This window comes from Lathyrus oleraceus, chromosome 2 (genome assembly GCF_024323335.1).
Source record: "Lathyrus oleraceus cultivar Zhongwan6 chromosome 2, CAAS_Psat_ZW6_1.0, whole genome shotgun sequence".
NCBI lineage: Eukaryota > Viridiplantae > Streptophyta > Magnoliopsida > Fabales > Fabaceae > Lathyrus > Lathyrus oleraceus.
Window position 1 is genome coordinate 490887935 of NC_066580.1, and position 72089 is coordinate 490960023.

General features: G+C 36.6%; 4 protein-coding genes across 6 annotated transcripts in view; 2 read left to right on the forward strand and 2 right to left on the reverse strand.

The window, feature by feature from the left end:
- LOC127120908 (uncharacterized) overlaps positions 1-4015 on the reverse strand; it is a 4347-nt gene extending 332 nt beyond the window's left edge. Inside the window, exons 1-7 of one of the 3 annotated variants that reach the window (XM_051051503.1) lie at positions 3857-4015; positions 3592-3643; positions 2380-2650; positions 2232-2293; positions 993-1191; positions 794-890; positions 264-346 (exon numbers count right to left, since the gene is read on the reverse strand). In XM_051051503.1, coding sequence (XP_050907460.1) covers positions 264-346; positions 794-890; positions 993-1191; positions 2232-2293; positions 2380-2650; positions 3592-3639 — 760 coding nt within the window. In that variant the 5' untranslated portion in view covers positions 3640-3643; positions 3857-4015. Of the gene's footprint in view, positions 1-263; positions 347-793; positions 891-992; positions 1192-2231; positions 2294-2379; positions 2651-3591; positions 3644-3764 lie in introns of all 3 variants that reach the window. The other 2 variants (XM_051051505.1, XM_051051504.1) reach the window with 2 other exon arrangements.
- A 23069-nt stretch (positions 4016-27084) lies between these two features.
- LOC127120909 (pentatricopeptide repeat-containing protein At1g06710, mitochondrial) lies at positions 27085-32036 on the forward strand. Its single transcript, XM_051051506.1, has 4 exons — positions 27085-30057; positions 30285-30399; positions 30499-30660; positions 31281-32036. Exons 1-2 carry the CDS (start codon positions 27199-27201, stop codon positions 30324-30326), a joined length of 2901 nt encoding a protein of 966 aa, XP_050907463.1. The 5' UTR covers positions 27085-27198; the 3' UTR covers positions 30327-30399; positions 30499-30660; positions 31281-32036.
- Positions 32037-37513: 5477 nt separating this feature from the next.
- Positions 37514-40361, forward strand: LOC127120910 (uncharacterized). The gene is made up of 8 exons (XM_051051508.1): positions 37514-37679; positions 37861-37946; positions 38046-38113; positions 38665-38734; positions 39205-39317; positions 39398-39502; positions 39794-39893; positions 40036-40361. Exons 2-8 carry the CDS (start codon positions 37863-37865, stop codon positions 40210-40212), a joined length of 717 nt encoding a protein of 238 aa, XP_050907465.1. The 5' UTR covers positions 37514-37679; positions 37861-37862; the 3' UTR covers positions 40213-40361.
- A 4857-nt stretch (positions 40362-45218) lies between these two features.
- LOC127120911 (protein RGF1 INDUCIBLE TRANSCRIPTION FACTOR 1) lies at positions 45219-46260 on the reverse strand. The gene is made up of 4 exons (XM_051051509.1): positions 46131-46260; positions 45866-46051; positions 45572-45787; positions 45219-45497 (listed from the first exon to the last, which is right to left on the reverse strand). The coding sequence occupies exons 1-4, from the start codon at positions 46131-46133 to the stop codon at positions 45303-45305; spliced, it is 600 nt and encodes a 199-aa protein (XP_050907466.1). The 5' UTR covers positions 46134-46260; the 3' UTR covers positions 45219-45302.
- Between the last annotated feature and the right edge of the window lie 25829 nt (positions 46261-72089).

Here is a 72089-nt window from a genome sequence, read left to right on the forward strand (position 1 = left end):
TACTAACTCGGACTATAGTTTAAAGGCAACATCATATATATAATGGTAAGGACTAAGGAGTGGTCTGTTAACATGATATAGGACTAAAGGTTTGTGTTATTTCCACTTGAAGGCTGTGAGCTAGTTTTTGGATAGTCTGGTATAAGATATAACAAATGAATATGGAGATGCAGGAAGAAAAATGTAATTAATAATTAACATTTCTCTAAAAAAATGCGACAATTATTGGGGGTCAAACCATGGCAGATACTGAGAAAACTTACCATAATTTTGGTGCACTTTTGTGAAATTGTAAATGGCTTTAATTAAGGAACCGTGTCTCATGAAGTTCAGTGATCCCATATGCCTGCAAGAAACATTAGTCAGAACCTATTCAACTAAAAAAACTAAAAACAAAGCTATGTACAAAATGCAACTTCACACACTATATCACATGCAACCTATGTAATGCATGGAGGTTCATTTTTAAGGTTTGCAGTGCTGCTGTGGAGTAGTAACTTTGCTACAGGTTTACACTTTACTACGCAAGAAAAAAAAATATAACAAAAAGGGAGAGAAACTAAATCGATCCATTTATATCCACCGATCATTCAATGATTACAAGCTTTTCATTTGCATGGACTTCTAACATAGAACAAAACACTCATGTATTAGTTGATGCTTCTTTTAGCTTCTATGCACAACCATTATTGCACTTTATTGAGAACAAACAAGCTAACTTTTTACTCTCCCAATGGCAATAACGATGACGGCAATAACAATAAAAAATAATAATGTCGTAGAAACAACTTACACTATCTCTGTATACCGAATTCTCCATGCAGGAAAACCAAGATGGCTCCTGACAGGTCCATAAACCAGTAAGAGGTCAGGTTCAGGGCCTTTGCAACCTGACAGAAAAACAAGATCTTCATTAGCCCGATAATGTTATACTGCAAAAGGAAATAAACATTCTAAAGTTCAAAATTAGCAGGTTGAGGAAGCAAACATACCAACAATATGCAGCGCCTGATTCAGGTGAGACTCTAACAGTATCTGGCAATCCAGTTCTCCACCTATGTTTTGTCGTTTCGAATTCTCAACAAAAATCAAGTTAGCTGCTTTGGCCACTGCTTCCTTCCCATCAACATAAGAAACAAATTCTAGGGTCATGTGATCTGATACATGGTGTGTCACAGCTTCATTAACTTCCTGCACCGAATTTAAGCTAGATCAGATCAAATGAATGAAAAAATAGTTGAAGTTGCAATTGAATGAGTCATTAAATATGTATTTTATATTAATGAATCGCATGGTTGCATAGAGAAAAGAAACAAAGCAAAAGGGAATATAGCCTATAGGCTATATTAGTTTTGGCGATGGAAAAGTTACAGTAAATATTGAACATGTGTTTACATCAAAGCCTAGTTTCTAGATTCTGAATTCTAACGGTTAAATGGCCCTCTGCCGCATGTTGGGGATGAACTAACACTATCCTAAACAGGTGCTTAGAGGATGAAGAAGATGAGGTCTCTCTTTCTTTCTCTCTTAGTAATTAGTATGTGTGCAGATTAATTTCTTATGATTAGGCAATGAAAAAGAAGAAGAAATGGGGCTGCTGTACTACAGACAGAGTATGCTCTCTCCCTTTTCACCTCACCTTAGAGAGAACTTTTCTTGTGGATTCAAAGGTACTTTTTCATGCCTATTATCTGTCGGTCCTATTTTTAACCTTCCACCCAATACGCCTAAAACTAAAAATAATTTTCTAGCCACATTTTCTTTCTTTGCTTTTCCCTCCTCTCATTTCTGATATCTTACCCATGCCTAACAGAAACATGTATTTCATCTCCGCATCAATAATTTCTTAGATCTCATATCCAGAAATATTATAGGCCGGTTCCATTAGTTACTAACCTTTCAAGACAAAATGGCAACTGAAAATGGTACAAAGTGTATTCAACAAATTTCAGTTGTGAAACCAATTAACTTGATATGACATGTCATTTCCTGTTCTATAAAAAAAGGATTGTTTAGATACATCATACATGTGCAGGAAAAAAGAATCGGTCAAAATGAAATGAGGCGAAGGTTGGATTTACCCAAACTATGTGATCAATATGGAAAACATATGAGATGCACTAACTACTCAAAAGAACCTTAATAATAATATCATAAACTAGGACAGAAATTTGTCAATATATATTAAGAAAGAAGCAATCTGCTGGGAGCAAAAAAAAACAATATGTTACCTCTATGGATTTTGCATTCTTCATTTCTTGAAATATGGCCGCCTTTGACTTTTTCAACACTCCTAGAATGTAGAGGTCAAAGAAAACATTATCATACACCCCAAGTTAAAGAAAGTTTACTATCACTGATTATTCAAACCTTTCATACCATTCATGTCATAGAGGCATACATTTTTAACACCAACTGAGTCCAGCCACTGCAAAAGTTTAACAACCTTTGAAGTTTGATAAGCATCTTCACTCTCTATGACAACGGCAAGGTACCGAAGCGTTCCTATACGAAGAGACTTGTATTTTTTCAATACTCCATAAGAGATGAAATAGCTTTCAAACAAATTTCCCACGGCTGATAAGTAATACCATGTGCTGACAATGATTTGCAGAAAGTACCATAGTAATTGAAGCCCAAGATTTACAATCTGTACAAAAGCATGTTTGGATAAACTTTTGAAGAAGCACTTAAGTAAGACAAATGAAATATTAAAAAATTCTTCCAATAACTATAGAGTTTTATGAACAAGAGCTTCTGTTATAAGTTGAAACTAGCTCTTGCATTTCAATTTTTCAGAAGCTCTATCATTTCACTTCTCTATGAACATATCTATAAGCTTATTAGAACTTTTTGGTTATAATAAAACGCATAAATTTAATTTAAATTTAATCTAAATTTAAATTAAAGAAGCTCCTATGACCTAGAAACTAATCCAAACTGGGCCAAGTCCTTAAAACCCACATTGAATGAAAATGAACAATAAAAAATTTAGGTTAAATGGGGAATTATGTTGTGTTGCATAATGCCATATCGTCCTAAACATTCATGTTAATGTCAATGGCGAAATATAAAGCAACAACATTATACATTGAAATTGAGAAATCGATAAATTAAAATAAAGCTACATTGAAATAAATGTTGAGCGTGAGAATTAGTTGCAGCACGTTGTTATGATACCAATTGAGAAGAAAAGAAATAATGCTTAACAAAGCAAATTATACATATGAGGCAACCCAAGTCATCAATTGGAAATAACCAAACTAGTTATTCTTAATGGAAGGAATGGGAAGGAGCACAACAGTATATAACAGAATGTGGGTAGATTGAAGGGGGTGAAAATGTGTAATGTCTATTGTTATTATCCCTTTCTCTCTTGGAATCTTCCTATTATTATTTACTCTCTGCAAACTCGGTTGCATACTCTTCATATTGTAAGCTGATCTAAAAGAATTGCTAAAAATAAATATAATACAATCTGTGACTCCATCGATTTGAATTCGTTAGAAACATCACAGGATTTCGAATTTCTTGCAAGAAAACTTGGAAACCTAATTGGTGAATTAAGGATAATACAAATTGAAGACTTACGGTAAGAATAATATGATACAAGTTGTGAGCTACATGTATGAAATCCATTATCCTACAAGTATGAAAAACATCAAATTCATCAATTTGTGTCTTACTTGAGGAAAATAAGCATAATGAAATATGATTATTGACAATATAAACTGTTGAGAGAGAAATGGAAATCGGAAAAGTACAATTAGGGAAAGGGAAGAAGATGAAAGCTAATGAGAGAACAAACTGAAGCAAAGAATGAGCGAGGAGAGTGTGAGAGAGAACGAGGACTCACTGTGACGGTGACGGTGACGGAGTGGGGACTGGTGAGGGAAGACACTGCGCGGGACGAACAAGAGGTTTTAGGAAGATTGGAAAATGGGAAATGCTCTTTCCACCTCCCGTCCTCTCCACCACCGTAAAATTTCACAAATGCCCCTAGTGTTCGAAATATATCTTATTTTTAACCTTCTTTTGGAAGAAATTATGTCTCTATTAGAATTTTTCTTTTTAAATAATCAGTTTTTTTCAAATTAAATCATAAAATAATTAATTATTCAAAAAAATATCAAAATAATCATTTTTTTCTATTTATGTGTCAGTTCAACTGACGCATCTAACTAAATATCAAAGGAGGCACCCAGAGCTTTGACGCATGCATGCAAAACCAATGCATGTAGGCGTCACATGCATGTGTGCATGTGTGTGCGTCACATGCATTGGCGCATGCATGTATTATGTGTGTGTGGAGCCTAGTGCATTGGCGCATGCATGTTTTGGTTCTTCTATAAATACCACCATGCGCATCTCCCATATTTTTCCACACAACTTCTTACATTCCTTCCATTTTCCTTCAATTTCTTCAATCTCCTTCAGTTTTGTTTTCTTTAATCATGTACGAATACATTCATAAGAGAAATGATGATTTAATCTTTTCAGCAGTCGCACCTCCTATCAAGATTCGACTTTGGAATATATATTTGTTTGAACGTCTTAATCGGACGTTGAACCGTTGGTTAGATGGAGAAATTGTAGATGGTGAAAGTATTAGAAGAATTTAATGGCTTGAGTCCGCGTTCAACCAAAATGGAGAAGTGCGTGAATTGGTGGATATTAAGACTGACAGAGACGTTCACAGGATGATGTATAATATGTTTACAACTGTTTTGATGGTTGTAATTGTTTAGTTATAGTAATGGTATTTTATTTGTTGTAGTTTGTTGTGTTGTTGTTTATGTGTTGCTTGTGTGTTGAGTGTGTTGTATTTGTTTGTGATGGTATTTCCTCACAAAGATATCATATGAAATAAATATTGTTTTTAATATAAAGCAAAAGAGGTACATGTAAAATCATCTTGTTGTGCCTGTTCCAACACCGAGACAGTTAGTACGATTGTGACCGGGCTGGCGACATGAACTACATAATCGAACCATTTTGTTCGCCATATCCATTTCGGTTGGAATACGGGTGTTGTTTTGGCGACCTTTTTTCTTTCTTCGCATAACTTCATTGTGCCAGAGAATGTTCCCTTCGAACCTTTATACTTGCTGCAATGACATGGGAGAAGGGCATACGAAAGGCTTTGAACTTTCCGCAATCGTACCAACCTCTATCTACTTCCACTATGTATTGTCCCATCGGCATGCCTTCATTGTGATCCATGGACTCAACAACACTGTATTAACCTTTAGTACGGTTAAACACTGTGATCACGTATGTGTTAGCTTTGGCAGCTTCGTGTCCAAAAAATTTCATTGAAGTATCACTGAACAATTGCCAATTATCCTACAAGTATGAAAAACATCAAATTCATCAATTTGTCTCTTACTTGAGGAAAATAAGTATAATGAGATATGATTATTGATAATATAAATTGTTGAAAGAGAAATGGAAATCGGAAAAAGTACAATTAGGGAAAGGGAAGAAGGTGAAAGCTAATGAGAGAACAAACTGAAGCAAAGAATGAGCGAGGAGAGTGAGAGAGAACGAGGACTCACTATGGCAGTGACGGTGACGCAGTGGGGATTGGTGAACCATGGGAGAAAGATATTGACGTTGGGATAGTCCACTACTAATTGGTTTTAGGATGTTCTCCGATATTCTGGTCTTGTCGACTTATGTTTGACTTCGTACATGACCATATCCCATTGCATGCAAACGGCTTTTGCTGAGACGTGGTATTCAGAGACTTCGTCTTTCCACCTTCCTATAGGCAAGATGACCATCACCTTGGATGACGTCTCATGCATCATGCATTTCCCCGTCAGGGGAAAACTACTTGGCCACAAAAGGATTGGTTGAGAGGAAGACATTGACATTGTGGTCATCCATTTTAGGGTTGACCCAGCTCAGGCCTCACAGAAGGCACATGCCACTAGAGGTTTTTTTTGAAAATCTTTATAAAGACCATACGTAGAAGTTTGTGGACCCTGGATGACATGTAGGTTAGGTACCATCAAACTTGCGCGTTGAGGTGTTACTTCTTGTTCTTGGTTGGCACATCTATTTTTATGGACAAAAGTGCAACCTGTGTCGATGTAGTCTACCTTCAATATTTTATCGACTTGACTGTGATTCATGAGTACAACTAGAGATTTCCTGTCTGGTCTACCTGTACTTGAAGCTGGCCACGAGTTGTCTTTGAAAGACAAAATAGATGATAGGGAGTTGCGCGCTGCTTACGATAATTTACTATTACTAATATTTTTATAATTTATTTGTTACACTTGTTATTAATATTGTATCTGGACCATTTTCAGGGATGGGTCATCTTCCATTTCCCTTGCATCATCGGGTTTGAAGTTGTGACTGCCTACATTGAAGGAATAACGTGGTTAAGCCATTCATATTGCATTTTGTCCGTCTTGTGACAAATGACATTTACTTCTGCCCATACAGAGGTCACCACGAGACGCGCTTATTTGACTTTATTTTCTCACACTCTAGATGATTGGCATGTGGGTCAGGTTCGATATTTCTTTATCTTTTTGAACGAGTAATGTGGCGGTTTGGCTATCTGCAAATTCTTTTGAGACACCCTCAGAGGTCGTTCCTCCCACCGTCAATCGCATAGACCTCGGGGTGATACTTGAGGATTTCAAGAGTCACATGGTACCAAGGGAGTATCCTATGGTACTAGATCTTGTACAGTGGGCCTATGGGGATGGCTACATGATATGGTTCTATAGGTTATCACACTTTATCATGACACTAGATGCTTCTGGAATACCACCTAGGTCATCTAACCAAGAGGTATTTGAGGCTCGGGATGACCACACTGAGAGCGTGAGGACAATGTGGCAGTATATTATGGAGATGGACATAGTAGACATAAAGGTTTGACTCTTTAATGATGACAACCCTCAGTTGGTCCTCGTGGAGAACATGGTTGTCGAGTTACGAGATGTTGTGCAGTACACTGAAGGAAGAGAAGACAAGGGATTCAACATATCCAATAGTTTATGTTTGGATCTACTATTTTGTTTTGTATTTTTGGAGAAAAATTATGTATGGCGTTGTATCTTTGAATTAATGTATGACATTTTACTTTTATTTTACCTTTAACTAAACTTGATTTTATTGTGGTTTTACTTTAATTTTACGTTAATATAACTTTGTCTCAAAAAATTATAATTTAGGGACAATGGTGTTGTTCTGAAACCATTCAAGGGAATTTCCAGAGATGCATCTCCGAAAATAATCTTTCTTGCCATTAACGTGCTTCTAATACCTTTTAAAGGACTTCAATGGACATTTCAGAGATGCATATCTGAATACACTCAAATAAAATACGAAGATGCATCTCTGGACCATATTATGATCAAAATGGGGTGGATCTCAGAATAATGCATTTTGATGTGACTTAAGTGCGTCATGCATCTCCGGATACATGAAGGGCAATTTCTGATTTTCAAAGGTCTAAGATGCACATATAAGGGTGTAATGAGCATTTCCCTTAAGAAAATGGGAAGGTTAGAGAGGCCCAATTTTACAGAGGGATTGGGGCCCAACTTTTCAATATTTACCCCCTTTTACCTTCCTAACTTGTATTTATTTATTTATTTTGTTAAATATCCATGTGGCTAAAACTCACCATTTAAAAGTGAACAAGTGAAATTTCGCATATTCGAACCTCTGCCCCTATATCTCATGTCCATACACAACTACAAACTGAATTGTCTTGACAAAATATTTATTTATAATGAATGAATTATAAGTTTTTGTTTAAAAATTTAGGATGGGATATGAGAGTTTTAAAAAATATATGAAGTGAAAATAATTGATGTATGCACCTTTAAAAAAACTTATAGTTTATGAGTTTCTTAAATTTTAATAAGTTAAAAAAATAAAGTGAAAGAAGAAAGAAAAAAACTCTCAAAACCATGCTCTTCTGGTATTCATAACAACATTTGCTACAAGTAAAGGGAGATGAGGTGGATTACAAGTAAAGGTATGGACAAGAATGATTTAAGTATCGTAAAGAAAAGACATATTGATCATTCAATAAAAAAAAAAACAAATCCTGAAATACTAGTATTAGTTATATGTTCATGCTCAGCCTTAATTATTTAGTAAATTATTCTCATGTTACTCGGAAAAAAATAGAATAAGGGCTACATTAGATTAAAAAAAAGGCAAATTATTTTTCTTAATGTATTTTAATACACTGTCTTTTATTTTAGGTTAAAACAATTCTATGATTTTTCGCATTATTTTCATTGCTTTTGATATATTTTGAAGTGAAGTTTAAATTTGTTTTTATTTTATTTTTGTTGTTTATTTTTGGAATAAGATGTATTTTGATACCTTCTCACTGTTTAAGTCATAACTTGAGCTACGAGATGTCATTTGATGAGTTCTAATATAAGTTGAAAATATCAGAGGATAAGCTACAAGTTTCATGTTGAACTCAGAAGCCAATTTGGAGTGCAGAAAACACAATTTATTGAATTTCATTCCAGACTTAAGAAAATAATTAGTGTGTGGAGCCGAATGTATGTTTTTCAGGTCAGGCATTTTTAGAGTCCGATTTCTTATTATTTAAACTAAAATGCAGTACTACTCCTATGTATTTAGTTTATATGAAACAACAAATTAGACATCCGCTAAGAATTCCATGGAGAGCTAAATTCCATACGGTTGATCTCTTGAATCGTGTTTCCATCAAGACTTTGAGGTTTTTACTTTTATCAATTTAATTTCTTTTCCTTTTCAATTCTATTATGTGAAGTTCGTTTGCTTAATTCGATATGTCTTAAAAAGTAGCTTTACTTAATTTTGATTGATTCACATTCCTTAACCATAATCGCGTTTAAACGTAACTTTTTCGTTAGTTCGCGTAATCTTTAGTTGTTTACTTAATTCAAAAAATAGGAGCGTAAACCATATAATATCAATTGTGCTTGTTCAATCGATATTGTAATCGAATAGGGATCAAATCTGCTTAGGGAATTGGTAAGGTAGTAACCAATGATAAGTTAGAAACTGAAATAGTAGATTAGCTTGTTAATATTATTCGTAACCAAATTCACGTAATCATAATCACGATCGAAAACATAAGCCCCAATATGTTTGAATTGGTTGGTAAAAATATTTCAAGAGTCCTTGTGATACGACTTGAGTGTCGATTCCTTATACTACTATTTAGTAATTCATTTTTGACCCGTGTGCGACAACGAATCACCTTCTCATAAACCCGTGGTGAAAACCCCAAAATGTCCATAAAGTTCGGATATGCATCTCCGAACGCACCGATTTCTCATAAAATTGAACGCAAACGAGTGAGTCATCCCTATTATACTTAATTTTAATATGGAGTTGCATATCTAAAAATATATTTTCTATAATTCGGAGGTACATATCTGAAAATAGCCTTAATAGTTCAAACCAGAAACAGAAACAGTATGAGCAAGATCTAGAAACAAAACAACTTGACATTAAATTAAAACAACCAACATTGCATAAATTGTCGTTAACATAAATTTAAAATTACATATCATTATAAACGGGTAGTCCAGAATGTTACAACATATTGATAATATCGTTGGTATATCTTGTCATCTTCGCATCTACTTCAATTGAACCATTTGATGTGTAACGATAAAATGTACTTCACATGACCCTTAAATCTTCATCTGTCTTTAGTTCTGTCATACCCCAAAAATTACCCATCATTTTTCCTAAAAAAAAAAAAAAAAAAAAAAAAAAAAAAAAAAAAAAAGAAAAAAAAAAAAAAAAAAAGAGAATTTTTTTTAATTAATTAATTAATTAAATAATTAAAATAAATAAATAAATAAAATATAACAAATTATTTTGGACTTGGATCTCCCTCATTCCAAGCCCATTACCCACGAAATTAGTCTATAAATACTGAAGTTTCAGTAGAGGAAAGGAGACTTGGAGTTTACACTGGGAGATTCACTGGAGAAAGAAGGAAGAGAAGCAAAACACTTTGAGGTTTCCTTGGAACAAAACCTTGAGGAAAAAGAAAGAGAGAGAACAGAGAAGGACGGATAGAAACTTTGGCATAGGAACCCTGCCTACCCGGAGAATTCAGAGTAAAGAAACCCTGAAGGCAGCCCATCTGCACCGAAGCCATCGCCGTCCAATTCCCGCTGCCTAACTTATTCCGATACTACAAGTGGTCAATCCCTTCAACCTTGAATTGGCAAACAGGTTTGCGTATCTCTATTGTTTATACTTTCAATTGGCCATATCTACATATATAATGTATCATGATTAAATGTTGATATATAATTTGCTTTCGTATGGGAATCTAAATACGCCTGAATACCCTGAATGTTTGACCATGTTATTCCTGTGATAAAATGCCATAAAATTCAAAGTTCCTAACAGGGGGCTGTTTTCAAATTCAAAATCCGTGGCCTTCGCTAGGCGAGGCAGAGGCGAACGAGACAGTACCTGATTCTTCTAGTCTGTTTTTTTTATGTTTTTATCATAGTCATGCATTATTCATCCTATCCTATTTATTGTTGTGATATTTCTCCGGTGTAATCTTCGATTGCACCCTGATTTGGTGTTCTGACATGTTTCTTTTTTTGAGTTTCGTAAAGGTTCACATATCACAGGAAAAGGTTATTGGCTAGGTATTCCACTTTATTTGTGGGATACCCTTGTGGAGTTTCACCCTAAATTAATTTTTAATGTATTAATTTCTAATGTATTAATTTTTTAATATATTATTTTTAATAATTTTAATGTGGAGTTTCATCCTAATTATATAATTAATTGTAAAACTTTGCCTTTGAATAAGTGATCTTGGACCTCTCTTTGTTGCCTTACGATTACGATATTACGGTCATGTCCCGCGAACGTGGGGATACCCTTAGCAAAGACCCTTCGGTTAAATCATCATAAAATAAATTATAGTCCCTCGGATGTTGCCTTCGAATATACAACTTTGTCCCTCGATGACCCTCCGATGTTGCCTACGGTTAAAAGATGATAGTCCCTTCGAATGCTAAGGTATCCTCGTAACTGTTGCCTTCAATGACCAATCGATGACCCTACGATGACCTTTTACATCCAAAGGATAAAACTACTTATTTCTCAATAATAAGGACAGTTTTACCCTCATAAGGATAGGAAATACTCATAAAGACCTTGGGTCGGTATAACTCTTAATTGCTGGCTCATAACCTAAAACATTTTTTCACACCTCACACCTTTCAAAATACCTTCAGAAAATCACCACTTGGTATACATTCATACTAGAATCATTACCGAGTTATATTTTTCTAAACAATATTCAAAACTAAACGAGATAATCACTTTGTATACATTCATACAAGAATCATTACAAAGTTAAATTCTCTTTTCAAAACAATTTTTCTAAACAATTCACAAACACTTTTTTTTAGACAAAAATAATATAAGTGATCGAGCAATTAAGAGCCCATGGATAACCATGGATACAAAGGGTGCTAACACCTTCCCTTTGTATAATGTACCTCCCGAACCCAAAAATCTAAATTAAGGTTTTTCCTGTTCTTTTCCACCTTTCCTTATTGGATAAAAGAAAAGTCGGTGGCGACTCTTGCTAACCGCGACATTGCGATTAAAACCACAAAAAAGTCCAGTTCACCGTATGACAGAACTGGCGACTCTGCTGGGGACCTTAAAAAGAGAGGTTACCTTAAAAACAAGATCACTTATTCAATTTGTCTGATTTATTTTTAAGGGATTGCTTGGGTATGTTATGCTTGAGTGAAAGATCCTACACCCGGATCTAGTGTACCTTAGGTAAGTAGCAAGAGATCATCGCGACTGTCCGGCGTATACTGGAATGGTCAAAATGATGGCTACGGTTAATGTGGCACTTTGGATGTCCTGATGTTCCTCATGTTAGTTGAGGAAATATTTGGCATTCGCGTGGTGTCATAAAAGCATTAACCAGACCTTTAGAACCCTAATTGACTCATCCTGGCCATTAGAAAGTAGTGAGATAACTGGCTTCGGTTCCGACTGGAGTTGGTTGAGACTCGATACTACACTCTTTGAGATTGGACTTTAGGGAAGCTTCGGTCAACCACTTGGTGTTGCACTGAAGTGGACTTAAGGAAAGGTCAATGATTTGGGATCCTTCTAGAACCCGGTTACTATTCTAAGACAGGTTGAACCAACCAAACTTCAGTGGGGAGGGTATTTACCTATGGAACTCACGCAAGCCTTAAAACCTAGGAATGATTGTTGTGTGACTTGCTTGTGCTTGTTATTTATCTAACAACATAACATCATAACATCATAACATCATGGCATTGTACTAACCATTTCAAGGATTTAGGGATTTAACTCTGCTAAAAAAAAACAAAAACAAAAGCAAAAACAAAAGAGAAAAGAAAAAAAAAGCTCTTTTTGTTAGTTTATGCAAAGTTAAATCCCGAAAGTCCTTGAAAACATTTCATACATTGCATTGCATCGCATAACAGGTATTCTAAAGGATCAGTGTTCTCACGATTTTCCTATCAAACAGATTCCAACAGATTCCAGCAGATTCAAACAGATTGAACAATGGCTCTCGAACAAACTGTCAAAGATCTCCAGACCCAGAATGCTCAATTCCAGGAAATGATGCTGAGCTTATCTAAGGGGCAGGAAGAACTGAAAGCTCTTTTGATGGAGAAGAAGAAGGACCAGAAACCTGTGGGTTACATCAACCCGGGGAGAAGGCTTAAGGGACAGGTTACAGGAGTCAAGATTAGAATTCCGAAGGATCCAGAAGAAGAGACCGAGAATGATTCGGAAGATGAGAATCCTAATCTCGTCAATTCTGAGGACGACGATGAAGATTATGAACATGAACAGTACTCTCCGAAGGATGATAAGTACAAGTTGCTGGAAGAACGTATGCTAGCTATGGAGGGGCAGAAAGTGCCCGGTCTGGATTTCGAAAACTTGGGTCTGGTCTCTGATGTGGTCATTCCCCGCAAATTCAAGGTTCCCATTTTCACTAAGTATGATGGTGCCTCTTGTCCTCAGATGCATCTAAGGGCTTATGTGAGAAAGATTCAGCCGCACACTACTGATAAGAAACTGTGGATCCATTTCTTCCAAGAGAGTCTGTCTGGCACACAGTTAGAGTGGTATTATCAGCTTGAGAGCTCTAACATCCGCACATGGACTGATTTAGCAACAGCTTTCTACAAGCACTACCAGTATAATTCTGAGTTAGCGCCTACTCGGCTACAGCTACAAAATATGATTATGGGCTCTAAAGAAAGTTTCAAAGAATATGCTCAAAAGTGGAAAGGTTTGGCTGGCAGAGTCAAACCCCCTATGACTGATCGAGAGTTAGTGGACATGTTCATGGGTACACTGACTGGCCCATTCTACAGCCATCTACTGGGAAGTTCCTCGTCAGGTTTCACTGAACTTATCTTGACAGGTGAACGGGTTGAAAGCGGCATTCGAAGTGGAAAGATACAGGCAGCTACTTCTGCAAGCACCAAAAAGTCCTATCAGGGAAAGAATGAATCAAATGCTGTGTACAGTGAGAGGAAGCATAACAAGAAGAATCGTGACCATACTGTTGGGGCAGTTACAATTGCCGCACCGCCATCTCAGAACTTCCAACACAGACAAGACAGGTCGAGAAGACAGTTTACCAAGATCAATATGACTTTAACCCAAGCACTGCAGAGTATGTTAAAGGCCAATTTGATTACCCTCAGAGGCCCTCCTGCAAATCCCAACACTACTTCTCCTCGTTATAATCCCAACGCCAGGTGTGCCTATCACTCCGATAGCCCCGGGCATGATACGAATGATTGCTGGTTGTTGAAGAACAAGATTCAGGATATGATCGACGCTGGAGAAATTGAATTTGATCCTCCGGCGACCCCCAATGTCATCACAGCACCTATGCCTAATCATGACCAGAATGTTAATGTTGTGGACGACAATTCTCACGTTACTGACGTTGCTGATTTAGCATCTCCTCTCCTGATCGTTAAGAAGAATTTATTGCAAGCTGGTTTATTTCCAGGTTGTGCTGAAGATTGCGATCTCTGTGTACTCCGACCCAATGATTGTTTGAAGTTGAAGAACGGCATTCAACGGCTGATGGATGATCGTACAATTCTATTTGAAAGGGTTCCTAAGGTGGACAACTCTATTGAAGAGGTATCTGTGATTGCTAGGTCCAAAGCTCCAGTGAAGATTACCGCTACTAGAGTGCCTGTGAAGATTACCGCTGAGCCCAAAGTGGCTCCCCTGATTATTACCGCACCTGGCCCCGTGCCATATTCCTCCAGCAAAGCTATTCCGTGGAACTATGGAGGCGACGTTTACATCCATGGCATAAAGCAAGTTGGTAGTTCTGCTAATCCTAATGATATTGTGGGGACTAGTAAAGTTACTCGAAGTGGAAGGATCTACTCCCCAGAAATCTCACCTCCCGCTCCCGAAATTCGAGGAAAAAGACCAGTCAATCCTCCTCAGTCAGAGACATCGGTCGAAGTTACTTCTGAAGATGTTGCCAAACAGGAAATGGAAGAGATGCTGAAAATCATCCGTAAGAGCGATTTTGATGTAGTGGAACAATTGGGGCATACTCCGTCTAAAATCTCAATGTTGTCCTTGTTATTATCCTCTGAATCCCATGCCAATGCATTGATGAAATTCTTGAAGACCGCTCATGTGCCTCAAGAAACATCCGTCGATCAATTCGAACATTATGTTGCTAATTTGACTGTTGACAATGGCCTAGGCTTTTCCGATGCTGACCTGACGCCAGCAGGAAAGAATCACAATAAAGCTCTGCATATCTCCATCGAGTGTGAGGGGATCACCCTGGCTCACGTGTTGATCGACAACGGCTCTTCCTTGAATGTGCTCCCGAAAGCTGTACTCGATAAATTTGACTACAAAGGCATTGAACTGAAACCTAGTGATGTTGTGGCGCGTGCTTACGATGGTGCGAAGAGTGTTGTCTATGGTGAAGTGGTTCTCCCTATCAAGATAGGACCTCAAGTCTTCAACACTACCTTTCACGTGATGGACATTCGTCCCGCCTACTCCTGCTTGTTGGGGCGCCCTTGGATCCATGGGGCAGGTGCGGTAGCTTCGTCGCTTCATCAAAAGCTGAAGTATCCAATAGCAGGCATGGTTGTCACTGTATGTGGAGAAGAAGAGTATATTGTCAGTAGTGTGCAAGCCTTCAAATACGTCGAGATGGATGGTGAATTCTTTGAGACTCCTTCTCAGTCATTTGAAGTGGTTCCTCCACCCAGTCCTGTCCTTAAGCCAACTCCCCTTGTGCCCAAGGTTGCTCGTGCTCCCCCTGTCATGATCTCTCTGAAAGATGCTCAAGCCGCGATTGAAAATGGTGATCGTGCTGGTTGGGGTCAACTGATCAATGTACCGTACAAGTCTGATAAAGCTGGCCTGGGGTTTAACTCTGGAAAGATAGTCAAAAATCAGATTAATGCTATGGAAGATGCTGATAGTGATTGCGACTTAGATAGCTGGATTTTCCCAACAATTGGTGACGGACTCAACAATTGGAAGACTGAAGACATTATCCCGATTTCCTTTAGTCAGGAGTAATTGTTATTGTTTATTCTAGAATTGCAAATTTTAATTTTCTTTTACAATCAAACTTCTTAAAGCATTGTGTCTATGCCCGAGGCACAATGGCTAATTTGTTAGGGGTTTGTCATTTTCATAAGCATATTCATATTCAATAGATCAATGGACTTTTTGCATTCAAATATTGCGCTCTTTATCTTTCCTGTCATTTTTCAAACAAGCTATGTTTCTTGCACACACTCACGTAACAATTTGCCGATCCATATCCACTCTGGATCCTGTTGGTAATGACTCTGCTACTGTTCATTATGACTTTGAAAATCCGATCTACCAAGCCGAGGATGGAAGCGAGGAAGATTGTGAAGTCCCTGGAGAACTTGCCCGACTACTGCGAGAAGAAAAGACTATACAGCCGCATGAGGAATCAATTGAAATTGTAAATCTAGGTACTGAAATAAACAAGAAAGAAGTCAGAGGTTTCTTGGGGCACTCGAATTACATTGCCCGATTCATTCCACACTTGACTGCTACCTGCAAACCCATCTTCAAATTACTGAGACAAAATCAAGAGATGGTATGGAATGATGAATGCCAAGAAGCTTATGACAAAATCAGGAAATATCGCCAAGAACCTCCAGTTCCGATGCCACCAGTTGAAGGAAGACCTTTAATTACGTATTTGACCGTGTTAGAAAATTCAATGAGGTGTGTTGGGGCAACATGACGAGTCTGGTCGAAAAGAGCATGCCATATACTGCCTTAGCAAAAGGTACCGACTGTGAAACAAGATACTCACAGCCCGAGAAAGCTTGCTGTGCTTTGGCCTGGGCTGCTCGCCGACTAAGACAGTATATGTTGAATCATACCACCTTATTGACTTCTAAGATGGATTCTATCAAATACCTATTTGAGAAACCTGCTGTCTCCTGAAAGAGTTATCACTGACAATGGTACTAATTTGAACAACAAGATGATTACTGAACTCTGCACGCAGTTCAAAATAAAACACCATAACTCTTCTCCGTACCGGCCAAAGATGAACGGCGCCGTGGGGACTGCTAACAATATCAAGAAGGTCATGCAAGAAATGACAGTAGCATACAAAGACTGGCATGAGATGTTACCCTTTACTCTTTACGGTTATCGCACTTCAGTGCGCACTACGACAGGGGCAACTCCGTTCTCTTTAGTCTATGGAATGGAAGCCATCTTACTAGTGGAAGTTCATATTCCCTCTCTAAGAATCATGAAAGAGGCGGGCTTAGATGAAGATGAATGGATTCAGACTCGACTCGATCAGATAAATCTGATTGATGAGAAGAGACTTGCGGCTGTTTGTCATGGGCAGATATATCAGAAATGCATGACCCAGGCATTTAACAAAAGAGTTAAGAGACAGGTGTACCAACTTGGCGACTTGGTGATCAAGCGTATCATTCTACCACAAGGTGATCCCAGAGGCAAATGGACTCCCACATACGAAGGGCCATTTGTGGTTAAGAAGGTATTCTCTGGTGAAGCCATGATACTCGCTACTATGGATGGTGAAGACTTCCCACATCCCGTGAACGCGGACATAGTTAAAAAATACTACGCATAAAAGAGACCCGCTAGATCGACGTATCTAGGCAAAAGTAAGGGCATCCCGGCGAACCAAAAGGGTTCGGGCAAAAATTAGGGATATATAAAAAAAAATGTACACCCGGCAAGTCGAAAACCTGAAAAGGCGGCTTGGGCAAAAAAGGGTATCCTGGTGGACTGAAAACCTGAAAAGGCGGTCCAGGCAAAAATTAGGGATTAAAGCGTATGACTATGTCCCGTTCTCAGTCAACTTTCATCCAAGTTCGAGGGACTGACCAAGCCAATCACTTCTATCCGACAGCAAGGGATGAGATGCTCGAAGACATAATGACAGTAGTAGGCTTAAAATCAATAGGACTTCTTCCACATAGCTTTCTCTTTGTTTTCGACAATTTCCTCTTACTAGGATTTCTGTCTCCTTGTACACAAATTGCCTGTTTATAGGCCTCCTTTCAAAATCAATACAACCCTCTTTCAAAAAAAGATGCTTTTGTTTTTACTTTTCTGTTTTGGTTGCGTAAATGTCCATTGATTTAATTTGAATTAATATGTGCATTTGAATATGATAAATGTTTACCAAAATATATGCGTAGAATAGCAATAGCAATTACTACCCGACTTCAGGATCGAGGAGAAGGTCTAACCATGCTTCCAATGAATCCGCTACCAATTCTATTCCCCCAGCAAGTCTGTTATTCCTCAGAAGAAATTAGCAGTATTCCCCGGCACAGCCAGTTACTCCCCAACAGAGGTCGGCGTCACCAGACAGATTGATCATCTCATCCATCCCCAGCCAGGCTCTGTTGAATATTTCCACCATCAGACAGAAATCAAGCATCCCCAGCCGAGAAAGGGTCATCGACACAAATGTCTCAAATCAGTAGATGGGGATTTATTTTCCCCAGTAGAGTCCCCAAGCAGAACTTCTCATACGCATAACTCATTCATTATATCCTTTCACAGCATACGCATGCATACAACATTCACATTTATTTTAGCATAACACGAAACATCTCATGCATCATGACATAGCATGAAGCTAACTTTTTCTTTGCAGGTTAATTATCCTCCTGATATAGTCAAAGTAGAAGGTTCATTCAGACAGACACCTTTATCAATCACATTCAAGATTCAGATACATATTTCAAATACAGTTCATGGGAACATTCATTCTGACAACACTTCGATATCCTCCTAACGATGGCATCTCTAAGCCCATCCCAGACATTTATTGCAAGTACAACATATACAGGTTATCAGATACAGCCTAACGTACGGTTCATTCTGATTCAGCCCAACATATGACTTCTTCAGCAACTCCAATGCGGTCTAACGTACGACCCATTTGGACCTTCAAATCCTCAGATGCTGCCTAGCGTACGGTACATTCAGGGGTGTAGTCTAGCGTACGACTACTTTCTTTTTCAGATGCAGCCTAACGGACGGCTCATTCTACAACTCGGATACGATCTAACGTACGATCCATTCTGAACTTCAACAACCCCAACGCGGTCTAACGTACGACCCGTTTGGATCTTACAACCCTCAGATGCTACCTAACGTACGGTACATTTCTGAAGTGTAGTCTGGCGTACGACTACCGCTTTCATCATCAGATGCGGCCTAACAGACGACTCATTCTGCGACGGTCTAACGTACGACCCGTTCGGATGTCCATCCCCACAGATGCTACCTAACATACGGTACATTTCTGAAGTGTAGTCTAACGTACGACTACCCCTTTCGTCATCAGATTCAGCCTAACGTACGGCTCATTCTGCAACTCAGATACGATCTAGCGTATGGTCCATTCTGATCCTTTATCCCCAACAGCATATGACACACTCTGACTCCCCAGCGAAGTCGGCAGCCTAATGGATGACTCATTATACGGTCTAACGTACGACCCAGTGTGGCACCCATGTCTTCAAATTGGCCTAATATACGGCGCGATCTGAAGCTTTCGTCATCAAACTTCCCGGATGGCATCTTTAAGCCCATCTCCATCAAGACCAACTGTCGATTCTCAAGTGCAAATTTTTGGGGCATTCTAGTGTTCAATAATCTTCCACCTCCAGACCACGAATGGCATACACGCCATCCTAACTCTCTCGGTTCAAGAATATTGAACAGGGGCAGCTGTCATACCCCAAAAATTACCCATCATTTTTCCTAAAAAAAAAAAAAAAAAAAAAAAAAAACGAAAAAAAAAGAGAAATTTTTTTTAATTAATTAATTAATTAAATAATTAAAATAAATAAATAAATAAAATATAACAAATTATTTTGGACTTGGATCTCCCTCATTCCAAGCCCATTACCCACGAAATTAGTCTATAAATACTGAAGTTTCAGTAGAGGAAAGGAGACTTGGAGTTTACACTGGGAGATTCACTGGAGAAAGAAGGAAGAGAAGCAAAACACTTTGAGGTTTCCTTGGAACAAAACCTTGAGGAAAAAGAAAGAGAGAGAACAGAGAAGGACGGATAGAAACTTTGGCATAGGAACCCTGCCTACCCGGAGAATTCAGAGTAAAGAAACCCTGAAGGCAGCCCATCTGCACCGAAGCCATCGCCGTCCAATTCCCGCTGCCTAACTTATTCCGATACTACAAGTGGTCAATCCCTTCAACCTTGAATTGGCAAACAGGTTTGCGTATCTCTATTGTTTATACTTTCAATTGGCCATATCTACATATATAATGTATCATGATTAAATGTTGATATATAATTTGCTTTCGTATGGGAATCTAAATACGCCTGAATACCCTGAATGTTTGACCATGTTATTCCTGTGATAAAATGCCATAAAATTCAAAGTTCCTAACAGGGGCTGTTTTCAAATTCAAAATCCGTGGCCTTCGCTAGGCGAGGCAGAGGCGAACGAGACAGTACCTGATTCTTCTAGTCTGTTTTTTTTATGTTTTTATCATAGCCATGCATTATTCATCCTATCCTATTTATTGTTGTGATATTTCTCCGGTGTAATCTTCGATTGCACCCTGATTTGGTGTTCTGACATGTTTCTTTTTTTGAGTTTCGTAAAGGTTCACATATCCCAGGAAAAGGTTATTGGCTAGGTATTCCACTTTATTTGTGGGATACCCTTGTGGAGTTTCACCCTAAATTAATTTTTAATGTATTAATTTCTAATGTATTAATTTTTTAATATATTATTTTTAATAATTTTAATGTGGAGTTTCATCCTAATTATATAATTAATTGTAAAACTTTGCCTTTGAATAAGTGATCTTGGACCTCTCTTTGTTGCCTTACGATTACGATATTACGGTCATGTCCCGCGAACGTGGGGATACCCTTAGCAAAGACCCTTCGGTTAAATCATCATAAAATAAATTATAGTCCCTCGGATGTTGCCTTCGAATATACAACTTTGTCCCTCGATGACCCTCCGATGTTGCCTACGGTTAAAAGATGATAGTCCCTTCGAATGCTAAGGTATCCTCGTAACTGTTGCCTTCAATGACCAATCGATGACCCTACGATGACCTTTTACATCCAAAGGATAAAACTACTTATTTCTCAATAATAAGGACAGTTTTACCCTCATAAGGATAGGAAATACTCATAAAGACCTTGGGTCGGTATAACTCTTAATTGCTGGCTCATAACCTAAAACATTTTTTCACACCTCACACCTTTCAAAATACCTTCAGAAAATCACCACTTGGTATACATTCATACTAGAATCATTACCGAGTTATATTTTTCTAAACAATATTCAAAACTAAACGAGATAATCACTTTGTATACATTCATACAAGAATCATTACAAAGTTAAATTCTCTTTTCAAAACAATTTTTCTAAACAATTCACAAACACTTTTTTTTAGACAAAAATAATATAAGTGATCGAGCAATTAAGAGCCCATGGATAACCATGGATACAAAGGGTGCTAACACCTTCCCTTTGTATAATGTACCTCCCGAACCCAAAAATCTAAATTAAGGTTTTTCCTGTTCTTTTCCACCTTTCCTTATTGGATAAAAGAAAAGTCGGTGGTGACTCTTGCTAACCGCGACATTGCGATTAAAACCACAAAAAAGTCCAGTTCACCGTATGACAAGTTCAAAGTCGGTGAACTGTATCTTCCATTTGTTGTCAAACGAGGATGAATAATACTCGAGCTTTACAACTCTCTAATTTTCTAGATATCATAGGAGAACATTCAATTTGGTTTTCAGATCGACAAGAAGTATGTCTTCGTAGATTTGAAATTGAAGTGAGATTTTGCGTCATTGAAATACACAAATTCAAGATGGGGATAAGTAGTCATTTTTTTGTTTGTTGGTGTTTTATAGAAAATATGGGACGAGAGACACCCTATTTATACAAGTTTTGGGTCACTTTGGACCTTAGAAAACTTATCTTGTCATCGGGGATCTTTTTGGAGATGCATCTCCTGATAAACCTTTTTTTTTTTACAAAAAATAATGTTTACGGATATGCACATCCATAATCACCCTAAACAAGAATCACATCAAAAATTGTTTAAACAAAACCATATAATGTAAAACATAAAATTTGCAAACTAAAATAGTCAACATCTACACCATCATTGATGAATATATATATATATATATATATATATATATATATATATATATATATATATATATATATATATATATATATATATATATATATATATATATATATATATTACTTATGTATTAAATTGTCTCAATATTACAAAGCTGGTGACAATACATTCAAAAAGTGTATCAATTACAATCTAAAATGTATCTAAAGATGCACCACCACATAAATCTACTATTGACTCCTCCTTTGACTTTTTCTTATTTGATTCTCTTTCAAGCTCGTTCAATTTGGTGAACTCTTCCATCCTTTCCAGAAATTGATCCCACCAAGTTCATGCCTCTTTTGTGGAATGTGTCATTCACTTCAATGATATATTTGGTATAAGGCACTCCGATTTCAAATAAACCTCAACAAAATATAGTGATTTTGAAAGCCATCCAATACATATGATAAATCAGGGTGGATCTTAAGGTGGGACACTCCAAAGTGGAGAAAATGTCTGAGAGAAACTATATATTGTCAGATCGATGCACACCCTATTATATGCATTTGCTATAAGATAGCCCATTTTAGGGAAGCACATCCATTTTGACTATGGTATGCGACCACTAACACAAGGAATAAGATCATCGTGAATTGCATCAAAATGTTCCTTTTTCCCGTATAGTGATATGTAAAACTTCATATGCGACGTCAACTCTTTCAAAAGTTGTTGGCACACAAAAAAGTGATTCCCTTATCCTCTATCGAGCAAGTTGGATACGGCATGATAACCACAATTATCATCACATTTAACACTTACAATTAGATAATTGTGTTTGTGCATAAAAAATGGCATTTATTCAATGAGGATTGGCCACACGCTTGCAGGTATTGCCCGCACAGAGGGAATGATGTTGTGATGTCGTTCTGTATGTATATTGACCAGACTCAACATGATGACATTGATTAGACATCATACAACAATCACGGGGACACCGCTGCCTTCGACCCTATTTCATTTTATTCTGAATGGCTGGCATGTGGGAGGAATATGATGTCCAGGTATCTGTCGGAGTGATGCATGTGCTAGTTTGGATATGTGCAGATTATTCTGAGTCCCCCCTTTGATTATGCTCCTAACAACATAGATCGCAAACATCTTAATGACATATTGGTGGATTACGAGAGTCATTTGGTACCAAATGAGTATAATAGTATGTCATTCACATCTCAATGGTCTTACGTGAATGGTTACATGACTTGGTTCTATAGTGTTTCACACCTTGTCATGACACCAAACGCTCTTGGACGTCCACCTAGGCCTGCTCATGAGGATGTCCTGGAGAATGAGCATGTCAGGGATGACCATGTCATTAATGTGTTGCTGATCTGTCAAAATATTATGCGAATTACGTATGAGGACATAAAGTCTGGGTTGTTTGAAGGAGGTGGCGATGATGTCGTTGACCCAACACATTTCATTCTTACTGAGGCACATAATGCCTTGGGTTACAGGCAATATAGGAAGATGCAGGGGATTAGGATTAGGCATACGCAATATGTTATGCTTTTATTTATATTTTAGGATGTTTTAGTATTATTTTTCATACTTTGAGAATAATGTTTGTAATACTGTGAGATGTTTTTTTTAATTAATGCATTATCTTGTTCTATGATGTTCATGTTTATTAATGTTTGAATCAAATAATGACACGATTAATCGAATTAAAATGACTTCGAATTTAAAAAAATACAAACTTAGGACGATGTATCTGCCCAAGATGCACGCAGATAAGTTTTCGGAGATGCATATTTGAAATATGCATTTTGGGAGATGCATCTTCGAATTAACCCGATTAACATTCACAAATGCATCTCTGAATCAATTTTTGACTAAAATGGGGTGATTGCTTGATTTACGAAGGATGAGGAGACTTAAGATGCATCTCCTAAAATACTTGGGAACAATTTTGAGTTTTTAAAGGTTTGAGTCACGCCATAAAGGTGGGAAAAGAAATTCCCCATGAAAAATTACACACATTTGTAAAATCCGGGTCAAGCTGAACATTTCAGAGGCATTGCTCTAATTTTTAAAATATGATTTTTCATACAAATAATAATATACTTGTTATTTTTTTAATATATTATTAGAACATTTGAATAATATATATTTTAAAATTATTTTTTTTTTCTATAAAAAATAATAGATTAAGCCATATTCAATATCGTAAAATATTTAATAACAACATTTTGTTAAAAGATCGTTATAAAAGAATTTATAAGAAAAAAGGCTAAAATTATAAGTGTAAAAGACGAAAGATAAATAAATATTTGTTGTCCTAACCTTTATTATAAATACACAAAAATTATACGTGGAGTTTTATATATATATATATATATATATATATATATATATATATATATATATATATATATATATATATATATATATATATATGAGATTAATTACTATACACTGTCAGTGTAAAAAGTTTTACGCCGTCGATTCATTACCATCATCCGTTTGTATTACGTTATAGATTTTTAAAATAAAAGTCAAACTTCTTTTAACATCTGACGTCTATGATTAACTGACGGTGTAAAATTCTTTTACACTGTCAGACTATTTCAATTAAACTCTCTCTCTCTCTCTCTCTCTCTCTCTCTCTCTATATATATATATATATATATATATATATATATATATATATATATATATACACTTAAAAAAAAATTTATGAAATTATTTGAAAATTTTTAGATGTTATTTTCTATTATTTATTATAAATTAAAATAATAATTTTGACATCTAATTACTTAAATATTTATTGTTACAGATTTAATAAAATGATTTTTATAAAAAGATGTATTTCAATTTTTTTTATAGAAATCTATTTACAATAAAATTAAATTTAAGTATATTTTAAAATTTTAAAAAATAAAACAAAATAATAAAATAATTAAAGTAATATTTTAAAAATAAAATAAACTACACTTTAAATAAATTATAAAAACCCTAAATTGGTATGTAGTTAAATTTGTAGTTTGTTGACATAAAATAAAAAAATTGTGATTTTAAAATGAGATAAAGGTTGAAATCTTAGGAGCCTTTGTTATAAAATTAAAACAACTAAATTGTCAAAAATAAATCGAATTGACAACATCGATTCATATCTTGTCTCCTGAAAATTTAAACACCCCCGCTAAACTATTTACCAATTTGGATATTATTCATGAATTGAACCAATGTCATCGATTAATATATATATATATATATATATATATATATATATATATATATATATATATATATATATATATATATATATATATATATATATTGTGTTTTAAAAAGTTTTTTTTTAATTTTTTTTATTAAAATATTACAATTTTTTTAAATTTATTTTTTTAATTGAAAGAATAATTTTTATATTCTATAACATAAACTTACTTCGTTTGAAATGACTTTAAAATCAAGTGATTTTTTTGAACATTTAAAATTTAATAAAATGTTTAATAAAATGATGAAATAGTTAAAATAATATTATAAAAATACTTATTCAAATTAAATATTTATTTGAAATTTTTATAAATTTTTTTATAAATTATTTAAAATAAAATTATGTAACATTATAAATTTTTTATTTTTAAACAAACTGACCCTAAATTAAATGAATATAAATAATTTAAATTTTGGAGCGACCTTTAACATATGTCCTGTTTAAATATACAACTTAACTAAACACTTAACATAAGTGTTTATTTATAAATTATTTGTATAACAAACTAAAAGATAATATATAAGTGTTTATTTATTTGAGATTAATTACTATACACTGTCAGTGTAAAATGTTTTACACCGTCGATTCATCACCATCATCCGTTTGTATTACTTTATAGATTTTTAAAATAAAATTCAAATTTCTTTTAATATCCGACGTCTATGATTAACTGATGGTGTAAAATCATTTTACACTGTCAGTGTATTTCAATTAAACTCTATTTATAAATTATTTGTATAACAAACTAAAAGATAACATAGAGTGGAGTTATTTTCATTAAAAAAGTATATTATTTGAAAAGGTTTATGAAAATAAGCTAAAATCAGCTTAAGAAGATGTTATAAGGTGCTTGCATATTTTATGAATTTTTTTAACTTTTGTTATAGAAACTTTTAACTTTTGTACGTTTTATATATTTTTATTTCTGTAATATATAATTAAATATATTATTAATAATTATTTATATTCTAGTAGTATATTTGAAAAAGATATTTGAGAGGTGACAAGGGAAGTGAGTGAAGATTTGCTTCACCCTAAAGCTATCTTAGTCGTCCATCTCTGGAGGTGTCACCTCTTTATTAAAAAGACAATTCTTCTTTGAAATATTTCACCTAACGTGAGAGAATGGATAAGTAACATATCTATTATCTGTTATGATGTATAATGTGTCATGTGGAAAGTTAACTACGTTCTCCTGGACGTCAAGAGATTAATTATCCATCCTTCCATATTCTTAGAAGTTGTTACTACTTCTAAGGGGCCTAGGTTCCATACTTAATTCAGTTAAGTACCTCAATACTGAAGTTAAGACGGGCGATCTGAATCTCATGGAGAAAATCCACATGTCTGACGAGTCTTAGGGGCAATTATTTCGTGTCGGCCAAAGGCCTAAGGATCCACTACTCCACATTATCCAAAGTCCCAATAACACGAGACCCACTTATTCTACCTACTCCATCAAACTCAAGGCATAAACACCTTCCTAAAGGGTTTTGAAGTACACAATCTCTAATCTCTCTTCGGTTATTGTCAAACCCTAAACTGACTTGAGCGTTGAAGTATTAATCATGAAGGTACCTTTAGATCTACTGTATCGAATATTAACAGTGTCAAATCAATATCAACACTTCCGAGATCACAATCTTCGATCCACGATGTTGCATCGTAAAATCGCCGATAAAACTTTGCTCCACCATAACTTCTGTGATTTCCTCAATTTCTAACTACCTAGTAAAATATGAAGCTGATAATGATGCGGTGTACCGGTCTTTTGTGGAGCCTCATATAAGGATCATTACTCTCTTGCTAATTGATGTTATTTTTTAAACAATTTGCACCTAGCAGAATTCGAACCTGAGACTTTGAGAAAAACACACTCTCGATACCTAAACTTTCATCACTAGACCGCACTCATTAGACCTAATAGGAATCATTACTCTTTTGATGCTTATTTTCTAAATATATTTTTTTTTCTTTCTTACTTGTACCATTTTTTTATAAATTGTTTTTCTAAAGCTAAAATAAATGAACATATAATCTTATTCTTTTATTTATTTTTGAATGCCACCCAAAAAAAAATGGGCGTGTGGAGTCTTTTTCTCCAACATTCAGGGTTTTGTTCTGAACTTTTTTCTTAAACCCTAAACCAAAACCCCCTTTGAATTTGATTGATTTTGAAGAGTATGAGGAGGAACAGAGAGTTGAAAACTCTACTCTCTCGCTCTCTCCAATTCTCCACTTCTTCACAACACACTCTCCCCGGTTTGCTTCATCCCAGCGACACTACTTTTTCAAACCCAACTCCAACCCCTGATTTATCACAAGACTACGCATTCCTCCGCAACACTTTGCTCAATTCCACTTCCTCACAAACCCTTACTTCCGGTGAGTTCCCTAACGAGGTTGTTTCAATTTCAAACGCAATCAGAACCGGTTTCGACATTGAAACCAATCAATTTTTTAGACACTTTCGTGGTAGGTTAAGTGAGTCTTTGGTAATTCAGGTGATGGATAATGTTAACAACCCTGAGTTGTGTGTAAAGTTTTTCTTGTGGGCCGGTCGGCAAATCGGTTATACTCATACTCCGCTTGTGTTTGATAAATTGCTTGAGTTATTGGGGTGTAATGGTAATGGAAATGATAGAGTGCCTTTGAAGTTTTTGAATGAAATTAGGGACGATGATAGGGATTTGCTTCGTAGGTTGCTTAATTTTCTTGTTCGAAAATGTTGTCGAAATGGGTGGTGGAATATGGCTTTGGAAGAGATGGGAAGGCTTAAGGATTTTGGGTACAAGCCTTCTCAAACTACTTATAATGCTTTGGTTCAAGTTTTTCTTAGAGCTGATAAGTTAGATACTGCTTATTTGGTTAAGAGAGAGATGTTGAATTATGGGTTTGTTATGGATAGGTATACTATTAGTTGCTTTGCTTATTCCCTGTGTAAAAATGGGAAATGCAGAGAGGCTTTGGATTTGATTGAGGAGATTGTGCCTGATACTGTTATTTATAATAGGATGATTTCTGGGTTGTGTGAAGCTTCACTTTTTGAAGAAGCGATGGATATCTTGCATAGAATGCGGTCTACTTCTTGCATTCCCAATGTTGTCACTTACAGGATTTTGCTTTCTGGTTGTTTGAGAAAAGGACAGCTCGGGAGGTGTAAGAGAATTTTGAGTATGATGATTACAGAGGGATGTTATCCGAATCGTGAAATATTTAATTCTCTTGTACATGCTTATTGTAAATCAAGGGATTACTCCTATGCCTATAAGTTGTTTAAGAAAATGACCAAATGTGGGTGCCAGCCAGGATATCTGGTTTATAATATATTGATTGGTAGTATATGTAGCAATGAGGAACAGCCTAGCTCGGATATTTTAGAATTGGCGGAGAAAGCTTATAGTGATATGCTTGATTCAGGGGTTGTTTTAAATAAGGTAAATGTCAGCAATTTTGCACGGTGTCTTTGTGGAGCTGGGAAATTTGATAAAGCTTTTAAGATTATTTGTGAAATGATGGGCAAGGGTTTCGTCCCCGATGATAGTACTTATTCTAAAGTGATTGGCTTCCTTTGTGACGCTTCTAAGGTAGAGAAGGCTTTTTCGCTGTTCGAAGAAATGAAAAGGAACGGTATTGTTCCCAGCGTTTACACCTATACTATTTTAATTGATAGCTTTTGCAAAGCGGGTCTTATTCAGCAGGCTCGCAAATGGTTTAACGAAATGTTAACTGAAGGTTGCTCACCCAATGTGGTGACTTATACTGCACTTATTCATGCATACCTGAAAGCAAGAAAAGTGTCTGATGCAAATGAACTTTTTGATATGATGTTGCTTGAAGATTGCAAGCCTAATGTTGTTACATATACAGCTTTAATTGATGGTCATTGTAAGGCTGGGCAGATTGAAAAAGCTTGCCAGATCTATGCCAGAATGCAAGGTGACATAGAATCCTCTGACATGGACAAGTATTTTAAGCTAGATCACAACAACTCTGAAGGACCAAATGTTATTACATATGGGGCTTTGGTGGATGGTTTATGCAAAGCCAACAAGGTTAAGGAGGCACGGGAATTGTTGGATACCATGTCTGCTCATGGCTGTGAGCCTAACCATATAGTGTATGATGCTGTTATTGACGGGTTTTGCAAGATTGGAAAGCTTCAGGATGCACAAGAGGTATTTGCAAAAATGTCAGAGCGTGGGTACAGTCCAAATCTGTATACCTATAGCTCTTTAATCGATTGTCTGTTTAAAGATAACCGGTTGGATCTTGTTTTGAAAGTGTTGTCGAAGATGCTAGAGAGTTCTTGCACTCCAAATGTTGTTATTTACACAGAGATGGTTGATGGCCTCTGTAAAGTTGGAAAAACAGATGAAGCTTACAGGCTCATGCTCAAGATGGAAGAAAAGGGCTGCAATCCAAATGTTATAACCTATACTGCAATGATTGATGGTTTGGGGAAATTAGGAAAAATTGAACAGTGCCTTGAGCTCTATAGAGATATGTGCTCAAAGGGATGTGCTCCGAACTTTATAACCTATAGGGTTTTGATAAATCATTGTTGCTCAAATGGCCTTCTTGATGAAGCATACAAACTCTTGGATGAAATGAAACAAACATATTGGCCAAAGCATATATTAAGTCACCGTAAAATTATTGAGGGCTTCAGCCAAGAATTTATAACCTCGATCGGGCTTTTAGACGAGTTGAGTGAGAATGAATCAGTGCCTATTGATTCTTTTTACAGAATTTTGATTGATAATTACATCAAGGCAGGGAGACTAGAAGTTGCAGTTAATCTTCTTGAAGAGATTTCATCATCCCCAAGCCTTGCAGTTGCCAATAAATATCTATATACTTCTTTAATCGAGAATCTGTCACATGCAAGTAATGTTGATAAAGCCTTAGAGGTGTATGCTAGCATGATAAGTAAGAATGTCGTTCCAGATCTTAGCACACTTGTCCACCTCATCAAAGGCCTTATCAAGGTTGATAGGTGGCAAGAAGCACTACAATTATCGGAAAGCATATGCCAAATGGTTTGTCTCACATTTGCCCTCCCTAACTTTATGAAATACAAAACAACACAAGAATAATTTTTCCACGTCATTTTACTCGGCTAATTTAAATTTAATTTTTGTTAACATTAAGCACTTCCTTTACACACTTGGTGCTTTAAATGTATTTACCAGACCCTTGATTTATCATTTTGGATATTTATTCTGACCTTTAATTTTTGTTTTTGTATTTTCTATCGACATTGCAGGATATCCGCTGGCTTCATGAAGAGGCAACCGATATAAATTAGGTTTCTGTTGTGCGTGTTGAATATAACTGAAGGAAAATGGATACTGGTTTGGACGAAAGACATGGTCAAGCTGGTGAGAGCCTCATCTCTTTTAATATCTAGTTTTCTCTGATGCATTTCTTGTATCTTTGAACTTTATTGAAGAACTGTGGTATTTTCTATTGGTGTTTAGGTAATAACATCAATAATGGAAGCAGAAACAGGAGATTCTGAAGAAATCTTGGAAGAAGCCCTTCATATTCCATTGATGTCCAAATCCTGTGTATTTTGTCCACCCATCATTACATCATGCTGGGGTATGATTGTGGCATGCAGCATGCTAATTAATGTCAAGGTATATAAAAAATCAAACTTTTAGCCTTGATGTCTTTTGGAGCAAAGTTACAAACTCCATAATGTTTCTGTTATTTGCTATTGCTAATATTCTAGAAAGAGTTAAAATTTATGAGGTGTTACATACACGTGTCAAGGAACCAGGTTGATATAATTAACTTTTATGGAGTAAGCTGCTTCATCATTTTAGCAATCCAATTGTTTGCAAACACAAACTGTGCTGATTTCAAAGATCGATTTTGGGCAGACATTTGCTTTCATGCTTCGCCTGTTGATTCTCAGATATTCAAATGCATTATTCTTTGTTTATGCTTTCTGTTTTTCTTGTTTACCCTGTTTGATAGTAATTTAGAAATTGTATAATATTGAGTCTGGACAAAATGGTATATCATGTAGGAGTAGGACTCACGTTACACTAACCAATCACTTGTGCTATCACATCAGCCAAATATATCCGCCGGTTTTAAATTTTTAATTTTTTCAAATCATGCTAGATATGGTCAATGTTTAGTTCTGAAACTCGTATAGTTTGAAGTGAAAGTCATCTCCATTTGTTATATTTATTGTCTATTTTTGAAGTTCTTTCAGAGATAAATAATCATCTTATTTTTCATTTTGAAGAGCTTGGCAGCTGAGGAATCAGCTTTTTGACATCCGGCATTTGGGAAATCATTCTTTGTTCTAAATAAGTATGATATCTGCCGGCAGACTTGGTGGTTTCAGGTCATAGTGGTTGAAATAACTTCTCTGCCCGCCGCTTACATCTGACAACCCCCGGCAGACTTGGTGGTTTCAGGTCATAGTGGTTGAAATAACTTCTCTGCCCGCCGCTTACACCTGACAACCCCCGGCAGACTTGGTGGTTACATTACAGGTCAGAGTTGTGGAAATGACTTCTTTGCTCACTGCTTACACCTGACAACTGCGGCAGACTTGGTGGTTACAGGTCAGAGTTGTGGAAATAATTTGTCTGCTCACTGCTTACACCTGACAACCACAGAGTGCACGGTGGTGGGATCTTCATTAGCTGAGCTGCTCTTATAGATAGGTTGCAGTGCTAGCTTCTAATTGGAAAATGTCGTCCATTTGTTTCTTCATCAATTGGTTTATTTATAGGGGGAGTCATTATTGATTTTGGGAGTGCTGATTTTTAGTCCTTACAAAAATAAGTCGAGCAATTTAGTTGCTGCTGATTAAGAGACAAAATTAAAGGAAAAAAAACTTGAGAGAAAAAGGATCGAGTGAATGAGTTATTCTTTCTATTGGTACCATTGTATTTTAGACTTGTTATATCATAAAATCCATTTTAATTGCTAGAAAGTAGAAAGTGAACAAAGTGAGATTTTGATCATAAAAGTATCTGTAGGATTATCATAACTTTTTTTCTTCTCTTTTTTAGTAGTTGTTTTTGTTGATATATTGACTGTCGTTCTATTTTTTTGCACCCATTATCCTAAAATAGTGTTTTAATATATTATTTTTGTTTGTCATTTTCAAAATCATTATTTATAGATAAAATGAAAAGATAAAATTTTATGATTAAAAAATAATTAAGGAGCAAATTGTCCCCAATGTTGTAGGAACCTAAATGTAAAGTGATTTTGTATTTGTATTAAATCCACATGGATTGTTACATGATAGATTTACCTAACTACCAGTATATCTATATCTCTACAATTTCTTTAAAATAATAATCTTATCCTTAATTTTAATCAATTTACCATTTTAATTTTTTATCATTCATTTGAGACTTTTGAAAATTGTACCCCTTCTTCACATTTGTATCACATGATTTCGAAAATGACTTCTATCATACTTTTTTTTTCTTATCGAATGACTTTATTAAAGATATTTGGTTTATACCAAAATTAGTTTCGAAAGACTTGTAAAAGAGTTTCGGTTTTGTCTGAAAAAATGTATTGTATCGGAACACTTTTCAAATGTGTTCCCATTTATATACTTATATGCACCGGAACATTTGGAGACAAGATATCCGATTTATGTATTTTTGTGTATCGGAACTCTTTTATCAAGATGTCCGATTTGCTATGTTAAGTTTATTTTTTTATAATTTTTTTATGTTCGAGGTATGAAAATTCCTCCATAAATATGCGATAAAACAAATATGTGTAAATACTTTTTCAATTGCTCAAAGATTTGGTACACGGGAATATGTGATAAGGTGGATTAAAGGGGTTGAAATCCGAAATAAAGTAACTATTATTATCACTCGGTCAGATACTGAAACAGGTAAGAGAGAGAAGTAACAAATTAATATTTGGTTGTGACAAATGTGGAAAATGCAAGGATATCAATAGTGAAACACAAAGTGCGACAAAAATGTGGATGTCAATTTAAAATCAGGCCAACTCCAGCAAAAGATGGGTCTGGATGGAAGGTTGATGTAAAATGTGGAGTTCATAACCATGGTTTATCTGATAGATTAGAAGACCATTTCTTTGTTGGTAGGTTGACTACAGATGAGAAACAACATAGACAACATTTGTTTAAGTTTATAGAGGATACAAACTATATTTATTGGAGTAGAAAAAGAGATAACTCGGAAGTTGTGAGAGAGATATTTTAGGTCAATCCAAATTCAGTTAAGTTGTTGAATATTTTTCCTAGTGTTAGTTATGGACAACACCTACGAGACAAACAGTATAGGCAACCTCTGTTTGAAATTGTTAGCATGATATCAACCGAGTTGACTTTTCCTGATGCATTTGCATATATGGAGTCCGAGCAGACATATAATTTTTGTTGGGTGTTGGATAAGCTTAAACAATTGTTGGTGAAGAAAGATTTGTGTCCACAAATGATTTTGACGGATATAGATCTTGCTTTGATGAAAACAAATGAAATTGTGTTTCCATTACTTTGCTATATCAATTTTACATTAACAAAAATGTTGGTGCAAATGCAAGCAATATATGGTGAATGACATGCAAAAGACGATCAACACATTATGGGTGGAAGTTGTATGAGCTAGTGATTAGGTTAAGTATGATCAACGACTGCAACAACTTGAACAAGCATGTGTTGATTGTAGTGAATTTATTGATAATGTGAAAGACACATGGTTAACTCCACATAAACAGAGATTTGTAGGAATATGGATTAATCGAGTGCTATATTTGGGCTTTGAATAACAACTTGAAGTTACAATTAGGCAACATCAGAGCTTCTTTTCAAAAGAGTTTTTACGAAGTTGAGCATGCGCACATAAGTCCATTTTATAGTAATCTGCGTGGTTCAGTGTCTCGAGCTGCTTTGAGACACATTGCTGAAGAGTTATTGAGAGTTGATTATGTTGGAACTAACAGAAAAATATGAGAATGTACTCTTATAACATCTTATGGGTTATCTTGTGATTGTGAGTTAGGAAGATACACACTTGGTGGTATACAAATACTAATAGATGTTGTTCATGTTCACTGGAGGAAACTAAGTCTGGAAGTTGAGTTGAAGGTCGATGTAGATGATGGATCAAAGGTGGATATGAGTAGTTCAATAGATGAATTATGGAAAGGGTTCGGGTCACTAGATGTTATTGGGAAAAGACATTAAAAAGTAGGGTTTGTGTGCTTGCCTACCCCACAATGACTTCACTGTGTCCACCACCTGAGAAATTAAAAACCAAAGGAGGAGTGAAGAAGAAAAGGGAAAAACCAGTAGAATATGATGTTTATAGGGACCCTTTGTATCATGAGTATGTTGATCAAGCATTTTAATATTCATAGAGGCAATCTCAACCGTCACAGACTTCGAAGAAGTTGAAATTATCAAAGAAGCAGTCATAATCAAAGAAGCAATTCATTCTTCAATTTCCTAATCATATTAGTGCATATAGTGAAGATGTAGTTAATGTTGTATTATATGATAATTGTAGATTTAGAGTCATTGCATCATTGCATGAACATGGTGAATATGGTTGGCTAATGGTTCGTTGAGACTTGGAGTTGGAAATAATAAACAAGGAAATATCAAGTTTGTATGACATGTTATTTTGTAATCGGTTAGAAGAAGTGAAAGAATCTTTGATGACAGAGTCCTTTGGTCCTCAGCCACCACAAAAATGGTTGACTCTACCATATATGAGTTACTCGATAGCGAATCGCTAAAATGTCGTACTTTTCTGTTTAGACAATCCGTGCATGACTTTCTTTCCTATGACAAGCTCACATTCACCAAATATCTCCATTTATTGCATTGGTTTTGTAAACCAAAATCATTAGGTTCAGGTACTTAGTTTACTTTATTTAATATATGACTTACTTTACTTTTTTTTAATATATGGCTTAATTTTTGAATTGTTTTTCTAATCAGATAAACATGAAATAGGGGTCTCACTTTCCACTAGTCACATTAGATTGGAAGAAGTTTCATTCTCTAGCAGCAACATCTTGGATGTTAGGATTTGCAGGACGTCTACAACATTGACAACTATTTACGCTTGTATTACCATCTTAGTATACTATGTCATTGCGTATTAAAATATGCAACCAAAACATGAATATTAAATTATGTCATTGAGTTTTAATTTCATATGTCTCAAGATCACATGACTGATGAGAAATTAAATACAAGTCTAAAGGTTAATATATATGAAAAGTATAAACATAAATCAATGTGAAGGAGAAATACATAAAGCTTCAAATAAATCAGCAAACTGTGGATCACCTCGTCAGCATCAACTTATCGGAGATAACAATAAATAAATGTAGAAATACAAGCTAAACTAGGATCAGATGGTCCTGCTTCGCAAATAGGAACTGACACCTCTCTTGACGCATCACGAGGGGGTGGTACCAAACAAGGATGTAAAACACGGTAATACCACTCCAGGTAGCCATCATCTATATCAGATGGAGTGGTGACCAATATCATCAGATGGATCACAATAACGACGCTCTGATGGTAACTAATCCACTCCAGATCAATATCATCAGCCATCATATAATCAGGAGGTGGGCGTGGAACATACTGCATGTACCCAATTGACGTATACATTTATCAGAAAAATATAGAACAATTGTGTCACCCCACTTCAGATACCCTCTATACAAACATAACTCATCAAATTTGCGTCATACTTTATGATCCTCGAATGGGCGACATATGACGCCGATATGTGTCAGCTCGTCCAAAATAGGTCGCAAGTCATCCACCTTCAGAACTCATTGCTTATAGGACCATCATGTCACTCGAGGAAGACCACAATTATCAACTGGTTTCCAATTCTCTCCTCTTTTTTAAAGTGTTGAAAAATACTCGTGAATCCAATGTTGTTACAAAATTAATACCATTAATAAATTAAATAAACTAAATTAATAAACAAAATAAAATAAATTAATTAACTAAATAAACTAAATTAAAATAAATACGTGTAGGAGAGGAAGATATCCACTGTGCTGCTTGCAACTGAATAGTAAGAGATATCGTGTCTCGATAAGCGTAAAGGTCTTGTCGGTAAAAATTATGGAACCCACCGACATCAACATATACACTCTAGTCGCATAATCCCATCTAGAAACAACTCTATGATCTTTGAGTAAATCCTATAACCACTCAAACTTATAGTAAGAACCCATGCAACTACATACAATATCCTAGTACATCACTCAATGACACTCATAAGTAATCAACAACAAGTTCAACTGCAAGCTCTTCAATGACATCTTGAGGGCTCCAGAACACTTCCCTGATAGGCAAGTGAAGCAGACACAAGACATCGTCCAGAGTAATGTTAATCTCACCAAACGACATGTGAAATGAAGATGTCTCTAGTGACAATCTCTCTACAAATGCAGATATCAGGTTTGTGTCTATCTTCGTCAAACTGATTCTCTGAAATGAAGATAGACCAGACCTATAAATCAAACTCTCCATCCGTGATGGAAGAGCTTATAGAACCTTCGATGTAAACTTCAGTCCAGGTCTAACAACCTTCAACTCTTTCTTTGGACCTCTCTCCTGAAAACAATTAAAAGTACACATATTATAAAACATAACATTAAAAATTCAAATACTATTCAATATAAAATAAATGTCATTTACTTAGCTCACCAAACCACAAAGGTTGAGCAACATATTGCTTGTACTTTATCAAAAGAGACATATAGTACGACCCTCCTGAAAAGTCCATCGGTTGTGCTGCGGATGCAGATGCATCGAGATGCTCTTCCTCACCAGCTAACTTCGATGGAACACCCCGTCCTAAACCATGATCTGGAATCTTACCGTCCAGCCTCGTGTTTGCCCCACCGTCAAAATAACAACAAAAAAACATTTAAAAAAATTATTAAAAAAATCAATTCAAAATACATTTTAAAAGAGTTCCTATTTAAAAAAAATTAAAAATTGGAACACATTTGAGAAGATTTTCTGTGAAAATTTAGCCAAACCCAAACACAACTCAAATGAGTTCTGAAGCGAATATTGAAAATCATAAGATTTTTTGCATTAAGTTCGGGTGAACATGTGAAATCGGGGCATTTAATGAATCTGTACCGATTTGAAAACTCTGAGTCAGAAGAGTTGACAAATATTTTCCAGTTTGCAAAATGTAATTTTTTGTTTCGAAAGAATTTGAGCGAGAACGAGGTGAAAGTGAAAAGTTCTAAAATATAACTTATATGAGAATATTTTGATAAAAAAAGAATTATAACGTAGAGATACAGAATAATTGATTAGAAAAAAGACTATGCTTTGACAATGTAAAATATTTTTACACTTTGCATTCCACCAAATCACATATTTAATTTTAAAATACTAATATGACATGACAGAATGTTATAATTTTATTGAATGATGATGTAAAAAAAATTTACATTGAAAATACCTTTAATCTCATAATTGAACATGGGTAAAATTTTCTTTAACTACACATTAATAATAAAAACTGGTAAGCATCCAAAACCCAAATTCGTCACAAACACCCAAATTCGCCTTCTCTCCTCTCCGTAGGCGGTGAAGGGTTTTGCATCAGAAGGAGGAGTGTCCTCACGTGAGGCCGAGGTAATCCATTCAGCGATTTCTTCATTTTCAATTCCATTTTCAGATGTTCATCTTCTTCCCTTTCCAATTTCCATTCTCTCTCTCTCAAACGGAAATGGCGAGACATTGTTTTAATATGTATCAAGTGGTTGATGATCTACTCTGATTTCCAAACTATTTGTAAAATTGTTAAACATTACAGAAATGGGAGTTAGTAAAACAGAAGTAAACTTGAAGAGATTGCTTGCAGCTGCTCCTCAACAGCAAAACCAGACAAAACTTGTACATGTATGTCTCAAAATTAACTTTCATTCTTTCAAAATATCTATTATATACCTTAGCTTTATCTTCATCACAATTACCTATGCTCCGTTGATTCTGCTGCAGTATGTTGCTACTTTGCGTGAACAGCTTGAACAATTGGCTGAAGACAAGACACCAGAAGGCTTGCCAAGGTAGTGTGTCTCTTTATTTACAATCTCATATACCTAAACAGAAATAATATTTCGACACAAACTTTTAACATCAAATTCCACAATTAGTTATATGACGTTAATGATAGTTAATTGGAATATAGGATTTTGAATAATTACTGGAATATAAAAACCTAATTCAACACTTCTGTATGTAATAAATTCTAAGTCAATAACAAGTTTAGAGTTACATCTACATATAAAATCATATCGCAACAAAAGTCCTAATATTCAAACCATACTTCAAAGTCTAACAGACTTTGGTATATCTTTCGACTACTGTATTTACAATGAGTTCTCCTGGAAATATGCCTCTCGTTGAACATAAGTTGTACTATTCCTTGTTTTAAATTCTTTGAGAAGATCTTGGACTTATAATGACTACACTTTTTAAAACTGATTCGGCAGTTTATTTCCTCTTCTACCTTCTTAGATCATTGGTAATCCATGATCTAAAGCTGTTATATTCCTGCTATATGTTTCTCTACTGAATATGTGCATTCCTTGATGTTTGTGTATGGTCGGTCATGCAGGATCTCAAAGGCTATGTTGAACGATTATTCAGAGAAGATTGAAGCCATTGCTTCAAAATTGGTTTACGTGGTATGTGTTTGTTAGCTTATGTATCTTGAAAGATGTTAAAATGCAAAGGGATCATTAGAGAAATTGACTAAACATATGAGGTTCCTCTTTTGCATCACTATAATGGGAAATCTCATTAACAAAAGGATGGAGTTTGAGTATTTGAAATTTCTATGGAATATCATAAATTAGTTTATTTATTTGTTTATATGTATTTGTTAAAAGTTAAAAAAAAATCATTTTAACTCCTTCCTCTTTTGCCCACCAACTCAACCAAACAAACCTCAATGTTTTGTTTTGTGATGGAGAACATCACATTAAAATGAAAAAAGTCTATATAAATATTTAATGGCTTGAATTATTGGTACTTGGTTGGAGTACATCACAAGGCAATGCAATTTGCTCCATTGTTTCCTATTAATGTATCCTATTTTAGATTTTAGCTAAACAAGCACACTTAGTGATTGTCATATAACCATTTAAATTTTCAGCCTGACATAGAAGTATCTGAAAAAGACATTGAAAGAAATGTTAAAGAAAACCCTTCTGAAATTGAGGAAAAAATGGCGTTGTCACCTTCTTCTGGATTGCGAAGAAGGCCTGTGTAAGTTAATGTTAACCTTTTTCACCGCTGCTTGTATTTTGTAGGCTGTTTTACCTTTACTCATCTGATTCATTGGACAGACCCGCCTCATGTACTGACGATAGAGCAAATGAGCCTTCAGAGACTGATCATTTGTCATCTGTTAAATTGGATACTGCAGGACATGCACATATTGAAAAACACAGGTACATTTGAAGTTTGTTTAATAGTGAGTCAGTACTACTTCAGAGAAGTGCCCATAACCTATAAACCTTAGGTTCCTATGCAGATTTTTCAAAACAACGAAGGTATATGTTTTCAAAAATAGGACTGATATTTTGAGGTCAATGTTATTGAATATGTTGAACTAATAGGATGCTATATTTTGAAGTTTACTTTAGTCATCATTGATATTTTGAAGTTTACTGAATATGTTGAACTAATAGGGTGCTTTGTTATTAATCATATTACTTTTTGTTGAAACATTTACTCATCAGAAAGCTTCAAGATGATTTGACGGATGAGATGGTAGTGTTGGCAAAACAACTCAAAGAGAGTAGTCTCATGATGAGTCAGTCTGTAAAAAATACCGAAAAGGTCTGATTCTCATTTTCATTCTCTCCTTCATGTTCAACTGATAATTGGTTATGAGTTGATTTTGCAAAATGTATCTCATTTTTTGCATGAGATGAGGGATTGTGATCTCTTGTGATGTTTATGAATGATGGGTTGGTTGCAGATACTTGATTCTACCGAGCAGGCGATTGAACATAGCTTGGCGAGCACAGGCCGAGTCAATGTGAGAGCAAATACAATATATTCAGAGAGTTCCAAGACTTCTTGCTTAACATGGCTTGTGATGTTTGTGATGACATTTGTATTTGTCATGGTTATTCTTCTAATCCGTGTCACATAATGTAAATTTTCCTTCTATTCATATATTTAAATTTTATGGACAATGAATAATTTGTTCATACATTCAAAGTATAAAAACTACAATATTTTCTTGGCATCATATCAAATGTCACTTTTGATCAAAATATAATAAAAAGAAGGATTAAGCCACTTAATGGGCGGGGATGATTTGATTTTTTACACTTCCACTGATTTGATTTTTTACACTTCCACACACGACAAATATATATTGTGCGGGCATTGGGGCGGGGTAGATACTAAGGCACTCGTATCTGCATCCATGTTCATTTATTTTAATGGATAATTGTCTGTGTCGGTGTGTCCGTGTCTGGATCTATTTTGTGAATTTTTATCCTATCCGTTGTGGATAAGTTTTATAGGTATTCACTACGAATGAATCATTGTTATCCCTAGAAATGAATACAATTTGTTTTTAACATACAAAAATTACTCTTAAAAAAATCTTTAAAAAAACACACAGATAAAAGTAAAAATAAAAACCTAATTTAGGGGGCGATATTATCCTATTTATATTATTAATATATTAAATTTATGTAATTAAAAAAAATTAGAAAAAATAAATCTTTTAAAAATATAATATATATATATATATATATATATATATATATATATATATATATATATATATATATATATATATATATATATATATTTTAAAATAATAATATTTATAAGATAATGCTAATATGTACTAAGTTAAGAGTTAAATGTAAAAAAAATGTTAAAAATTGTTTATTGATTTTACTAAAAATGGATACTTAATATTTTTCATCATTTCTTTTAACATTTTTTTTTTTATATTTGTGAGTTTTTAACACATGTCATTTGCTTTAAAGTTACACCAAACATCGATAAGTGGGTCAACAACATTCAAACATAATTGTTTTATATGGTGTAAAGAATCGGATGAATATTACAATAGTTGAAATTTAGAGGTTGTTTATCTTCGTTGTCATTGTCAGTAAGATCGAAACCACCGTCAAATATATTTGGATAGTTATTTCTTCATCTTCCACTTTCTTCGTTAACTTAACATCAAAAAATTTTAAAACCGAAATTCATTTCTTTTATTGAGATTCTTTTTAAAAATTTCAAACTTGAAATCATATCTCTTTATAGACACGAAATCTTTGTATATATGTTTTGTACAAAATTTTCTCATTTTATAATTAACCATTGGCGCTGCAGATCATTCCTCTTCACTTGATTCTTCTTTCAAATTTTTACCTCATTTGATATATATTTTTTAATATTTTTAAACACAATTCGTATCTCCAAATTTTAGTAATTGGATAGGCTTCCAACATAAGTCATTCAATCTTAAATACTTGTTGGAGATACAAATTTTGAAAATATTGCCAATTTTTTTAACAGTGGGGAATCATCTTTGAATATTTACTTCATTTTCATTAGGTATCTCTAATGCATAGTCTAGTGTGTTCATTATTCTCCTTTATATCTCAGTAGAACCTTCATTGACTATTTTAAGGATGTCTCACACTTCTTCAATAGTGCTACAGTTAGAAATGCAAGTGTACTCTCTAATGATAAATGTGTTATTACATAGTTTTAAAACCTTTTTCGCACTTTTTGTTTTTCTCACGTGGTCCATAAATTTCTCACTTTGTTCACTACTTCATTATTAATGAAATGAGTAGGAACAAACAGACAATCTAAAACATAATCTCACAAATCAAATTTTGTAGCATCTAAAAACAATTTCATTTTTGCTTTATATATGGTAATCTCTTCACCATTAAATGACATAGTTTATTTACAGAAAGACTCTTATTAAAATAAATGTTCGAAGTCACCATCCTACCTTATATACAATTAGTTTTATAGCAAGAGTAGGATTTTGATGCCACTTGTTGAACAAGTGACTTTTGTAACACCCAAGACCGAAGAGGACGGGGAGTGGTCGCACGAATTCACATCAGAATGAGGGGATTCTGAGACTATGCGGGCATGAGACCGCGTGGTTGAATGAAAGCTTATAAAGATTGATTGATACTATCTGTATCAACAAGATGCATCTTCTTTTCAGTATCCTAACAAATAAGAACTTCATAGTTAAGCGTGTTTGACTTAGAGTAGTATTTGGATGTGTGACCTTCTAGGAAGTATCCCAAAAAACGCGTGAGTGGGGAAAAAACATGCTGAAAAGATATCTGTTGGTTTGTAGGATCAGTCGGTAATTCTGAAAGTAGTATGTGGCATTACAAATGGTAACATAGCAGACTTCTCTCAGTACGATGTGGTTCGGATATGAACCAAGCAGAAACTGATTGACATGTAACATCTGAGAACGAAGAGGGCGGGGAGTGGTCGCTTGAAGTCACATCGGAATAAGAGGATCCTGAGGCTATGCATGCATGAGACTGTATGGTTGAAGGAAGACTTATAAGGATTGATTGATACTACATATATCAACAAGATGCATCTTCTTTTCAGTAACCTACCAAATAATAATTCAGTAGTTTAACGTGCTTGACTTGGAGTAGTATTTTGACGGGTGACCTTCTGGAAAGTATCCCAGAAAGCGTGTAAGTGAGGATAAAACATGCTGAGAAGACTCATGTTGATTTGTGGGGTCAGTCGATAATCCTGAAAGCAGTATGTGGCATTACAACTCCAAACACAAGATAAATGGTGAATTGTGATATTTTGATTTCAAATCTTTTTTCACAAAAACAATTTATATCAGAAGCAAAGGTAAACAGAGAATATGCAACTTAAAAGATAAATAAAAAGATAAAAGACAAGAATATAAATAAATAGGATTTCCTCTTGAACCATGTGGCCTACTACAATCTCCAAGAGGATCCTCTTGAGATTTTCACCAAAATCAACTTAATCTTTTACATATGATCATCCCAACAACTTTAAACGACTCGAGCTTTTGTATAAAAACAATTTAATAACGCTAAATAAACAACATGAGTTTTTACACAGGTTCAACTCAACAACCTTACACAAACAACTCGTGCTTTTACACAAGTTCAACTCAACAACTATAAACCAAACTTTTTATAGGTTTAGCTAACAACATTCAAATCTATTTATAATATCCAAGAGAACTATGCTTATGAATATACAAATTCAACACAAAAGTAAAACACAACAACTCTCAGATGAAGTTTTTCACTCTCTCATTACTAATGAATGAACTTATAAAATAAGAATATGAGAGGTGGAAAATATGGTTATTCGGAAAATTGGTGTATTGGAAGGTGAGAAAAGTCCTCTTTTATATAGGATTTTTTTTACTCAAAAAGACAACAATACGTGGGCTTTGTCACTTTCTAATCAATTAGAATATCTACCAAAAAAAGATTAGGTTAATTCAAAAAAAGAAAACTCTAATATGTGACATCATTTAATCGATTAGCAAGACTATATAACTAATTAGGATACATTACTCTTACTTTAATCGATTAATTGAAGGCCTAATTTATTAGACAATTGACTTTGCTTTCCTAATTGATTAAGTACTTTCCTGGACTACTGTTAATACATTTTAATAAAAGATGAGAAGTTTGAAGTACTTGTGTGTGCGCGCGCGTGCGTGCGTGTGTATGTGTCACTTACAATTAATTGATCAAACTATAAGATAAAACACTAAGCGCGAGATTTGGCGAGCTCTCACAGTTTCATAATACTAGTTCATTATTGATTTAACTCTGCTTAACTCTTGTGTTTGCTTCTTAATTTATGATGCTTATGCTTTTTTTCTTTTATTGTTTACTCGTCATAGTCAAAATCCTTAGAAGATATTACCTATAAAGCACATAGAACAACATCCCTATCTAGTAGAATTTAATCACTCGAGATGTACCTTATGTTGGTAACTGTGAGATTTGTGATAAAATGCTTGAGAGCTCGAGACATACTTTTTAAATGCCATATTTATTGACAAAAAATTGGTCTTTGAAATCTTATAAAATATGTTGGGATTCAAGTGTGAGTGATTAAGTCTCACATCGACTATAAGTGGAGGAAATGTTGAATATATAAGAGAAAAAACTCATACTCACATTGCTTTAAGATTTTAGGTGGAGATGTGATGTTAAAGTCTCTTGGATCTTGAATGTTTAGCCCAGTGACACTTCTGCATTCTATAGAAAATCCAATAAGTGGTGTCAATGTCTTTTTGATCTTGAGCATTTAGCCCATTAACACTTCTGGCGGCTTCCAAACTCCCTAGCAAGTGGTATAAGAGCCTTGATTAGACTCGATGGGGGACGAAAATGAGATTCTAGTATGAATTAGGGCTAGAGATGTGAGTGACTCACACTTGTGAGGGAGATTGTTGGGATTCAAATGTGAGTGGTTAAATCTCACATCAATTAGAAGTTGAGGAAATGATGGGTATATAAGAGAAAACACTCATACTCCCATTGCCAACTTTATGTGAATATGTGGTGTCAAAATCTTAAATCTTGAACATTTAGCCTATTGACTCTTCGACGCTCCCCAGACTCCCCAACAAGTGGTATCAAAGCCATGGTTAGTTTCAGTGGGGAACGGAAGTGAGATCTTAGTATGGATCAAGGCTTGTGATGTGGGTGACCTACACTTGTGGAGAAAATGATTAGAATTCAAGTGTGAGTGGTTAATTTCCACATTGATTAAAAATGAAGAAAATGTTGGATATATAAGAGAGGTGACTCATATCCCATTACATTAAGATTTTAGATGAATATGTAGTTTCGAGGTCTCTTAGATCTAGAACGTTTAATTCATTAACATTTCTGACGTCTTCAAGGACTCCCCTACAAGTGATATCAGAGTCATAGTTAGAGTCATGCACATGATGTATGTGATTTTGTTGTTGTTCTTAAAGAAAATGTTAAAATACTAAATGCCAAATTAAACCTTTCTTTAAGATATTTCATTTAAAAATTGTGCAAACTCGAATTCGAATATGCATTCTATTTATTTATTTTGAAAAGTAACATACTCATATTTAATAAAATATTGTGTTTGATAAAATTCCAGTAGTACCATAACTTTATTAAAAATTATAATAAAGTAAATTGGTGTGATTTTATCAAATTCAACAATATTCTACAAGAAGCTTCCACCCATTGGAGCTCTATGTGGAATCCCCTTCCTCCTCTTAGCTATTCTATAAGGTGGTGGAGTTGAAGGTGTAAAACTCTGAATTTTGTTACTCTTTCTATCACTTGATTCCTCACCCTCTGAACCATCTTCTTCACTTAACTTTTTTTGCTTTTGAAATTTCTTGGAGGTTCCAACTATCTGATTGAATAAATACATATAAAATTGAAGATATAATTTGGTTTAATGGAATGTTTATGAAGACAAGAAAGTACCTTACAACCAATGGAACAGAATGTGAATGAATGAAGAATGGTTCTTTCACAAACATGGCATGTATTGGTGACTCCTTTCCCATGCCTAGGTTGAGGTCTTTCATTCAAGAACACAATCTTTGCACTATTTATAATGTATGTTTGAACTCCACTTATGTCCACTGTTTTTGGGATTTCAGATACTCTTATCACATCATGGTATGAAGACCTTCTTATCTATCAATAACCACACATAAACACAAACACCAAATTAACATTAATAAGACATACATTGATGTTTAGTTCAATTCTTACCTGAATAACTTTGTGTTGTTTATGAGAAGCTAGACAAGTTGAACAAAGACCTCCCTTCATACAATCCAAACAATACATATTGCATTCACTTTTATTCAAATTTGCATGAACTTTACATTCAACAAAGAACCTTGTTTGGACAAGTGGTTGCAACCATGCTGGCCACTTCATTTCTTCTTCATCCACCTGATTTCATATGATTAGCCAGTTCAAAATATCAAATAATGTTAAACAAGTTGCATTGATTGATTGTAGTAATACTAACCATGATTCTTGTTTATGATGTTTTGCTTGGAGGCAAATAAAAACAAACAACTTTGAAGAAATATTAATGGATTTGAAGAGAGAGAAAGTAAAGCTAGTGTTTATTAGTATAGTTTTGGTCTTATTCAAAAAGTCTTCAACCAAACCTTACTCCAAACCCAAACCAAAGATAAAATTATTGACGTGTGTCTCAACCTCTTGTTTTTGTTTTTTTCTTAATTTAAAAAATTTTGATATTCAATTTAAAAATCAAATAATTTAGAGATCAAAAACTGCATTTTTTATTAATCAAAACAAAATTTTATAACGTAAATATTGTTCTTGGTCATGTTTAAATTAAATAAAATTTTTTTTACATATTTTAAAATTTTTAAATATATCACATTAAAAAAATATATGTGTAAATAAATTAAATAATTTAGATTTTTTAATAGCACTTGATCCAATGAATTATTTTTATTAAAAAAACAATTTTATATTAACTTCTATTTTTAAGAGAATTTACACGCATTTCCTCTATAAATTATTAAAATAATACTTCACATCTCTTGTTCTTTTAAAATATATGTAAATCTTCCTTCTCTCTTCAATTTTTTATAAATAATAAATATCCCATTCTTTTTTAACACTATATTAAAATTGATATATATATATATATTGGAATATTTAATAATAGTTTAAAAATAGTATATATATATATATATATATATATATATATATATATATATATATATATATATATATATATATATATGACATTTATTTATCATTTAAATTTTTTATAGTATGCTAATAAAAAATATTTATTTGATGAAAGCATATAAATAATTAATACATATTTTAAAATTAGAGAAATATCAATAACATTTTAATAAATTATAAAAGATAAAGAGAGTGTAATTATTTTTTATCATGCGGTTCAAATAATTATAATTGAAAACTATTCATAATTAATAATTAATGCAGAAAATGTAGTAAAGTACTAGTAAGGCTCAAATTTATTTGGCATGCAATTTTTGTGGCTGGGAAAAAATAGAGATGGAACATGTTAGGTTAAAGTTGGCAAGTGGGCAATAGTGTCTGTTTTTATAATTGACACTTAGGAAGTTAAGATGTGGACATGTGGAGGAATCAATATACATTAGTCACCATTTATATTTTGAATATTTAATAGAAAAAGGATGGCCAAGTGTTTAATTGTTGGTTGGATGAGTGGAATTTATCCTATTTTTATTTTATTAATTAAAAAGCTGTTATTAGAAAAAAGCCACCGTATTGCTAATATAGATGACTTAGATAATTTTAATTGTTCAAAGAGAATAAGTTTAAAGAGTCTGAAAAGAAAATAGTTTGAAAAATCAAGCAAGAATTGGGTGGGAGTAATTTTGAGTTGCTCAAGTGTGACATCAGTCGTTTTATCTACCTTCATTCATTACTTGATTCATTAATCCAACATGAGGCAGAGAAAGACACAATATTTTTAAGAGAGTCAATTAAACAAATAAAAAATTATTTCTCCTATAAGGGAGAAAGAATCGGTCATACCCTCATAAATTCATACAAAAAGTAATATGAAGTTTTTCTTCTTTCCCATTATTCGACCTAAAAGGTCTCCTATATATATTTATATCCCATTATTCTACAAAATCAAACATACAAAGTCTCTTGCAATCAAATGCGAGAGCAGACTTTCCCTCATTGTATTTCACAAGTACAATTGACGTTCATCGCACGATCTTGATTAAACTAATCTAGATCATATTTAAATTCACTTTTTAACCATCTCAGTCACCCTCTTAAACATGGTGACACGACGAGGCACCACTACAACTAACAGTGTCGACAACGACAATTAGGAAACTTTAGTAGAGATGCAAGTCGCTATGGACGAGCTACTGAAGGAGAAGAGCGATCCAAAACGCAGTGGAATTTAAAATTTCTCCTTTAGTGATCCTTACGAATTGGCATGACCAGTGATAGAATCGTTACCTCTTATGGCGATTGTAACCTTTGATGCAGATCTACGGAGCGATCCCGAACGTTGAACGATGACAACGCCTCTACTCAGTCCACACGAACGGATTCCTTCAATCTCAGTGCTAGCTGCTACGAATGAAGGCTTTGAGTGAGAGAGAGAGAGAGAGAGAGAGAGAGAGAGAGAGAGAGAGAGAGAGAAACGAAATTGCAACTGCACAAATGCTTCTACACAAGGGTTCTATTTATAGAACCACTTGTGTGGGCTACAAGCTAAAAAGTCCATTCAAGTGTATGTGGCCCATATCTTATAATATGCCAAAATCACTTAAGCGCGTGGTACCTTACCATATTTCGTATTCTTCTTAAGTACATCGTACCTTACGATGTTCTACAATTCACTTAAGTGCGTCGTACATTACGGTATTCCTTAGTTACTCTATCTCTCATCAATCCGTCCTTTTGTGTGTGACCCTGTAGGTTTTCGCGGTATTGACAATTATATTAAATCACGTATTTAACATAATAAACAGTGAACAGTATCTAGCAACATATCACTGCTACCCAAGACACGAAAGTGTCATGTGATCTGACAAATCCTTTTGTGATAATACTTATGTGTACAATTACCCTTTTGCCCTTATGTCTATATTGAACACAAGGCATATACCGTGTCATCCTTGTCCAGTTCAATATTGGGCCCATAGACATTTATCCTGTTACGTAGGATGGACAAATTCCATCTAGGTTACTCATGTCCCTTAGCATGCTTCATAGAGTACCCATCATCTGTCTTTATGGTCATCCAATTACGGACAATGTTTGATCAGTAATAAGGCACTCGACTCTACATCTAGGGTCCATAGTGGTTTCAGGTCGAAGGGTGGTATACACCATTATCACCATGAGAATAACTTATGACACTTTGCATAACATTCTATATAGTATTCTCATAGCGGGTCAATCCAGTATAAATATTACTCTTAATATTCATACCTATGTTTAAGACTTGATAACTCCTTATCCATGATCCATGAGATGTGATCATCAGTCTATATACATAATAGTCTTAATGCTTTAATGTTATCCCACTTCACAATAAAACTCGACTATGGATACTTTAAGAATAGTGTCCTTATGTTTAATGTGATCTCATGATTAAGTCACACTTGATACATTAAATGGACTATCTATTCTAGGGATTTTATTAGATAAACATAATAAAGAAAAAGCCTTTTATTATTAATAAATAATTCGATACAAGTACCAAAAGTATTGGCCTCTAGGGCTTACACCAACAGCTACAACATTCCAATCAAACTTTAGAGGAGAATGTCTTAACCCACTATGGGAGCGGAATCATGAAGATTTCCAGGTAGAAGATGAGGTCATTGACCCCCTCAGCCTTTCTCGAACAAAATTTGGAGCTCTCCAGTACCAGTGAACTTCAAACAGCAATCAATGGTGAAGTTTGATAGAAAAAGTGACCCCCATGATCATATCGTTGTCGTCAACAATTAAATGGAGATTATTGGAGTATTTGATTCTTTGAAGTGCAAGATCATATCCATGACTTTCAAGGAGGCGACTGTTCATGAACCTCTCAACCTTTTAGTAACTAGATACTAGGACCTCTCCAAGAATCCGATCCGCCAATTTTAGGCGAGTAAGCATCAAAATTGTCTACCACTAGTCAGTTCAACGTCCGCTAAGGACATTCCAATTTACTAAGAGAGTACCTCGCCTAATTTAATGAAGTGACCATCAAGGTAATTTATCCAAACTAGGAGATGTTTGCAGAAGCATTCCAAAGCAAATTAAGAGTCCAACATTTCAACAAACCTCTCGTCCATAAGCTTGTTGCCTCCATGAATGAAATTATGGCACATGTAGAATGTTACATCAAAGGTCAAGAGATAAACGTCGAGAATAAAACCATAGACGTCAAGGAGTGCTCCTCTGACATATTTGACTTATCGAACCAGTAACACATGAGCAGTACCTCGCTTCTCAAAGATATGGAAAATTTTAAGTGAAATGGAAGGCCCAATGACAACTTCACACGTATCAACACTCAACGGGAGCAAATCTGGCGTGAAGTGTTCCACATTCACAATATTCTACCTCCTCGAGCCCTCAAGTCAGATACAATGGAGCCCGAACTTGATAAATGGTGCAAGTAACATAAGATAAAGGGCCATCACATTGATGACTACTGTAACAATCCATTTTTTTAGTATTGAATTATTATACTATTATTATTATAATTTTTATTAATTATGTGGAGTGTTAATTAATTAATTGGTGTATTAATTCATTATCTAGTGGATATGAGAAATAATTAAATAATTGAATTAATTAATTAACTTGGTTGCATAGTGAGTGGTTAATTATTTAAATTTAAATAGAGGTATTTAAATATTAGGTATTATTGGACCTAGTGATTAAATTAGATGATTTAAGCCCAACTAGAATACTATTATAAATAGTAAGAGTGAAGGGAGTGAGAATTAGAATTCACTTGAGCACTGAAGGCAATAGAGAAAGAGGAGAGGAAAAGCGAGAGGAGTCAAGGTTTCCATCAAATTGACAAGGTAAGGGGGGAAATCCTTATCATTATAGATTAGTATGATTTGGTCAATGGGTAGGAACATGTTTTAGGTTGAAATCCTTAATTGGCATGGTTTTGGAATTATTAGGTTTGATAAATACTCTTGAATTGTGATGAGTAAATTATGCTAAAACTGTGAATGAATATATATTTGGATGAGTCATAATTTTCTGAACGTGTAGCTCTTTACGGAATCGAAATCGGAGGTCCGGAAGTCCTCCAACGATGAAAAATGCGGGGAAATCTGCATTCTGTTTCGTGTTAGCGCAGGAACAACTTTCTGTTTTGCGTTAACCGGTTAACCCAGGGCGTTAACCGGTTAACACTGTTGCGATTTATGAAAAATTGCATTCTGTCTTGCGTTAACCGGTTAACCCAGGGCGTTAACCGGTTAACACTGTTATAAATTGCCAAGAAGCGCATTCTGTTTTGCGTTAACCGATTAACCCAGGGCGTTAACCGGTTAACACTGTTTGAAAAGTGAAAAATTGATATTTAAATGTTGTGTGCGTTTTGGAATGAAATCTATGTGTACCTATTTGATGATTGGTCTATATTGGTGAATAAAATATTGTATGAATGTGTATGTATACCATTATTGGATTTGTGAATGATTTCTGGTTATGGATGTGTATATGTAATCGTAATTGATGAGTTGTGATGAATGTGTATATGTACCAATTGTGAGTCATGGTGATATGTGGGATGTTAAGACGGTATAGAAGTTCTTAATTGCATATGTGTTGGTATGTGTGCATTCATTCATAGCATGGTTGACTTCATTGTGGAAGTGGTGAAACTGTGGGTTCACATGAGCAGACGTTGATTCTCAATTGGAATCAGGCGTAGTATTAAGCGGTGATCCTTCATTGGAAACAGACGCAGCAGACGTTAATCCTTAATTGGGATTAGGCGTAGTTTTAAGCGGTGATCCTTCATTGGAAACAGACGTAGGGCTTTGGTCTTGTCCGGATCGGAAGCGTGGCTTGGATTCTAGATATTGAATCGGAAAGCGGTGAAACTTTGAGTTCACATTGAGGTACCACATGCATAAAGTCACATTGTCTTGCATGGAGTCGTCTATAGTTATGTGATCATTGAATGCATGTATTGATGTGAATGTGTGATGTACATTTGGAATATGTGGAATGCTTGTCTGGTAATATCATTGATATACTAATACAAAGTGTGATGAATTCTTAAATTGTGTTTTGATTCATTGTGCCTTATTATGCTATTTCATAATGATTTGAATTCTCACCCTTTCTGTCTGAATGTTACCTTTACATGGGTATCGTGCAGATACTACAGAGTAGTATTGCTGGAGTAGGTGGACGGTAGCTCGCTCAAGAATAGCTGGAGAGTTTCCGTATTTAGTTTGAAATTAGGTAATGAGTCAATGCTCTGGTCATGTAAGACTGGGTAGATTAGTGGTATTGAACTCCTATCTTATTTTGATATGCTTTATGTCATTAATTGTTTTATTTTATTTGAAGTGATTATTGAGAGATGATCATGGTATGGGACATGGATCATATTATGAAATACATGAATATTCTTTATTTCCGCTGCGAACGCATATTGCTTGAATATTCATGATGAGTGAAATGTGTTATTCTGAATGACCAGGTGTATTGTTGGTTTTTGAAAGTTTTAAGTTTCGAAAACGTCGATGTGACGCCCTTTTCTTTATATGCGTGCTTATTTACTCTGATTATATGATAAATAATTTGGGGTAGAAAAAGGGGTGTTACAACTACTATTAGGTTAAGAGGGAGATCGAGCAACTTATCCAAGAAGGCCATCTGAAGAAATATGTCGAAGGAGATTCTCAGTAGACTATAGGAGGTTCTAAGACTCAGGGGCGAGACAAGCTTAAAATCCCCAATTACAAGAAAGACAAGGAACCTTAGAAAACAGGAGGGCACACAAGTCATCCACGCCCCAAATACTATAGTTGGGGGGTTTGTTAGAGGAAGAGAATGTAGCTCCACCCGTAGGAGATACTCCCTCAAAGTCATGACGGTAGAAGAATCATCCATTAAGTTTAAGGGGAGCTCAGAGAATGATCCAAATCCTGAAATCTTTTTCCCTCAAAAAGACATTGCGGGAATCCTCCCTTGTGATAATGACCATATGGTCATAAAAATACAATGTGATGACTAGGAGATCAAACAAGTAATGATCAATTTGGTAAGTTCAATTGATGTTTTATATTGGGACACCTTCAATAGGCTAAAGTTGGACTCATACGAGCTCAAACCTTTTAAGGGCTCTTTGGTGGGATTCTCAAACGAGTATGTCTAAGTGAAAGGCTACACCAATCTCAAGACGATGTTCTAGATTAAGGATAACACCAATATGATCAAATTCAGGTATCTCGTAGTATATTCCATGTCTTTGTATAACATAATGATTGGGTGTCATGCGTTCAACCTCTTAGGGGCCTCTCGATCAACACTTTACTTAAGCATGAAGTACTGATTCTTAAATGGGCAGGTCGGTGTGATCCAATGGGATTAAGAAATCACCCGAAGATGTTACCATGATAGGTCTGAGGGTCAGAAGGACAAGTATGCCAATTTTCATACCTTTGTAGATTTGAACTCCATGATAGAGCCTGAGAAGGAAAGGCCCACGCCTTGAAAAGATCTAAAAAGGGTTCAGATTGGGCCTTAAAAATTCCACACCACCAAACTAGGCACATATATGAAGGAAGCCAAGCAGGAAGGCCTAGTTGTCATACTCTGGAAAAATCTTAACGTGTTTTCTTAGGCCCCCTCTGATATGTCGGGAATCGACTCTAGGATCTGTGTCGCCCCTAGCCATCAATCCAATAATAAAACCAATAATGCAGAAAAAGTGTAAGGTTGGCGAAAAATAGACAACTATACATGAAGACATAGGAAAATTTAAGGAAACATGTTTCATTACATATATCAAATATCCTAACTAGTTAACGAGTGTGGTGTTAGTTCAAAAATCGTCCCCAAAATGGCTAATGTGTGTGGATTTCACCAATATGAACCTGACATGCCCTAAAGATCCATACCTTTTACAAAACATTGACAAATTGATAGAAGGATATTCATGGTATTAAACTCCAAGTTTGATGGACGCTTACTCTAGTTACAATCAAATAAAGATGAATCCCGAGGATGCGCCCAAAATAGCCTTCATATCAAACAATTGTAATTACTATAACAACATTTTGCCTTTAGATTGAAGAATACAAACGCCACATATCATAGGTTGATGAATGGTGAGTTTTTCAACCAAATAAGGTGCACCTTATAAGTTTACATTAATGATGTGGTCGTAAAGACCCCATAGGAAGGAAATTACTTCATTGACCTAAAAGAAATTCAGAAGTCAGCCAAGAGTTACAATATGCGTCTGAACCCTGCCAAATGTTCCTTTGGGGTTCAAGAGGGAAGTTTTTTGGGATTTATGCTGACTAGAAGGGGAACAAAGGTGAACCCCAATAAATTTTGTGTCATTATTGATATGAGAATCCATGCCTCAATTAAAGAGGTATGGCCGCTAACAGGGCGATTGGCCTCCTAATCCATGTTCTTTCATGCAAAGGCTATAAAGCCTTTAACTTTTTTTCTACTCTGAATAAGAAGGAGAAGTTTGAGTGGATGAATGAGTGTGAGGAGGCATTTCCAAAGATAAAAACATTGTTGGAAAATCCCTTAAGTACTAACACGCACAGTGGAAGATGTGTCATTATACTTAGATTTATCAGTAACAAATAAGGTGATGAGTTGCATACTTGTCCAATAAAAAGAGGAGATTGAACGACCAATCTACTTTGTTAGAAAAGTGTTCAAAGGCACAAATTTGAGATACTATAAGATATATAGACTAGCATTTGTGGTCGTGATAGAAACAAGGAATTTGAGACCCTACTTCCAGGGGCACCACGTGGTAATAAAGACGAATTATCCAATTCGTCAAATTATGAAGAAGAATGATATGGCAAATATGATGGTTTCCTAGTTAGTAGAATTGTCTGAATACGATATTAATTTTATTCCAAAAGAAAACATTAAATATTAGGTTCTAGCGGACTTCTTAGTATAGTTCATCTCCTTATTAGACAATGAGGTCCCACATGTTTTGGTCTTATTAGTAGACAACGCCTCAAATCTTAAGGGAAGTGGCGTCGAGATAGTATTGGAAGACCCATAAAACATTCCTTATAGACTAAAGCCGAGTTCAAGGCCATTAGTAATAAAGTTGAATATGATGCCCTTATCACCGGAATGAACCTCACCATAGAGATGGGCGCTTCTGGTATTAAAGCATAAATTGACTCCTAATTGATAACCAATCAGGTAGTCTGTGAGTATAAGACAAAAGAATCATAACTTGTCAAATATCTATAGAAGATACATGACTTAGCTAAAAGTTTCAAATTCATTGAAATAATTTACATACTCAGAAATCAGAATGCCCAGGCAGATACCTTATCAAAGACTGCTAGCAGTAAGAAGCCAAAGCCATTGACTTCGTTGATGCCCAAAGTTGGATGGCCCTTATATTGTGCCACTTGAAAACAAAGAGCTTCCTTCAAATGTGACCAAAGCAAAAAAGATCAGAAGGTTAGTTGCACAATATACCATGGTAGGAAAAAAACTATACAAGATGGGAATTGCCTCCCCCATGCCGACTTGTTGTCATATCCTGGCCTGAAAAAGGGTATAATATTTGAATGTATGCATAAAAATAAAGGTTAATAGTAAAATTATGTTCTTTGCAGGATAGATGTTGGACACAATGTCTAAGACAATGTCTACAACGCGCTTATATCAAATTAACAAATACAGAAATTAAATCTTAAATCAATAAAGAACACAAAGGATTGTTAACCCAGTTCGGTGCAACGTCACCTATGTCTGGGGGGCTTCCAACCCAAGAAAGGAAATCCACTCTATATAGTATTAGTACAATAGTCTTAGATGAACAAAGCTTATTCAATGTATCTCTACCTAATACTACATTCGTCTTTCTATTCATGACTCCCCGTAAATATGAAAATCCATCTCCCTTTCTCTTAATCATTGCCCTAGTGATCAATACATAAAACATATTTAATGATTATTTAATTATAACTCAACTAACAAAACAACCTCTATGTCTTCGATAGGAAACTTAGACACTATAGAGGTGCACAAATAACAATAAGAACAAATACTTAATGAACAAACCCTAACACACTAGAGCTTCAATATTGTGTTTCTCCTCTTTGTTAGGAATAAGTCTTCTTATATAGAAAACCATATGTTGGGATTTTATCCGATGTACTTCAGATTTGAGAACAACAATATTTGATTTAGATACAAATTTGATTTTCTTTTCAAAAAATCCATCAAGAGATTTGATTTGATTTGATCTTCATTCAATTTAAATATTCATTTAATTTGATTTGATCTTACTAAATATTTTTAGAAAATCTTACTAAATAACATGTTGCTAAAAGATACAACAACAAATCTCCTTGGAAACAAACACAAACACGCTCAGATTTACTCACAGACTCTGAACCACAACCTGAGGCTGAATGTTGCACACATGCTAGAACATTTTGTCTCATATAATGCATGTTCAAAATAAACATCTTGTTGCTCGCTGTCATACCCCAAAATTTGCCCGTCGATATTACAAAGCTTTCCTCCGACTTGTTCTGCAAGGCACTGACATCAAATGAACAAAAGCCCAGCTCACAACAGGCCCAATCCAAAAGTGGCCCAAACTAGCTTGCTCGCTAGGCGAGCCCTTCCTTCGCCTAGCGAACACTTCATCATGACCCTCGCCCAGCGAAGCGTCAGGTCCAGAAAAAAGCCCAAAACTAGCTTGCTCGCTAGGCGAGCAATTCCTTCGCCTAGCGAAGCTTGCGAAAGTCTGAAGTTTTGGACCTCATTTTAAGCCCGTTAGGTCACCACCACTACTACTATAAATACCAGCTCTTCAGCCACGGAAAACACACAGAGACAGACGGACGGACACCGAAACGGAGAGACCAAGACGAAAGACGGAAACCCTGGTGCAAAACCCTGCTAACCTGAAGGCCGCCCATCCGCGCCGAAACTACCGCCGCCCAACTCAATCCGGCCTCCAAGCAACCAGTCCCTTTCAATATCGCAATTGCACACAGGTTTGCGTATCACCGCTGTTTTACGTTTCCAATTGATATTCTTTACATACATGATGCATACCGATTAAAGTTTTGATATGTAATCTGATTTCGTATGTGAATCTAAGTATGAACATCCTGTATAATTGTATATGCTATGCCTGTGATCGAATGCCATAAGAGTGCAGGTTTTCGGAAGTCATGCTGCTGTCAAACTCCAAACCCGTGGCCGCTCGCTAGCTCATCGCTAAGCGAGCCTGCAGCGAGCCTTCGCTGGGCCTTCGCTAGGCGAAGCAGAGGCGAATGGGACAGTGGCTGCTTTGTCCCTTTGCTGTTCTATCTTATGTTTATCTAATTGCGATTTTTGCATCACTTGGCCTGAACTCATAACTGTTATGTCTATTTTATGGTGCAATTGTCAAATCATATTTTATCTTAATGCTCTAACCCGTGTGTTGAATGGTGTAAGAGCTTCCATATCCCCAATGAAGCGGCCGGCTAGGTACTCCACTTTACGTGTGGGAGACCTTCGTGGAGATGGATTCTAAATTACTTCACTTTAATGTGAAGATTCATATTGATTGCCTAATTAATTTTAATGTATTAATTTTTAATGTATTGATTTTAATGTGTTGATTTTAATGTGGAGATTCATCATAATTACCCAATTAATTGTTAAAATATGGACTTTAAATAAATAATATCGGACCTCTCTTTTGTTACCCCCCGATTACGTAATATGGTCATGTCCCGCGAATATGGGGATACCCTTAGCAAAGACCCTTCGGTTAAATCATCATAAAATAAATCATGGTCCCTCGGATGTTGCCTTCGAAATTACGATTCTGTCCCTCGACGACCCTTCGGTGTAGCCTACGGTTAAATGATGATAGTCCCTTCGAATGCTAAGGTATCCTCACAATTGTTGCCTTCAATGACCAGTCGATGACCCTACGATGACCCTTCTACATCCACAGGATAAAACTACTTACTTCTCAATAGTAAGGACAGTTTTACCCTCATAAGGATAGGAAATGCCCGGAAAGACCTCGGACAGGTATAACCCTTAATTGCTCATTCATAACCTAAAATATTCTTTCTCACCTCGCACATTTCAAACATCCTTTTTTAGAAAATCACCACTTAGCATACATCCGTACTAGGATCATTGCCGAGTTATATTTTTCTAAACAACTTTCAAAATCAAGTGAGATAACCACTTTGTATACATTCATACAAGAATCATTACAAAGTTAAATTCTCCTTTTCAAAACATTTTCTACACATTTTTTCAAACTAGAAAACATAAATGATTGAGCAATTAAGAGCCCGTGGATAACCACGGATACAAAGGGTGCTAACACTTTCCCTTTGTATAACGTACCTCCCGAACCTAAGAATCTAAATTAAGGTCTTTCCTGTTCTTTTCCACCTTTCCTTATGGGATAAAAGAAAAGTCGGTGGCGACTCTTGCTAACCGCGACATTGCGATTAAAAATCCATAAAGTCAGTTCACCGTATGACAGAACTGGCGACTCTGCTGGGGACTTACAAAGAGAGGTCCATCTTAAAAAAAAAAAAAAAAAAAAAATCATTTATGTTTTCGGATTGTTCCTTCTTTTAAGGGTATTGTTTGAGTGAAAGATCCTACACCCGGATCTAGTATACCTTAGGTAAGTAGCAATAGATCATCGCGACTATCCGGCGTATACTGGAATGGTTAAAATGATAGCTACGGTTAATGTGACACTTTGGATGTCCTGATGTTCCTCATGTTCACTTGGGGAAGAATTTGGCATTCGCGTGGTGTCATCAAAGCATTAACCAGACCTCTAGAACCCTAATTGACTTATCCTAGCCATTAGAAAGTAGTGAGATAACTGGCTTCGGTTCCGACTGAGGTTGGTTGATACTCGATACTACACTCTTTGAGATTGGACTTTAGGGAAGCTTCGGTCAACCACTTGGCGTTGCACTGAAGTGGACTTAAAGAAAGGTCGATGATCTGAGATCCTTCTAGAACCCGGTTACTACTCTAGGACAGGTTGAACCAACCAAACTTCAGTGGGGAGGGTACTTACCTATGGAACTCATGCAAGCCTTAAAACCTAGGAATGATTGTTGTGTGACATGCTTGTGCTTGCATAACATCATAACATCATAACATCATGGTACTAACCGTTTCAAGGACTTAGGAATTTAGCTTTGCTCTGTTAAACAGGTTATGGCCTCGAGGAAGACTATCCGGATCAATCTTGTAACGATCTCTCCTCAACTCAGGGATTTAGTGTCAGAACTTCCCGATCATGCTCAGTTCAACAAGAAACATGGGCATCTCCTCAATTTGGTTACCACTGGTTTCAAAGAAGATATGATGAGAGTTCTATTCCAGTTCTTCGATCCTAAACATCATTGCTTCACCTTCCCAGATTATCAGTTGGTACCCACATTAGAAGAATTTTCCAAGCTGCTTGGGATACCTATCCTTGATCAAATACCTTTCAGTGGTCTGGAAAAGATTCCGAAGTCTGAAGAAGTTGTCGCAGCTCTACACATGACAAAGTCTGATATTGAGACCAATTGGGTAACAAGGAGTGGAATGAAAGGTTTACTTGCCAAATTTCTGATAAGTAAGGCCCGAGAATTCCTAAAGGTTATGAATGTCCGTGCTTTCGAAAATGTTCTAGCATTGCTAATCTATGGTTTGGTGTTGTTCCCTAATCCAGACCAGTTCATAGACATGAATGCTATTAAGATATTTCTCACTCATAACCCTGTGCCTACCTTGCTTGGAGATATCTTGCATTCCCTTCACACTCGTACTATGAGAAGGCAAGGGACTCTCATGTGTTGCATACCTTTGTTGTTTAGGTGGTTTATTTCACACTTTCCCCAAGCGGTCTTGAAGGATGATCAAAACCTGAAATGTTCTCAAAGGATAATGGCACTCTCCCATTCAGACATTCGGTGGTGTTCTAACCTCAGAGAAAATTTTATCATCATCGACCGTTGTGGAGAATTCCCTAATGTACCACTCATGGGGATAAGAGGAGGTATTACTTATAATCCTGCCTTAGCCCTACGTCAGTTTGGGTATGCTCGAAGAGATGGTCCACATGAAATGATTATTCAAGGTATAGTGTTTGACTATGACAATGACTCTCAAGGTCTCTGCCAAAGGTTTGTACGAGCTTGGGGCATGGTGAAAAGAAGCACTTTAGGAAAGAAAAATTCTATTCCTATGGAGCCTTATCTCAAATGGGTACGCGCCAAAGCTCGTGAACTTGTCAGGCCATATCTTGCAGTCGGACCATTGATTGTTGAATCAGAGGTCGAAGGAGGTACTTCCCAGATCATTTCTTACCCAGATATGCCTACCGATGTTGAGGAATTGAAAAGATCCTGGACCCAGTTGAGAGAGGAGAGAGATACTTTCGAAGCTCAGTTCAATGCAGAAAGGAAGAAAGTATTAGAGCTCACCAGCCAGCTTAATGAGGAACGAAGACTCAATGCATATCTTCGCCCAAAAAGAAGTCGCCCCTGGGAGACTTGAGCTTTCATTGTATTTTTATTATTATTCCTTTTGTAATGAACATCGATCAAAAAAATTAGCAATAAACATTTCTCTCTTGTTGGCGATTTACGCAAAGTTAAATTCCAAAAGTCCTTGAAAACATTTCATACATTGCATCGCATAACATAGCATTGCATAACAGGTATTCCATAGGACCATATTCTCACGGTCTGCCTCTTACACAGAAAAATGGATCTCGAGCAAACTGTCAAAGATCTCCAGACTCAGAATGCTCAATTCAAGGAGATGATGCTAAGCTTATCCAAGGGGCAGGAGGAACTGAAGGCTCTTTTGGTCGAAAAGAAGAAAGACAAGAAAGCTGTGAGTTTCATTAACCCGGGAAGAAGGCGTAAAGGACAGGCTACGGGAATCAAATTTGGAATCCCGAACGGTCCAGAAGAGGGGGCGGAGAATGATTCAGAGGAAGAGAATGCTGATTTTTCCAACCCTGAGGATGACGATGAGAATTATGAAAATGAACAGTACTCTCCAAGAGATGATAAGTACAAATTGCTGGAAGAACGCATGTTAGCCATGGAGAGTCAGAAGGCGCCTGGTCTGGATTTCGAAAGTTTGGGTCTGGTCTCCGATGTGACCATTCCTCGCAAATTCAAAATCCCCACTTTCACTAAGTACGATGGTGCGTCCTGTCCTCAGATGCATCTAAGGGCTTATGTGAGAAAGATTCAGTCGCATACCACTGATAGGAAGCTGTGGATCCATCTCTTCCAAGAGAGCCTGTCTGGCACACAGTTGGAATGGTATTATCAGCTCGAGAGTTCTGACATCCGCACCTGGACTGATTTAGCGACAGCTTTCTATAAACAGTACCAGTATAATTCTGAACTAGCGCCTACTCGGCTACAGTTGCAGAATATGACTATGGGATCTAAAGAAGGCTTCAAAGAATATGCTCAAAAATGGAGAGATTTGGCTGGCAGAGTCAAACCCCCTATGACTGATCGAGAATTAGTAGACATGTTCATGAGTACACTGACGGGCCCATTCTACAGCCATCTACTGGGAAGTTCTTCATCGGGTTTCACTGAACTTATATTGACAGGTGAACGTGTTGAAAGCGGCATTCGAAGTGGAAAGTTACAGGCAGCTACTTCTACAAGCAGTAAAAAGTCCTACCATGGGAAGAATGAATCGAATGTTGTGTATGGTCAAAAGAATTATAATAAGAAAAATGGTGACCACGCCATTGGAGCAGTGACGATCGCAGCCCCGCCAGCTCAAAACTTCCAGCAAAGACAAGACAGACCAAGAAGGCAGTTTACCAAGCTCAATATGACTTTAGCACAAGCACTGCAAAGTATGCTAAAGGCAAACTTAATCACTCTCAGAGGTCCTCCTGCAAATGTCAACACTGCTTCGCCTCGTTATAATCCCAATGCCAGGTGTGCATATCACTCCGATAGCCCCGGGCATGATACAAACGATTGTTGGTTGTTGAAGAACAAAATTCAAGATATGATCGACGCTGGGGAAATTGAATTCGAGCCTCCGGAGACTCCTAATGTCATCACCGCTCCTATGCCTAACCATGACAAGACTGTCAATGCTGTGGATGACGATTCTCACATTTCCTATGTGGCGGACTTAACATCTCCTCTCCCGATCATAAAGAGGAATTTATTGCAAGCTGGTTTATTTCCAGGTTGTACCGAAGAGTGCAATCTCTGCATACTCTGGCCCGAGGTCTGTTGGAAATTGAAGAATGGTATTCAACGGCTGATGGACGATCATACCGTTCTCTTCGAAAAGGTTCCCCAGGTGGAAGACCTTGTTGAAGAGATATCTGTGATTTCAAGGTCCAAAGTTCCAGTGAAGATTACTGCTCCCAGAGTACCTGTGAAGATTATTGCTGAGCCCAAGGTAGCCCCCCTAATCATTACTGCACCTGGCCCAGTACCGTATTCTTCAAGCAAAGCCATTCCGTGGAATTATGGAGGTGATGTTTACATCCATGGCGTAAAGCAAGTTGGTGATTCTGCTAATCCTAATGACATTGTTGGGACTAGTAAAGTTACTCGAAGCGGAAGGATCTTCTCTCCAGAAATCTCACCTCCAGTTCCTGAGAACCGAGGAAAGGAACCAGTCAACCCTTCTCAGTCAGAGATACCGATCGAAGCTACTACTGAAGACGTTGCCAAACGAGAAATGGAAGAAGTGCTGAAAATCATCCGCAAGAGTGATTTCGATGTGGTAGAACAGTTAGGGCATACTCCTTCCAAAATCTCGATGTTATCCTTGCTGTTATCTTCTGAATCTCATGCCAATGCATTGGTAAAATTCTTGAAGACTGCTCACGTACCTCAGGAAACATCCGTCGATCAATTCGAAAACTATGTTGCTAACCTGACTGTTGACGATGGCCTAGGTTTTTCCAATGCTGACCTGACACCAGCAGGGAAGAATCACAATAAAGCCCTGCATATCTCCATTGAGTGTAGGGGAATCACTTTGTCTCATGTGTTGATCGATAATGGCTCTTCCTTGAGTGTGCTGCCGACAGCTGTGCTGGATAAGCTGGATTGTAAAAGCATTGAACTGAAACCTAGTGACATTGTGGTACGTGCTTACGATGGTGCAAAGAGTGTTGTCCACGGTGAAGTTGTTCTCCCTATAAAGATAGGACCTCAAGTCTTCAACACTACCTTTCATGTAATGAACATTCGCCCCGCCTATTCCTGCTTGCTGGGACGCCCTTGGATTCATGGGGCAGGCGCTGTAGCTTCATCTCTCCATCAAAAGCTGAGGTATCCAATAGAGGGTAAAATTGTCACTGTGTGTGGGGAAGAGGAATATATCGTCAGTAGTGTGCATGCCTTCAGATACGTTGAGATGGATGGTGAATTCTTCGAGACTCCGTCTCAGTCATTTGAAGTGGTTCCTCCGCCCAGTCCTGTCCTTAGGCCAACTCCCCTTGTGCCCGAGGTTATTCGAGCTCCTCCTGCCATGGTTTCCCTAAAGGACGCTCAAGCTGTGGTTGAAGATGGTGACTGTACTGGCTGGGGTCAACTGATCAACATACCCTACAAGTCTGATAAATCTGGTCTGGGATTTAGCTCTGAAAAGATGGTCAAAGATCAAATCAATGCTGTAGAAGATGCTGGCAGTGATTGCGACCTGGATAGCTGGATCTACCCAACAATTGGTGACGGACTCAACAATTGGAAGGCTGAAGACACTATCCCGATCTCCTTTAGTCAGGAGTAATTGTTATTGTCCATTTAGTATTGCAAATTGTTAATTTTTCAATTGAACTTCTTAAAGCATTGTGTCTATGCCCGGGGCACAATAGCTAATTTGTTAAGGGTTTTGTCATTTCATAAGCATATTCATATTCAATAAATCAATGGACTTTGTTGCATTCAAATGTTGCGCTCTTTATCTTTCCTGTCGTCTTTCGAACAAGCTATGCTTTCTTACACACACTCACGTAACGAATTGCAGATCCGTATCCACTCTGGATCCTATGGATAATAATTCCGCTACTGTTCATTATGGCTTTGAAAATCCGATCTACCAAGCCGAAGATGGAAGTGAGGAAGATTGTGAAGTACCTGAAGAGCTTGCCCGACTGTTACTGCAAGAGGAAAGGACTATACAGCCGCATGAAGAGTCACTCGAAATCGTAAATCTAGGTACTGAAGTGGACAGAAAAGAAGTCAAAATAGGAGCAGGCTTGGAAAACAGTGTCAAAGAAAGATTGATTCAGATGTTACATGATTATGTAGAGGTTTTCGCTTGGTCCTATGAAGACATGCCAGGATTGGATACTGACATAGTAGTACATCGTCTGCCAATGAAGGAGGACTGTCGTCCTGTCAAGCAAAAGGCTCGCCGCATGCGTCCTGAAATGTCTGAGAAAATCAAAGCTGAGGTTATGAAACAATTCAATGCCGGTTTTCTAGCCGTTACTTCTTATCCCCAATGGGTTGCTAATGTGGTACCGGTGCCGAAGAAAGATGGTAAAGTGCGAATGTGCGTAGATTACAGAGATCTGAATAAAGCGAGCCCCAAAGATGACTTTCCACTCCCGCACATCGATGTCCTGGTAGATAACACCGCTCAACACAAAGTGTTCTCCTTCATGGATGGATTCTCGGGTTATAATCAGATTAAGATGGCACCTGAGGACATGGAAAAAACCACGTTTGTGACGCAATGGGGCACTTTCTGTTACAAAGTAATGCCATTCGGTTTAAAGAACGTCGGGGCAACGTACCAGCGTGCTATGGTGGTTTTGTTCCATGATATGATTCATCATGAAATAGAAGTATATGTGGATGACATGATAGCCAGATCTCATACTGAAAAAGAACATCTCGATCATTTGCACAAATTGTTCGAGAGGTTGAAGAAGTACAAGTTGAGATTGAATCCGAACAAATGCACCTTTGGAGTAAGATCCGGTAAGCTCTTGGGCTTTATTGTCAGTGGTAAAGGAATTGAGGTTGACCCGTCTAAAGTGAGAGCTATTCAAGAAATGCCAGTTCCCCGCACGGAGAAAGAAGTCAGAGGTTTCTTGGGACGCTTGAACTACATTGCCCGATTTATCTCCCATTTGACCGCTACCTGCAAACCCATCTTCAAATTACTGAGGAAGAATCAAGAGATGATATGGAATGATGAATGCCAAGAAGCTTTTGACAAAATCAAGAAATATCTCCAGGAACCTCCAATTCTGATACCACCAGTTGAAGGAAGACCTCTAATCATGTATTTGACCGTGTTAGAAAGTTCAATGGGGTGTGTGTTGGGGCAACATGACGAGTCTGGTCGAAAAGAGCATGCCATATACTACCTGAGCAAAAAGTTTACCGACTGTGAAACAAGATACTCACTGCTCGAGAGAACTTGCTGTGCTTTGGCCTGGGCTGTTCGCCGACTAAGACAGTATATGTTGAATCATACCACTTTGTTGATTTCTAGGATGGATCCCATCAAATACATGTTCGAGAGACCTGCCCTCTCCGGAAGAATAGCGAGATGGCAGATGATCTTAACAGAGTATGACATCCAGTATACTACCCAGAAAGCAATCAAAGGAAGTGTGTTAGCTGATCACTTGGCTCATCAAGCGGTGGATGATTATCAATCTATGAATTTTGAGTTTCCGGATGAGGATGTCATGCTTGTTACTGATTACGAAAAACCTAGACCGGATGAAGGACCCGAACTAGGATCCCGATGGACTATGGTTTTTGACGGATCTTCTAATGCGTTGGGCCACGGTGTTGGGGTTGTACTTATTTCTCCCGGGGGTTACCATACACGGTTAGACTATGTTTTCATTGTACCAACAATATGGTTGAGTATGAAGCATGTATATTGGGACTCAAGGCTGCTATAGACCGGCGAATCAAGTTTTTGAGTGTGTACGGAGATTCAGCCTTGGTAATCAGTCAGATCAAAGGAGAATGGGATACTAAACATCCAAATCTCATCCCTTATCGAGAGCGGGTGATGACATTGATCCCACACTTTGAAGAGGTTACATTTGAACATATTCCACGTGAAGAGAATCAGTTGGCAGACGCATTAGCTACCATGTCATCTATGTTCAGAGTCAGATGGGACAGTGAAGCTCCCAGGATCGCCATTGAACGATTAGATGAACCAGCACACTGTTATGAACTTAACACTGAGAGGGTACAGGAGAAACCTTGGTTCCACGAAGTAAAAAGATATTTAGAAGCTCAGGAATACCCTGAAGGGGCATCCATCAATGACAGAAAATTCCTGAGGAAGTTCTCCGCTAAATTCTTCCTGAGCAATGGAGTGTTATACAAACGTAATCATGATTCGACTCTGCTTCGCTGTGTGGATAGAAAGGAAGCAGAAAGGATTATGGAAGACATGCATGACGGTATTTTTGGGACTCATTCTAATGGACATACAATGGCTAAGAAGATTCTGAGATCAGGGTATTATTGGTCTACCATGGAAGCTGATTGCCACCATCACTCCAGAACCTGTCACAAGTGTCAGATCTATGCGGACAAAGTACATGTGCCTCCTGCTCCATTGAACGTGTTGACAGCACCTTGGCCCTTTGCAATGTGGGGCATCGATATGATTGGAGAGATTAAACCCACGGCTTCTAATGGACATCGCTTCATTCTCGTCGCTATTGATTACTTTACGAAGTGGGTAGAGGCGGCCTCATTCGCTTCTGTCACCAAGAATGTGGTGGCACGGTTCATCAAGAATAGCCTTATTTGTTGATACGGCATCCCCGAAAGAATTATCACTGACAATGGTACTAATTTGAACAACAAGATGATTACTGAACTCTGCACGCAGTTCAAAATTAAACACCATAACTCTTCTCCGTACCGGCCAAAGATGAATGGCGCCGTAGAGGCTGCTAATAAGAACATCAAGAAGATCATACAAAAGATGACAGTAACGTACAAAGACTGGCACGAGATGTTACCGTTTGCTCTCCACGGTTATCGCACTTCAGTACGCACTTCGACAGGCGCAACTCCTTTCTCTTTAGTCTACGGAACGGAAGCCGTCTTACCAGTGGAAGTTCAGATTCCCTCTCTAAGGATCATGAAAGAGGCGGGTTTAGGCGAGGATGAATGGATTCAAACTCGGCTCGATCAGATAAATTTGATTGATGAGAAGAGACTTGCGGCTATTTGTCACGGGCAGATATATCAGAAGCGTATGACCCAGGCATTTAACAAAAAAGTCAAGAGACAGGTGTATCAAATTGGCGACTTGGTGATCAAGCGTATCATTCTACCACAAGGGGATCCCAGAGGCAAGTGGACTCCCACATACGAAGGGCCATTTGTGGTTAAGAAGGTATTCTCCGGTGGAGCCATGATGCTTGCTACAATGGATGGCGAAGACTTCCCGCATCCTGTGAACGCGGACATAGTTAAAAAATACTACGCATAAAAGAGACCCGCTAGGTCGACGTACCTAGGCAAAAGTAAGGGCATCCCGGCGAACCAAAAGGGTTCGGGCAAAAATTAGGGATAAATATAAAGACGTACACCCGGCAGGTCGAAAACCTGAAAAGGCGGCTTGGGCAAAAAGGGGTATCCCGGTGGACTGAAAACCTGAAAAGACGGTCCAGGCAAAAATTAGGGATTAAAGCGTATGACTATGTCCCGTTTTCTGTCAGCTTCAACCAAGTTCAAGGGACTGAACAAGCCAATCCCCTCTATCCGACAGCAGGAGATGAGATGCTTGAAGACATAATGACAGTAGAGGAATTAGAATCGATAGGACTTTTCCTTCATAGCTTGTTTTTGCTTTCTTGACAATTTCCTCTTACCAGGATTTCTGTCTCTTTGTACATAAATTGTCTCTTTGTAGGCCTTCTTTCAAAAATCAATCCAATTTTATTTCCAAAAGATGCTTTTGTTTTACTTCCTCCATTTTGATTGCATAAACGTCCATTGATTTAATTTGAATTGATTTATGCATTTGAATATGGTCAATGTTTACAAGAATACATGCCTAAAATAGAAATAACAATTGCTACGAGACTTCAGGACCAAGGAGAAGGTCTAATCACGCTTTCCAATGAGTCCGTCACTAATTCTATTCCCCAACAAGAACCAGCTATTTCCCAGAAGAAGTTGGCAAAACCGGACGAATTGGTCACCTCTTCTATCCCCAGCCAGGCTCTGTCAAATGTTTCTACCATCAGACAGAAGTCAAATGCCCCGGCTGAGACAGGGATACCAATATCTCCAACCAGAAGAGGAGATTTATTTCCCCAGTAGAGTCCCCTGGAAGAATGTTCAGACGCATAGTGCATTCATTACATCATTTCATATTACATACCCGCATACTATGCTCACATTTACTTCATTCCGCATCATATACTTTACATCAGTTCATAGCATGTATATGCATACCATGTTCGCAAGCATAAAGCATCTCATGCATCATGACATTGCATGAAACTAACTCTATTTTTCAGGCTAATTATCCTCCTGATCACATTCAAGATTCGAATACAGCTCTCAGATATAATCCATCTGACGAACGTTCTGACATCCTCCCAATGGTGGCATCTCTAAGCCCACCCCAGATATTCACTGCAAATACAACAAATATTATTCAGCCCAACATATGACTCTTTCAGCTCAGATACGGTCTAACGTACGATCCATTCTGACTTTCAACAACTCCAATGCGGTCTAACGTACGACCCATTTGGATGCTCAAATCCTCAGATGCTGCCTAGCATACGGTACATTCCGGGGTGTAGTCTAGCGTACGACTACTTTCTTTTTCAGATACAGCCTAACGTACGGCTCATTCTGCAACTCCAATACGGTCTAACGTACGACCCATTTGGATCTTCGACTCAGATACGGTCTAACGTACGATCCATTCTGACTTTCAACCAACTCCAATACGGTCTAACGTACGACCCATTTGGACCTTCAAATCCTCAGATGCTGCCTAGCGTACGGTACATTCCGGGGTGTAGTCTAGCGTACGACTACTTCCTTCTTCAGATACAGCCTAACGTACGGCTCATTCTGCAACTCCAATACGGTCTAACGTACGACCCATTTGGACCTTCAGCTCAGATACGGTCTAACGTACGATCTATTCTGACTTTCAACAACTCTAATACGGTCTAACGTACGACCCATTTGGATGCTCAAATCCTCAGATGCTGCCTAGCATACGGTACATTCCGGGGTGTAGTCTAGCGTACGACTACTTTCTTTTTCAGATACAGCCTAACGTACGGCTCATTCTGCAACTCCAATACGGTCTAACGTACGACCCATTTGGACCTTCAGCTCAGATATGGTCTAACGTACGATCTATTCTGACTTTCAACAACTCCAATACGGTCTAACGTACGACCCATTTGGACTTTCAACTCAGGTGTGATCTAGCATACGATCCATCCTGATTCCACCTTCGTCAGATACAGCCTAACATACGGCTCATTCTGCAACTCAGATACGATCTAGCGTACGATCCACTCTGATCTTTCGTCCCCGGCAAAGCCATCCGCCTAATGAACAACTCACTCTAATATACGATCCAGTCTGATCCCTTATCCCCAGCAGTATATAGCGCACTCTGACTCCCCAGTGAAGTCAACAACATAATGGATGACTCACTATACGGTCTGACGTACGACCCGGTGTGACACCCATGTCTCCAGATATCGTCTAACGTACGACACAATCTGGAAATCTCCTCATCAAACTACCTGGATGGCATCTTTAAGCCCATCTCCATCGAGACTAATTGACAAGTGCAAATTTTTGGGGCATTCTAGTGTTCAATAATCTTTCACCTCCAGACCACGAACGGCACATACCATTCTACTCTCTCGGTTCAAGAATATTGAACAGGGGCAGCTGTCATACCCCAAAATTTGCCCGTCGATATTACAAAGCTTTCCTCCGACTTGTTCTGCAAGGCACTGACATCAAATGAACAAAAGCCCAGCTCACAACAGGCCCAATCCAAAAGTGGCCCAAACTAGCTTGCTCGCTAGGCGAGCCCTTCCTTCGCCTAGCGAACACTTCATCATGACCCTCGCCCAGCGAAGCGTCAGGTCCAGAAAAAAGCCCAAAACTAGCTTGCTCGCCAGGCGAGCAATTCCTTCGCCTAGCGAAGCTTGCGAAAGTCTGAAGTTTTGGACCTCATTTTAAGCCCGTTAGGTCACCACCACTACTACTATAAATACCAGCTCTTCAGCCACGGAAAACACACAGAGACAGACGGACGGACACCGAAACGGAGAGACCAAGACGAAAGACGGAAACCCTGGTGCAAAACCCTGCTAACCTGAAGGCCGCCCATCCGCGCCGAAACTACCGCCGCCCAACTCAATCCGGCCTCCAAGCAACCAGTCCCTTTCAATATCGCAATTGCACACAGGTTTGCGTATCACCGCTGTTTTACGTTTCCAATTGATATTCTTTACATACATGATGCATACCGATTAAAGTTTTGATATGTAATCTGATTTCGTATGTGAATCTAAGTATGAACATCCTGTATAATTGTCTATGCTATGCCTGTGATCGAATGCCATAAGAGTGCAGGTTTTCGGAAGTCATGCTGCTGTCAAACTCCAAACCCGTGGCCGCTCGCTAGCTCATCTCTAAGCGAGCCTGCAGCGAGCCTTCGCTGGGCCTTCGCTAGGCGAAGCAGAGGCGAATGGGACAGTGGCTGCTTTGTCCCTTTGCTGTTCTATCTTATGTTTATCTAATTGCGATTTTTGCATCACTTGGTCTGAACTCATAACTGTTATGTCTATTTTATGGTGCAATTGTCAAATCATATTTTATCTTAATGCTCTAACCCGTGTGTTGAATGGTGTAAGAGCTTCCATATCCCCAATGAAGCGGCCGGCTAGGTACTCCACTTTACGTGTGGGAGACCTTCGTGGAGATGGATTCTAAATTACTTCACTTTAATGTGAAGATTCATATTGATTGCCTAATTAATTTTAATGTATTAATTTTTAATGTATTGATTTTAATGTGTTGATTTTAATGTGGAGATTCATCATAATTACCCAATTAATTGTTAAAATATGGAATTTAAATAAATAATATCGGACCTCTCTTTTGTTACCCCCCGATTACGTAATATGGTCATGTCCCGCGAATATGGGGATACCCTTAGCAAAGACCCTTCGGTTAAATCATCATAAAATAAATCATGGTTCCTCGGATGTTGCCTTCGAAATTACGATTCTGTCCCTCGACGACCCTTCGGTGTAGCCTACGGTTAAATGATGATAGTCCCTTCGAATGCTAAGGTATCCTCACAATTGTTGCCTTCAATGACCAGTCGATGACCCTACGATGACCCTTCTACATCCACAGGATAAAACTACTTACTTCTCAATAGTAAGGACAGTTTTACCCTCATAAGGATAGGAAATGCCCGGAAAGACCTCGGACAAGTATAACCCTTAATTGCTCATTCATAACCTAAAATATTCTTTCTCACCTCGCACATTTCAAACATCCTTTTTTAGAAAATCACCACTTAGCATACATCCGTACTAGGATCATTGCCGAGTTATATTTTTCTAAACAACTTTCAAAATCAAGTGAGATAACCACTTTGTATACATTCATACAAGAATCATTACAAAGTTAAATTCTCCTTTTCAAAACATTTTCTACACACTTTTTCAAACTAGAAAACATAAATGATTGAGCAATTAAGAGCCCGTGGATAACCACGGATACAAAGGGTGCTAACACCTTCCCTTTGTATAACGTACCTCCCGAACCTAAGAATCTAAATTAAGGTCTTTCCTGTTCTTTTCCACCTTTCCTTATGGGATAAAAGAAAAGTCGGTGGTGACTCTTGCTAACCGCGACATTGCGATTAAAAATCCATAAAGTCAGTTCACCGTATGACACTCGTGTTATTTTACATAAATCACTTAATCACAAGAACAACAAATACTTATTTTCCTTTCCATTTGTGTCATTCTCGAAAAACTCAATTGTAAAAAAGATACAGATTCTCTCTCTGATTTTTAAAGATATATTGTTACTTGCTTTTTTGTTTTTTATTTTTTAAAATGATATAGACTGACGGTGACTTTTTATTCTTTCAATTTTTTTATAAATGTTGTGTGGATTATTTTTTAAATCTATTTAATTATTTTTAT

Excerpts from the sequence above, each read along its gene's own strand:
- LOC127120910 (XM_051051508.1), top strand. The coding sequence starts at position 37,863 with ATGGGAGTTAGTAAAACAGAAGTAAACTTGAAGAGATTGCTTGCAGCT. Across the intron at positions 38,114-38,664 it reads ACACCAGAAGGCTTGCCAAG|GATCTCAAAGGCTATGTTGA; the intron begins GTAGTGTGTCTC and ends TCGGTCATGCAG. Across the intron at positions 39,503-39,793 it reads GCACATATTGAAAAACACAG|AAAGCTTCAAGATGATTTGA; the intron begins GTACATTTGAAG and ends TTTACTCATCAG.
- LOC127120909 (XM_051051506.1), top strand. The coding sequence starts at position 27,199 with ATGAGGAGGAACAGAGAGTTGAAAACTCTACTCTCTCGCTCTCTCCAA. Across the intron at positions 30,058-30,284 it reads CGGAAAGCATATGCCAAATG|GATATCCGCTGGCTTCATGA; the intron begins GTTTGTCTCACA and ends TCGACATTGCAG.
- LOC127120911 (XM_051051509.1), bottom strand. Across the intron at positions 45,788-45,865 it reads AACAACACAAAGTTATTCAG|ATAAGAAGGTCTTCATACCA; the intron begins GTAAGAATTGAA and ends GGTTATTGATAG. Across the intron at positions 45,498-45,571 it reads TCTGTTCCATTGGTTGTAAG|ATAGTTGGAACCTCCAAGAA; the intron begins GTACTTTCTTGT and ends TTATTCAATCAG.